The sequence below is a fragment of the Pituophis catenifer genome, unplaced genomic scaffold (assembly GCF_029215685.1).
Source record: "Pituophis catenifer annectens isolate HBS135680 unplaced genomic scaffold, rPitCat1.0.hap2 SCAF_2, whole genome shotgun sequence".
In the NCBI taxonomy this organism is placed as follows: Eukaryota; Metazoa; Chordata; class Lepidosauria; order Squamata; family Colubridae; genus Pituophis; species Pituophis catenifer.
In genome coordinates this window covers 253,947,941-254,018,915 of record NW_027256882.1, presented here as the reverse complement: position 1 = coordinate 254,018,915, position 70,975 = coordinate 253,947,941, and the positions used below count along the sequence as shown (strand labels likewise).

General features: G+C 45.9%; 1 protein-coding gene across 4 annotated transcripts; it reads left to right on the top strand.

Annotated features, from left to right (window-relative positions):
• Positions 1-31,836: 31,836 nt before the first annotated feature.
• NR2F1 (nuclear receptor subfamily 2 group F member 1) lies at positions 31,837-42,118 on the top strand. Of its 4 annotated transcripts, none has more exons than XM_070935766.1 (4): positions 31,837-31,902; positions 32,014-32,266; positions 35,025-35,552; positions 41,331-42,118. In XM_070935766.1, exons 1-4 carry the CDS (start codon positions 31,837-31,839, stop codon positions 41,609-41,611), a joined length of 1,128 nt encoding a protein of 375 aa, XP_070791867.1. In that variant the 3' UTR covers positions 41,612-42,118. The 4 variants fall into 4 exon arrangements, with proteins under 4 accessions (XP_070791867.1, XP_070791866.1, XP_070791865.1 ...); XM_070935765.1 differs by having other exon boundaries at positions 31,837-31,941; positions 32,041-32,266; XM_070935764.1 differs by having other exon boundaries at positions 31,837-32,266.
• Positions 42,119-70,975: the final 28,857 nt, after the last annotated feature.

Sequence of the window (70,975 nt, the reverse complement as noted above, 5' to 3'; positions counted from 1 at the left end):
CCTCCGGGTGCACCCCAATGGGAGCCCCATGTAGAGAGCATTGCAGTAGTCCAGGCGGGAAGTGACAAGTGCCTGAGTGACCATGCGTAGGGAGTCCCAATCTAGAAAGGGACGTAACTGGCGTATCAGGCGGACCTGATAAAAAGCCCCCCTGGCCACGGCCGTCATATGCTCTTCTAAAGACAGCCGTGTATCCAGGAGGACGCCCAAGTTGCGAGCCCTTTCCGTGGGGGCCAATGATTCACCCCCAATGACCAGCGATGGCACCAGCTGGCTATATTGGGACGCCGGAAGTCACAGCCACTCGGTCTCGGAAGGGTTGAGTCGGAGCATGTTTCTCCCCATCCAGGCCTCACTCACTTGTATTGCCTCACTCGCTATAGCCCTCAACCCCAGCAAAAATATGAACTGCCAATCTTCTAGTTCCACCAAAATATTGCCAACTTTTATTGTCAGAACAGAGAAAGCAGGGATGCTGTAACTACAATTCACTCTAACTCTTTATCCTGCCCTTGGGTATTGATTTGGTTGGATATAGCCTCATTGCACCAAGTCCCTGCTGTATTCAAATTTTTCCCTTTCTTGAAAGAGCTGCCTAATGCCAAGACCTGGAGAAGTTATTGAGGTTAGAAGAAGTATGCTAATTGGGAAGGGCTAATTGTTTCAAGAAGCTGGGGGGAGCTGCCTTGATGGTCTTGGCCTGTTCCTAATAAAATGAAGAAGCAGCACTGACTTCAATCCCAAAATCAAGGAACTCCTGGAGTTTCCACAGGCTAACAAAATGACTTCACCTAGCCCTTTATCCCCCATGGATGACATCTGGAGGGAAACCAGACTCTCTTCAGTCTCCAGTCATAAATTGGTTGTGCCAAGGCCAGTAAATCTGGATTGATTTAAGAAAGTTTTTTCATCCTCCCAATCAAATGAAGTCATTGTTAATTAGATGTTTTCTGTTAACAGTGTCACTCCTGCCTATATTACCTGCATACACATCAACTGCCCTTATTGCAATATCTTCTTCAGCACTCTGATTTTAATGAGAAGGGAATAAGCCATCCAATAATTCAGAACAAAGGGGAATGTTATGATTCTAATGTAAAATCCCCCCCAAAAAAAAACCCCTCTCTCTGGGCCACTTGTAAAATAGCTAGAATCTACTAAACAATGTCACAGATATAATTTGACTTCAGGTTAAATTATGCCATTCTAGGTATATTGTTCTGAAATATACCTGGAATGGCATAATAATGGGATAAGATTTTAAGAATAATTAAACCATCAGCTTAGAATAGGAACATCTATTAGCCAGAAATCTAATTTAATGCTCGAAGATGTAATTTTGTCGTAGGCTTGGCTACCATAAACCAATGTTTTAGGTTTGCTTCCGTAAGCTATCTAGGCAAAACTAGGGTATTCCACTTTACGCTTGTCTTTCCAAACGTAAGACATTCCAAACCAGGGGTGTCAAACTCGATTTCATTGAAGGCCACATCAGGGTTGTGTTTGACGTCAGGGGCAGGGGTGGGTGTAGCCAGGGTGGGCGTGGCCAGCTTGATCTCACTTATGTCAGGGGTGTCTGTGGTGGCCCAATTGCTCTGCCAGCAAAAACGGGCTCCCGAGCTCTGTTTTCAGCTGCGACGGCCTCCTGCCACCCTCGGCCAGTGAAAATGGAGTCAGGGAGGCTGTGTGCGGCCCCACTGAGCTCTGTTTTCACTGGCAGAGGGTGTCAGGAGGCCATCATGGCTGAAAACAGAGCCTGGGAGGGCCGCATGCAGCCCTCCCGAGCTCTGTTTTCACTGGCAGAGGCACCGTGGGCCAGTCCTTTGCTGTTTCTAGGGGGGGCCCACAGGCCAGATCTAAGCACCCCGCGGTCCGGCTCCAGCTCACAGGCCTTGAGTTTGACACCCCTGTTCTAAACTAATTGGAAATATGTATAGGATTTATGCCAAGGGTGAAATGCTCCCGAATTGGACCAGATCGCCCAGTCCGGTAGCGATCTTGGCCAATGTTTCGGCGATCCAGTAGCGATGGCAGAGCAAAGCTCCACCCACCCACCCGGATGTCATTACTTCCTGTTTTTTCTGGTAATGTTTTTTACCTTCTGCGCATACAGAAGGCTTTGCGCGTGTGCAGAAGGTCTTCCGAATCGATAAGGAAGATAAGTAGATTTCACCCCTGATTTATACCCTGGACAATTTGGGTATGGTTGGATGAGGAATTATCAGCTTCAGCTCAAAAGACTGAGTTATAGCATAAACAATTGTATAAGTATGAGTGCATGTATCACATGAACATTGTCAAGAGGCCTATCTATGTTCAGACATTTCAGGATGGTATGGATCTTTAGAATCGAAGGACATTGTTTTTTCAAAGGCCCCCGCTAGGTTTTCTTTCTGAAAATAACTTTACCACATCCCTTGTGTACTGCTATTGAGTACCCTGATTGGAAGACATTTGGATACAGCCTAACAGGTCTTCTTTTTAGCTCATTATTTCTGGGGCAAGACAATTGTGCCTTTTTCAGTAAGCAGGATAATTCCACTGGCAGCTCCCTAGAATCAACTTCCTGACCAATGGTAGGAATTTTTACTAAAAGACATATCTTGTCCTAAACCCTTCCAGCCAGTGCATCTTTGAACCAGGATTACATTTTAGTTGCTATGCTCAAGCAGTTAAGATTGATTAAAAAGTAGCTGAATTAATACTGTGAATTCAGGCTACTTCCCATCAAATTACAGCACCAGTTTGTTAATTAGAAGGATGAAAAAGACTTGCTAAGAATAGGCTGAGAATTTTGGATGACAGCAGCCCAAACGCTTTCAAATCACTCTGTTCTAGATTGTAGCTCTGACTATTTGAATAAGGTTTTGTCAAGTGCAGCACAATAAATACATAAAAATAAACCCCCTTCCTGCTTTAAATAATTTCCTTTCTGGGCAGTCTTATAATGCTCTTTTCCCAATGAGCAAATGGTCATAGAGTTGGTTCATTTTCTTCCTTTCTACTCCATATTAAAATGTCCTGTAAGCATTCAGCCATACTTCCTTTTTATGATGGATGGTTGACTGAGCTTCAATTGGCTGGGCCCATACAACATGCCCTCTGCCCATGTTCTCCTAAACAAACGTACATAGTGGATTAGCACAATGTTGAATTGGGCCATTGTGACACTCTCGTAGGGTGACCTGCTAGGTTATATGGTCTATAACCTTTTGATGCAAAACTTTGACGGCTGTTTCCCCCCTGCAATATCCAGCTGTTAAAGTGCTACATAAAGAGCAGCACAAGCCTATAAAGAAGAGAGAGTTACTAAGGTTAATAAGACTTGCTCTCGGGCAAAACTCACCAGCCCGTGTAGTTAAACAAGAAAGTGACTTGGGGCACCAAGCTAAGTAAGATGACAAATTTAATTTTTAAAAAAAATTAAAAAGAAATATAAATATTTGCAGTTCCCTTGAGGGGTGGGGGTAGGAGTTACATGTACTGACTAGGGCATTGGTTACTGGCCTGTAGGCTAGTGTTAACTCTGCTGCCAAATAAATCTCTGTGAAGTTGCACCTTCATTCACTCTATTGTGCATTGAGCATTATTTTAAACAATTACTCATGGTATTTTTTGATCCTGATGGTTACTATTGGTAACTAGCAACCCTCTTCTTCATCTCTGCCTGAGGAAGATTCAGGAAAAATGTCCCAACACTGAAATACTTACCTGGAAGCTGGATAGAATTTCTTAGTGTCTTACATGGATTAGAACAATGCTTCAATTTTGATAAATAATATTTCCAAATAATTCCCAGGATTGCTTTTCCCAACCTTCCTCAGATACTTTCTTTCTCAGTCCTACAATCCACCGGTGTTATATAATGCAGACAAAGGTTGAAATAAGAGTATTAAGCCAATGAAAGAATCAGAAGACAGGAGAAGAGGCCACATTTTCGATACTTCTAGAAATCCAGGTAAGTTGCCAACCATTGTTAGAGCAGAGCCACTGTTTCTTTAACAATTGTCCAGATGCAAAATAGTTACATATGAGCCTTTCCATGCTATCTCCCCTAGTCAGTTCTCAGAAAAACTATTCCTAACCTAACCTAACCTAATCCTAACCTTCAGATAGTTGTTAAAACTATAAGCATTTCTTATAGATTAACAATGGCAACTTCTTATAAAGAAATCTATATAAAATGTTTTATAGATGGCATTTACCACCTGCTAGGTTAGCGAAAATGTTTAAAAATATGTCTAGCAAATGTTGAAAATGTAATCAAAAGATGAGTACATTATATTATAAGTGGTGGACTTGTACTAAAACAAAAAAAATTGGGCAAAGATATACAGCTGGCTAGAAAAGATGATAGGGAATCATGTGGATTTTAAACCTACATTATTTTTATTAGGTATAATATCAGAAAAATTAGATAAGAAAAGTATTATTTAATATTACATGTTGTAACAGCGGTTACAACTGCTGTAACAGTGAGGATTATATTCGCACAATATTGGAAAAATGAAAAAACACCACGAGATGTAGAGATAATTAAGAAGATACTACACTGTGCAGAAATGGATAGATTGACATTGAAAATTAAGCAGAAAGAAGACACAGAATACTATCAAACATGGAATCCATTTTATCAGTGGTTGGAAAAAAGGGGTGGAGATTAAGAACATAATCAGAATTGTTAAGCAAATTAAATAGCCAGGCAACACGATGTTTATTAAACACTGAGAAATGTAATTAATAAAAAATCAATAAAATTTGGGGAGGGAACATTCCAGACAGAAACAAATAAAAAGAAGAGAAGGAAAAAACAGGTTGGTACTTCAGCTCCATGCTATCTCAAAAGGAAGAGGGATAGCAGAATAAGAAGGGAAGAAGGGAACGGTGGAGAAGAAAAATGTTAGATAGTCTAATACATTTAGTTCCTTGCTGTTAAATACAGTCTGGTTTATTTATTTATTTATTTATTGGTTCGATTTATATGCCACCCTTCTCCGGAGACTCAGGGCGGCTTACAATGCGTTAAGCAATAGCCTTCATACTTTTGTATATACCTGCTTGGTAGGGCTTTTGGCCCCCCCAAGCGGTGTTCTTTTTTATACAAAGTCAGCTTATTGCCTCCATAATCCGGGTCCTTATTTTACCTACCTCGAAAGGATGGAAGGCTGAGTCAACCTTGAGCCTGGTGAGATTTGAACTTGCAGTAATTGCAGGCAGCTGGTGCTACTTAATAGCACTTTAGTCTGCTGCGCCACCAATGAGGTGAACATTAATATAGTTATTGAAAAAGAGGCCTGCTTAATTCAGGAAGCTGAAGGCATAACCCATACTATGGTACTATATTTTGCTCCACCCTTCTAGATGTTTTGGACATCATTCCAATCATTCTAAGTCAGAGTGCAATCTAATAATGCAAACATAGAAGACACCAGATTAGAAAAACCGATGCTCTTCATGATGAGATGCATTCTGCACAGGATCAGAAGAAGCAAGATCTCTGTGTATGTACGTATGTTCTTCCAAGTCTGAAGTGCTGATAAAAGTTTTAGCTTTGCTCAACCCATTCCTTTGTATTCCAAAGAGTATCTGTTATAGTGACTGTGCAGGAATCCAAATGCTTGTTCTGATCTTTGGAACTCTGTAGAGATTCCACCATGAAATTACTCACATTTAACCATGATTTACTCAAAATAACTGTATGGTACATATTGAACTACAAACTAACCAGACGGCTGCTCTCGAACAACATTTGGTTCTATAATGTGGTTAGCTAGTTTTTGATCCCCCAGCAGGTGGTAGTAATTAATCATTCTTGGCTGGAAGGTCAACCCTGCTTAAGTTATTATATAGGGGGTTGGGCACACCTGGGAATTCCAGGACAGTTGGCTAGACTGGAAAGTTTAAAAAATGCCCTGGAAGATGGCAAATTATGTGATGTTGCTTTTTTTAAAAAACCTGCATACATACAGTCATCAGGAGTAAAGCTTGAGAGCATCTTTATTACTTGGGTAGAAAGTATGCCTTGGTGTTATCTAGGTTGCTATGGGTACAATGGAAGTAGGAATCCAGGAATCCAGATAATGGAAGAACCAGGGATGAGTTTAGGAGAAATTGTACAAACATTCTAAATGAATATATTCCAAGAAGAAAAGTATTCTATTAGATGATATGAATACATGGCTGAGAATCAGGTGAGACAGTCATAAAAGTAATTAGACCATTTGGCAATCAAAGAATTAATGAGAACTTTAATTAATGGATATTGTTTAGATCAAGGTCTTTTTCAAATAGGTGGTTTAAGCATGCACATCTGTTCCTAGGTAGACAAGACATTATAGCAGTAGACAACATCAAAATCAGAAAATGTTCACATGTGGATATGCAAAAGAATAAATATATATTCTTTGAGCCTGAGTGGCATAGGAGGCTAATGCCTCATACTAAGGCAACATTTAACATCCAGCTGCCTGCAATTACTGCAAGTTCAATTCTCACCAGGCTCAAGGTCAACTCAGCCTTCCATCCTTTCTAAGGTGGGTAAAATGAGGACCCGGTTTGTGGGGGCAATAAGCTGACTTTGTATAAAATATACAAAAGTATGAAGGCTATTGCTTAACGCATTGTAAGCCGCCCTGAGTCTCCGGAGAAGGGCGGCATATAAAAATAAATTATATTATATATATATATATATATATATATATATATATATATATATATATATATATATATATATATATATATATATATATGTTTTTCTTCTAGCCAGGTTTTCCCTACGTAGCCAAGGTTTTTTTTTTTTTGTAGCTCCAGCTCAGTAGAATCTCATCTACTCGGTTCTGGGTAGATGAGATTCTACTGAGCTGGAGCTACAAAAAAAAAACCTTGGCTACGTAGGGAAAACCTGGCTAGAAGAAAAACACACATAGACCCTACGAAGAAGTAAGAAAATTGATATATATATATATATATATATATATATATATATATATATATATATATATATAATTTATATATATGTGTGTGTGTGTATATGTGTATGTATGTATGTATATATATATATATATATATATATATATATATATATATATATATATATATAAAGCATGGTTGATTTATGTGTTTGTGATGAATTAAGAGACTGATTGACAGACAGAAGAGATTGAGAGATTCTGAAGGTGATACAGAGCGGCTGTTGGTAACATCATGACTGAATCTTGGGAAGAATGGAGATAGAAGAAAAGGAAAGAGGCAAAAGAAATTTGACAGAAAGGAGAACAACTGCAGGAAGAGAAAATATGAAGCCTGTTTGAAAACCTATTGAAAGCTAGACTGATCTGAATAGAAAGTAAGGAATGTAAGGAAAGAAGATGTGGAGTAAATAGAATATGTATTTATTAACACAGAAGTTTATGGAGTTAGGCTAATGGAAGTATGAAAAAAGATACTTAGTAGAATGTTGAAGTGGAAGAGGCTATGGATAAAGAAAAATGTACATACAGGAATGAGTGTTGGAGAAAAGAGGAAGAGAAAGAAATCATTTAGTGTTTAGAAAAAAGAAAGTAAGGAATTGTTAAGATCAAAAGCAACAGAGGAAAAGGCCAAACAATGAATCTGTTGCAGAATGAATGGAATTAAAAGTCACAGAGATGAAATGGTTTAGGAAGAAATCAATAAGGGAAAATGCTGTAAGGAAAAATATTAGACATTTGCTGAAAAGTTATAGAGCTACCTCAAAAAGTGAAATTGAAATAAATGCTGTAAATGTAACTAATTGAGTGAGATGATGAAAAATAAGTAATGCGTGCTATAGGAATGTTTTTTTTAAAAAAAGTAGTGTTGCAGATGATATAAGAAATATGGATTAATAAAATATGGATGTGGCTTGCTTATAGAGTGGCTATGAGACTTGCTTAATGCTTGTGCAAAGGCTACACCTTTGCCTAATGTTTTGTAGAATATTATTGTTTCCCTGTACAAAAAGAAAAGTGGTAAAACTGACTGCAAAAGCTACATGGGAGATTATGGAGTGTACCTCTAATGTGGTTGGGCAAAATTCTGATTGTTATTTCTCAAACCTCTGCAGTTCATTTTTCATTGGATAAGAGCTCCACTGAGATTTTTGCTCTGCAACAGGTCACTGAAAAATGTATAAAAGTGAGAAATAAATATGCTGTTTGTTGATTTAGAAAAATGTATGATAAAGTGAATGGGCTATTGCTGAATGTGATAAGAATAATATATGACAGAAGCATCTATGAAAACAAATTACATGTTTAGCAAATGCTTCAACATTGAGTAGGTAGACAAAAATGTGTGATGTCTCCTTGGTTGTTTAATCTATTTATGGAAGAAAAGATTACAAGGAATATTTGTAGTGATGTTAGAGGTGTATTGGGAACATGAGCATACATATACTTTTGTATGCAGGGAATGCCATGTTATTGGCCAAAAACCTGAATGGTTTCACTAATTGTATGGTGCAATAAGGAATATGGATCTAAAATTTAACTAAGATTAAGATAGTTATTTTGAGAGGGAAAAGGGAATGGATGATTGGATGGATGGATGGATAGATGGACGGATGGATGACGAATAAAAAAGTAGATGAATGTGTATCCCTTGATAAGAGTATTAACTGAAGATGGGTAAATGGCTGGAGAAATTTAAACATGCACATATGAAAAGAATGATACTGGATATTATATGGTCTGTTGCAAATAATGTTTGTCAAAACAAGCAAACTGGATGTGTCTAAGAGTGAGCTTCTGCCCCCTTTGTCATATGGGAGATATGTTATGTCAAACTACATAAATAAGTTGAATGGAATGGGACTGGGGTCTTTGAGTGAATGGGGTAAAACAAGGGGAAATAGGAACAGAAATGAATGAGCGCTGAAGGAATGTGGATTGAATTCTAAAGTGAGTGCTATGGAGAGAATGAATGGGGAGTGATTTGCAAACAAATATATTTGAGGGAAAAGTGAATAAGTGGAATGGAATGGAAAAATTGAGAAGTCTGTTTCCATAAATTGAGGAGATCCCCCCCCCAAAAAAAGAAAGGTGAAATGTTTAGGAAAAAAAGGCTAAAAAGGAGGAGACAGTGAGTTCTAGTCCCGCCTTAAGCACAAAGCCAGTTGGGTGACTTTGGGCCAGTCACACTCTCTCAGCCCAACAAAGCAGGCAATGGCAAGCCACTCAGAAAAACCTTGCTTAAAAAAAACTGCAGGGATTTGTCCAGACATTCTCTGAGAATCAGACACAATTGAACAGAAGGGAAAAAATGGAAGTGTATGCATGTGTTGGAAGCAAATGATTTGTCAAAATAGGAAGGTATAAAATGCATTATGTTGGTGTCCACAGGATCTAATTATATCGTCCTTTATTGTTCCTATCTCACGCCTCTAACTTCCTTTGCTTGTTGTTGCTTAATCTCTTTCTCACATTCTCACATAGCACTGCTTATTCCGGGAAGGAATAACCTCAGGGTGTGTCTTCGGGATTTGATCAGGAGTGAAATCCAGCAGATTTTGACAGGTTCTAGAGAACCGGTAGCGGAAATTTTGAGCAGTTCGGAGAACCGGCAAATACCACCTCTGGCTGGCTCCAGAGTGGGAATGGAGATTTTGCAATATCCTTCCCCCAGGAGTGCAGAGGGAATGAGGATTTTACAGTATCCTTCCCCCTGGAGTAGGGTGAGAATGGAGATTTTGCAGTATCCTTCCCCTGCCACGCCCATCAAGCCACGCCTACAAAACCGGTAGTAAAAAAAAATTTGGACTTCACCACTGGGTTTGATCAGTGGTTCCTCTTGCAGGAGAAGCTAGACCCCAAATTCTCCAATCCCATTCTCAGAAATAAAGGCAGCTGATGCACCCCGTTTATCCGTACCGTGGGGCTCGTTGATAACAAGCAATGGGTCCGTTGTTCCCAATGGATCAGCATTTCCCGTCCGCGCCTAGTAAAACCTCTCGGGGAAACAGGCTGCTCTTTCTGAGTTGCAGCCACTGAAAGGGACCAGAGACTTTCTTCGCTGGTCGAGGAAGGTGGGTTAAGCATTTAATCGGGGCCGCTCAAAAACTCTTTGGGGAAGGACGACTTCTTTGCCTCAGTTTTCTCCCTTCGCTGCACAGCACAAGCCCCATCCAGAGTATCTGAGCCGGTTGTCTATAGCTCGTTCTTCCCTCTTCTAAGGCAACTGCGGAAGATCTCTTTTCACACACACACACACACACACACACACACACACACACACCAATGCGCACCCACCCTTGCAGCTCCCTTGCTCTCTCAACCCCTCGGGTCCACACAACTGCCGACCCTCCAGAGAAAAGGGCTTCAGAGTCAGCCCACCTAAATCACCTCTGGGAAAAAGAGGCGCTGCCTTGCAAAAGTTGAGCTTTCGGATTCCAGCGTCTCCGCCGCCACCGAGCTTAGCCAGCGGGACTCCGTCCCATCCTAGGGCTAACCTAAGAGGGGGGGGGACCCCGCTGGGAGAGAGAGGCCTTTGGTTTGTACCCCAGCAGCAAGGGGTGAGGGGAGCGAAAGGCGCTTTTGCTCGTCCTGGCTTGATCCTTGCCTCCGCAGCTGCCGGACCCAAAGATCTGCCGCGCCCCCCCCCACTCCGCATGTGGAATATTTGCTCTGTTGGTTCCATTGAAGGTCTCCAGGCTCGCCAGCTTTCCACCTGGTACCGCAACGTCTTCTACAAGCTCCCACCCGACCAGCCGAGAAAGGAAGCGCAGCCCGCTAACGTGACTTGGGACGGCAAGCCGAATCCTTTGCCGAGGAGACTACTCTCCGTTCTTCATCTCGGTTCGGGCAAGAAGATGGGGGGGGGGGGGAGAGAAGGTTTGGGGATGAGTTTTGCCTGTCGCTCTTAGATCTGGCAATCTGCGACTTAACAACTAGGTGCCAGATCTGCGAGTGTTTGGATCAAGGTCTTGGTAGCGCGGCAGACTAAAGCACTGTTAACTAACACCAGCTGCCTACAATTACTACAAGTTCCAATCTCACCAGGCTCAAGGTTGACTCAGCCTTCCATCCTTTCGAGGTAGGTAAAATGAGGACCCGGTTTGTGGGGGGCAATAAGCTGACTTTGTATAAAAAAGAACACCGCTGGGGAGGGGGGGGCGAAAGCCCTACCAAGCAGTATATACAAAAGTATGAAGGCTATTGCTTAACGCGTTGTAAGCCGCCCTGAGCCTCGGGAAAAGGGCGGCATATAAATCGAACCAATAAATAAAGGTCTGAACTGAAATGGGGGGATTTCTTTCCCTAGAACCAAAGTTTCCCAAAGCTGTTCTTGCTTGCTGAAAATAAATCCCATCTGCCAACAGACTCTCCGAGGGATTCAGATGAAAGCAAGATAGCCTCTCTTCAAAAGCTGAGCAAGCCAAGCAAAGGGTTGGAGCAGCCTCCTGAATAGTTCCCAGAACCAAGACCAAGGTCAACCGTCTTATAGTTCCAACTGGCTTCTGTCAAACTGGTTTCGTGGGATGATCCACATCTGTATGCAATCCACATCCTGTAGCCAAGAAGGATCCCTGGTCTGTGCACTTTGGCCTAAGCCCAGGCTGTAGGGAACATGGAGGAGAAATAGAGAAGCCTCCACAAACCTGAAAGAAAGTTAAGTATCCCTAGACTGCAGGACTCTAACTATGACCCCTCTTGTACAGCCGTGGTGTTGCTCCAAAAGTAATTTTGTCTTAATCAGATGGGTTTTACTTAAATAAAAGAGCAGCTCCTTAATCTACTCAGTGAAATAAACTGGGAAAGGGGGTAGGGGGGGAGGAAAAGAAAGAAGTTAGGGTGGGTCACTTGAAAACAAATCCAAGCTGCTTTTAGTCTGAAAGTCAGAGACAGATGGAATGGAGGAAGTGGGGGAGATGACTGGTTTTCTCTACCCAAGAGCAAAGATTCCTCCCAACTTCCTATACTTTCAAGTGATGAAGCTGGTCAAATTCCCAAGGGGAAAATTCAGGGTGAAACGACATTCCTGACCCCCTTCTTGGCTGCTGGCCTTCGGAAAGGCTACCAAAAGTTCAACTGCTAAAGAGGCACCCTGGAAATCCTTTGCCAAAAAGACTGGCAGCTTTAAAAAAACAACAAAAAACTCCACTTGTTTCAAAACTCCTCTCAGTACTTCCAGAGTTACTTCAAATGAAAACTTGCCCTTCCTAAGTAGGTTTGCTTAAAAGAGAGAGAAGCCATTAATTAATATCATGTTGGTTTTTTCCCAGACTTTCTCTCCCTGCTTGAGCTTATTTAAAATATGAATGTGCCTAGGCCACATCTAGTTTCTGCATATCCCCCGTGAGGTTTCCATCATTTCATGTGAGCATTAAAGTAGCTCTTTCCCCCTTATTCTGGGATACCTTGTGCAGGTTGGTTTAGTTTTTCATAAGAGGTTAGCTCTAATGCGTTCATTTAAAAATGCACTCTTTTTCTCAAGAAACACTCAAGGACTTCAGCAACTAGGCTGCCATCTTATACAGGTAGTCCTCAACTTACGACCAAGGGGAAAATGAAATGCTCCCGGTTGGGACCAGATCGCCCGATCCAGTAGCGATGGAGGCGGGTGGTTCGGAGAACTGGTAGCAAAAATCCCTCCCCCCCCCCCATTGCCCAGCTGAGACGCACAATCATCAGAGGTTTTTTTTTTAAAAAAAGCATTTTTTCTACAACCTCTTTGGCCAAAAAAATGCTTTTAAAAGTAAAAACAAAAAAAGCCTCTGATGATCGCGTGGCTCAGCTGGGATCATCAGAGGCTTTTTTAAAAAAAAGAAAGCCTCTACCGATCAGGCAAGTCAGCTGGGATCATCAGAGGCTTTAAAAAAAAGAAAGAAAGAAAGCCTCTGCCAATCAGGCAAATCAACTGGGATCGTCAGAGGCTTTAAAAGTATTTTTTTTACAACCTCTTCAGCCAAAGAGGTTGTAGAAAAAATGGTTTTAAAAGTTTTTTTTAAAAAAAGTTGGCCACACCCGCTCAGTCATATTACCCCCACACACACCAAGCCATGCCCACAGAACTGGTAATAACAAATTTTACATTTCACCACTGCTTACGACCCCAATTGAGCCCCAAATGTATGTTGCTAAGAGAGAAATTTGTTAAGTGAGTTTGCCCCATTTTATGACTTTTTCCCCACATTCGTTAAGCGAATCACGGCAGTTCTTAAATGAGTAACCTGGTTGTTTAAGTGAATCCATGGGCTTCCCCATGGACTTTGCTTGTCAGAAGGTCACAAAAAGGAATCACATGACTCTGGGACACTGCCACCGTCACAAAGGCGAGTCAGTTGTCAAGCATCCGAATGTAAATCACATGACCGTGGGGATCCTACAAAGGTCGTAAGTGTGTGAAAAAATGGTCATATAAGTCATTTTTTTCAGTGCCGTTGTCACTTTGAACAGTCACTAAATGAACTGTCGTAAGTTGAGGACTACCTGTACTTGAGCAGTCCCATTGAACTGAGTTCACATTTGACCCCCTTTCCTCACTTGCAATTTAGAAAGCACCCATAGTGCCTTCTGGGGTGTGACTGTTGCTCACTCCAAAAGTTAGTTTCACCTAGCCTCAACTTATGATTTAAACCACAGACTTATGTCATCAATTCTGGAAGCTGAATAAAAGCTCCAGGCTCCAGGTGGGTAACAGCCACCTTACCGTCCATGGTTCTTGTAAGAACTTGCCTTCCTCTCCTCTGATTCTTAGAGGCAACATAAGTGGATATGTTACAGGTGGAACTAAAATGGATTTGGAGTCTGTTGTGAGGCCAACCAAGTGGCTAAGGCCCAAGGCATTGCCCTTAGGTCATTAATTTACTTCCAACACCACCTGTCTTTCTCAGCATTTGTTCTCAGGGTTATTGGGATTATTTCAGACTTCCTTTTATACCTCTTGCTCGCACTTCTGATATTATCTTCTCTCCAGGCTTCTTTCCCACAGGAAAGGAAAAGAGAATTTGGGTATTATTTTTAGGAAAGAAGAGAAGTTATACTTATGCAACTCCATATTTGCACAGTTCCAAAGTGAGGCTGGTAGGGAGCCTTCGTCTTGGATTTAATATTTTATATTTCCTCGTTGTAGCATCCTGAAAATAATTAGCCATATAAAACTGACTTTAATATGGATTCTTTGCCAGTTTCCTTGTCCTTGTCCTTTTCAGTTTCAATCTCTTCTCCTGGTGAGGTAAAACCAGTTTTGCCCAGCAGTTAATCAGTTTTCAGTTCTCCTGCTACAGTATTCAAGACCTAGCTAGCTGCATTATCCTGGCAAGGATTTTCTCCCTCTTTCATTGGTATTTCTGCCCTAAATACTAACTTTAGAGTATTCATATATAAATATGTATAACTTTACATTTAAGTCAGGAAGCTGTCTTCCCTTAGATTTCTACATTGCCTGTTATTTTTAACTTCAAAGTGACCAAAAGATAAATGGGAGGATAGAGAGGCTAGAGCAGTGATGGTGAATCTTTTAGACACCAAGTGCCCAAATGGCACACTCACATATGCCCAAACTGAAAGGTGCGTATGCATGGGTGAACACGTGCACGAGCGAGCAAACATGCGCTGGTGCATGCACGGACATGCGCACACACATGCGCAGCAGAGACCCGAAGACCAGCTGGCAGAACAGCAAGAGGTAAGATTTTTTTCTTTCATGGGCTTCTGTTTCATTGTTTGTCAGGGAAACAGAAGCTCACAAAAGAAACACAGAGAACTGAGCTGGGGCGATGGCGCACATGCCAGCAGAGAGGGCTCTGCGTGCCACCTCTGGCACATGTGCCATAGGTTCACCCTCACAGGCCTAGAGGAACCCAAGCTGTAAAAATCCTCTAGAGCAGGCAGGGGTCTCCAACTCTGGCAACTATATGACTTGTGGACTTCAAGTCCCAGAATTCCTCAACCAGCGCATGCACTGACTGAGGAATTCTGGGAGTTGAAGTCCACAAGTTGTAAAGTTGCCAAGGTTGGAGACCCCTGCTCTAGAATCCAATTGTTCTTGGGGCCTATTTGGATGCATCCACCTAATTACCTAGGCAAAAATAAGGAAGTGGTTTATCATTGTCTTTCTCCAGATTTTTCCTCAAATCTAGACAACAACCCTGGGATTCCCTTGTGGTCTCCCATCTAATTAAAAAAACTCCAGCACTGCTTAGTTTTATTCTAAATTAAAATCACTGGGTGCTGGCAGTTCCTATGCCATCAGCAACCGAAGTTATTTTTGTACCAGTGGCAGTTTGTCTAAAGAAAGTTTGAAGGCAAGATTAAAAATCCAAATTTATTTAGAATACACAGCCCAAGCCTGATGCTTTTTTTGCCCTGCCACATTGCCATGAACACCAAGGAGATTTAATCCAATTCAGCATCCAGTCACAAGGGACGACACAGTGCATGGTGAGACAGTTCATACGTACAGCCAATTTTATGCTGGTATTATTTTGTGCCAAAAAATTTTTTAAAAGTGAGATAACGCTTTAAATCAAGCATAGAGGTGTGTAAGATTCCAACTATACATGAACTAAAATGCCATCTCCACCCCTCACCCCGGTCTTTCCCTTGGGATCAGGAAAGTTTGTCTGGCATTGGTGGTTACAAGTGGTTATTGTTGGGGAGATCTGGCTACGGGAGAGAGTTGAAAAGCCCAGAACTTCAGGATGGACATCTGCGATCTGCTGCTCTGGATAAAATAGTGGGAATCAGTTCCTCTCTCTCTCCCTCTCTACCTCTCCCTCCCTCCCTCCCTCCCTCTCATTCTCTCATTCTCTCCCCCCACTTCCTTTGAGGAAGGACTCAAACCTGGAGAATTGTTGGAGAAAGAAATCAGAAGGAGCAGGGCCAAAGCAGACAGACAAACAATCGAAAGTCAATGAAGTTCCACTTTCTGTTTCAGCAGCCCTCCCTCCCTCCCTCTCCGCCGCCGCCGCCGCCGCCACCTCTCCTGCTCCCGCTGCTTGCGGACCGTCTCTACCAAATGGTTAGAAAGGTTTGGCTTCTCCCGTCGGACCCGTCGGACTCCGCGGCTTGAAGCGCCCTTTCGCCCAGGTGAGGCGGAAGGGCAAGAAACGGCTTGCCGCATCTGTCTCTGGCAGGCAGGTGGACCGGGAGGGAACGTCTCCCAGTCGATCCGTCTTTCTTTCTAACTAACAAGGCTGGATGGGTGAGTTGCTTAAGAGTCTAAATAACAACTTTAATTCATCAGACGGAGAAAGGAAGAAAGGAGACATAGATTGGAACAGAAGGGAAACGTTGACCAAGAGTGGGGGGAGCGGGGGAAGGAAGGGAAGATGTTAAATTGTGGGATGCCAGGGAAAAAAAGGAGAGAATTTATCTAGGGAATAAAATTCCAAGGCCTTTGCCTTCTTTTATTCCATCAGTTTTACCCGCTGAATAAATAAGCAAGATAAGCATGAATGGACAATCATTTTATACACACCTATTTTGTGCATGAAATTTAGAGATAAGTACTTTTACATATCCCCCTGCATGGAAGGGTGTGCCTGGGCAATTAATTTGACTGAAAGAAAAATGTGCAGATCTTGCACTTGAGATTTTTAGGAATATCTGTCTGACTATTTAATAAGCTCTTGCATATTTAGAACCGCACACCTAGTAGGATCCCTCAGAGAAACAGAAAAATAGATACACGGCCAGTTCAAAACATGCTATCAGCGCTGGAAATATGCACAGTTGTAAATCAATAAACCTGTTATATGCTTTATAGGAAAGAGAGTACCACTGCTTTAAACAGAGAGGACTATAAGCATAGGCAGAGGGAAATAATATGTAATTTGCACAAAAATTTGGGCTTCTGGCCGCTTTGCAACTGCAAACAAATTAGGTGTCTATAAATTAATATTTCATTCTTCTAGATCAGCGTTTCTCAGCCTTGGCAACTTTTGGGAAACACTGTTCGAGATCATCAACTAATTCCAGATGCAGGGACTTGGCACCACAAGCCTTTCCCTGTTTCCCAGGGACTTCTGCAAAAGTGAACACAATAAAAGGATCCGGCGTACTTGAAAAGGGAGAAATAAATACTACTCTCCTTAAGGTTGATTTTTATTATTTTCCTTCCAGTGGAGCTCAGAGGATGACAATCCCACCCTGGCTGCAGGGGAAGAATTATTTGTAAGAGCCTCCGCCAAGTTTCTCATGGCTTTCCTCTGTTAGCAGTCCCATTCCTAGTTGTTGGCTAATGCAAGCCTCACACGCCCCAAGTCTATCCTTTCCATCTTTGATGCTTTGTAAATAAAGGTCACCCCGGAGCCAGTTTCCCCCAGTTGATGGCAAACGCATCAAGTACCAGAATCAAATTCTCTCACTCCCGTTGTACACACCGCCCACCGGGCCACTGTGACCCCCTGATGTCTGGGAAGACTCTCTGTCCAAAAGACATTTCTCCCAATTGCCCTGGCACTGCAACCGGGAGGGGGAGGTGGGCTTCTGGAAAATATCTTCCAGGGTCGTTTCAGTCTCTCTGAGAAATCAGGGCTGCTGTTAACAGCCACTCTGAGCTCAAAAGAGAGGCGTCCCATTTCAGAGAGGTGTCACAATCTTGCTTAGAAGAGCCCAGAGGGCAGCCAAAAATAAAGCTCTGGATCTTGATCGCTCCCTGAAGAGACCCTTTGCGAATCCTATTATTTAGTATACCAGGAACAGTTACGAGACTTGAAAAGTTCAGAGGTGAAGGGCTGGGGTAAGGAGCAATACGCTAGCCAGAGCTGGTAGATAAATCCAAATAAAAAGTTCTGGCAAGATGCTAACCTAGGCAGATATTTTATCTCTCCCTCCCCACCGCAACCCTTTTGTTTTCTCTCTCTCTCCCTCTCTCTCTCTCTTGAAAGCTGTTTTGCAAACTAGCATTTACTGACAAGGAAAAGGAATGGTCAAAATCAGTTCACACTTTTGGCACTGACTTGTCTCTGGAAATCAGTCCTAAGGTACCCAGGGATCGAAGACAGGTATATTCTTCTAATGCATACTCACTTCTTTCCAATCTGGTCTTAAATTTTAGTTTTTGAAAAGATTGTATTTCTGTCTCCCCGTCTTTTTTATTTTACTTGTATATCTTATTTATTTTTTCCCACATCTTCCTTCCTTTTCTTGTCCAAAGGTAAGAGAAAGTATGGAAGAGATACACAGAATTTTTTTTTAAAAAAAAAAAACCAATAACTGGGGATTATCAGTGTGCTTGAAAAGAGAGTGCCCATTCTTTTCACTTTCTGAGTAAACCAATAGCTTATTTAAAAATGAATAAACAAACACTGCTGGCCAATTAAGAAAATAAAGGAAATCTTGATCTTAGTCCTCTTATCATCTCTTCCACCTCAGATCCTCTCCTGCATCCAGCACCCTTTATTCCAGCGGACTCCCTGAGCAAACCAAATCTGCCAAACAGTATTGTGATGCTTGGGAGTACTACATACGTCTACCGCTTCCTGGACATCTTCCTCACCCATTTCAACTTCCAAGACATGTATTTTTTTTTTGTCCCCATCCTTACCCTTTAAAAGAAAAAACATACAGTGATTACAAAACGGGGGTCAATGTTGACCCTTTCTTTAGCTTGCCCCCTCCACACACCGTTTCAAATGAAGCCGTTTTAGTTTGTGATATTGTGATATAAACAAAGTTTAAGCAGGTGAAAAGAGATTTAATTTCCCAAAATAATTCATTTCTAAGTGAAGATTTTAGGATGGGGAAAAGACAACGGGGTGCAATAGGAGGAGGAACGTCTGGTCCCCACCACTCCTTCCAGGAAGCCCGGATGCCTGCAGCTGAAATTGACCTCTATCCTACAGCACAACTGTCCTCCTCAATGTTGACACACACATGCACACCCCAATGAAGCTGAAACTGGAAGATCAGTCTGCCTGCTTTGTCACTTCAAGAGAATTAAAAGGATTTAAAGGCAGCACTTAGGGTGACACTGCTTGGATGGTCTGTTTGCTTTGATTCCCAATGTGGAGACAATCTGTTTGAACCAATTCCCAGTGTGGTCCTGGGGAAAAAAAAAAAAAAGAGGATGGCTACCATCTCACCAAGAGCCTTCATGCCTCCGGAGAAAGGGAGTTTCACTGCTCAGCAGCCCCCTGGACTTTTCCCCGAGTGCCAATAGATTTATGGTCTCCCTCTCCACACTGTCTTTTTCCCTCTCTCTCACTCCCAAACGCCCATCCATAGTAATTAGCACATATGTTCTAAATAGATGATAGTTTTGTGAGCAATAAAGCAATTACCCATCGGTGAAGCTGACAGTTCCTCCAACTAAACTCCAACCAGCAGCTAATTGGAAAAGTCATTTCAGCTCCATTGTCTGCAATTAGTCTTGCTAAACTACAACACCCAAACTAGCCAGTTTGAAGTTTATTTATTCATTTCCATTTTCATCAAATCAGGTGTAAACTTTTGCAAAATCCGGATTTTGATTTGTCTCTTTCCTTGCTTTCTGCCCCCCTCTGTAGCGATTCCCATTCACTTCACACACTCAAGAGACAGAGTTTATTTCCCTCAGAAAACTGAAAGGCTTGGGAATTCCCAAACATTCATCACATTTGCTACAGCTTTTGTTAAAAGCTACATTTCCTCAGCCATGTGGTCAGTTTAGTCACATAGGCAAGATTTAACCTTTCCCTCAAACTTTCAAAAAAAAAAATTTGAAACCCCCTCTCCCTCCTCTTGTTCAATGTTTAACTTCAAATTGGGGGATTACTGAGAAGATCCTCGCTCTAGCCCAAAGCACTACATCAAAATAAATCAGGTATTCTAGTTAATACGTAGCAGGTCATTTTCTTGGTGACAAATGAGGTGATTAAGAGAGCTGAGAAAAAAAAAAAAGAAAAAAAAACCCTCAACCAGGAATTTCGGACCAGTTAGCATAACATGTTTCCCCGAAAATAAGACCTTGTCTTATATTTTTTTTTGAACCCTGAAATAAGTGCTTGGCCTTATTGCCATGTGCTCAAAAGCCAGATTGGCTTTATTATCTGGGGATGTCTTATTTGGGGGGAAACAGGATAGTTGTTTTAGTAATGGGAGATGGGATCAAAAAGGAAGAGAATAAGTAGCAGCTGCATCTGACCCATTTTTTCTGAAGATACAAAATATGAAGAGGGTCTTCTTTGAAGGAAACGTATGTGTGTGTGTCCACATACATGCAAATGCACGCAAAGAGGCTGGAAGGAATAACCAAGGCCTGCTTAGGAGCACTAACTGGACTCCTGCACTGGCTTTAATGCCACTTTCTGTGGCATGAACCAAGGGGCTTTTGTCTACCCTGGGCCAGAGCCAAGCTGGGGTTGAGAGGTAGGGCAGCCACTCAGCTCTTGGAAATGCAGAGGCGTTGCAGCAGGAATGCGCCAAATGGATGAATGGAGGCGGGGCCTTGACTCAACCCGACTGCTGTCCAGCTGAACTGGGGAGGTCAGGAAGGACAGAACCGTGGGTTGAGTTAGAAATGGGTGGCCTTATCAACAAAGCCTTCTGCAAGGAGAATATTTGAAAATACCTCCGGTATGACCACCCATCTGCCTGATGGCTAAGCAAAGAGGGGGGACCGCACTACCTCTTGCAGCCAAAGCCTATAACTTATGGCTCCTACATTAGTAAGGGTGGAAGGGCCACTTTCTGGGGCCCAGGAATCCTTGTTAAGATTCTGCCTACAATCTCAACATTGTAGCAATAAAAGACACACTGATTTCACACAGGTAGGCAAGGGCCAAGCAGCAAGCAAGCCAGGAAATCTTGAAGGAAGTCCTGGAGGGCCTGCCCCAACTTTAGGTTAGTCTGAGCACTTTGGGGAAGGGAGCAGAGGTCAGCAAGAGGCTCTGCAGCCACCACCAGCTCCTCCCATCGAGTGGCCAGGCCTCGTGACATCAGTCCAGCCCCCCCTCCCTCCCCCTCCAAATGGCTGAATGGGGAGCCTGGCAAGAAGCCTCCCTGTAAGGATTCTCCCTTGATTATTTCCAAAGAGGGTGCTGCAAGGGTCCTTATTTAACTAAGCTCCAATCTCTGAATGCCAACATTCAGAGCCTAGATGGTGCAGCGGACTAAAGTGCTGGTAGCACTTAGCTGCCAGCTGCCTGCAATTAGTGCAAGTTCGAATCTCACCAGGCTCAAAGGTTGACTCAGCCTTCCATCCTTTCGAGGTAGGTAAATTGAGGACCCAGATTGTGGGGGCAATAAGCCAGCTTTGTGTAGAACAACACTGCTTAGCCCCCCCTCCCAAAGCCCTAATAAGCAGATATATACAAAAAAGTATGCAGGCTGTTGCTAAAATGCATTGTAAGCCGCCCTGAGTCTACAGAGAAGGGCAGCATATAAATTGGACTAATAAATAAATAAATAATAAATAACATAGGGCAAATACAGTGCCAGGCCAGGAACCTGGGGAAGGCTGGTGGACCTTCTGCAGGAGCCCAACGCTTCCTCTTGCCTCCTAGAAGCACTTGGGGCAACCCAGTTTCTCCCTGCCTGGCCTGGCCTGGTCCCTTTCCCTCTGTGAAGAGCAATTAGGAGATGCCTATTCAAAGCTGCTGATCCAAGGAGAAAAGAGGAATAGATAAAAGGCGACTTCAAGTGACCTCTTCGTCCTTTTCACACCAACCTGAGCCCCCAGAATAGCTGAGGATCGGCTGGGACAAAGGAGTCCCCTCCCTCTTTTTTGCCCTTTCAGTTCTAGGAGCCTCTTTGCAAGGGGCTGACAATAAAGCCGAGCCCTCTGTTCCTCACCCCCAATTCGCCAGGCCTACCGCTGCTCCCCTTAGCCTCCTTCAGTGCGGTGGGATTCTTAATGGTCTGTTTGGGTGGCTGGTTTCACTGACTTCTGCCAGTGCTCCCTTCCCCTCCCCACCCCGCGCCCACTCTTTCCCTCAGCCTCCCTCTCGGTAGCCCGCCCGCCCCGTAATAAACATATCTTGGCCCTGACAGTCTAAGGGGAAAAAAAACGGGATTTATTACGTCCAGCAAGCATAGGATGAGCTGGCAGGGGTGGGGGTGGGGATATAGTCTAATCATACCCAGAAAGTCCAGCCGGGCTTTTTGGACGCCTCCCTTTCCAAACCCCGCCTTGCACCACCTTGCACATTTCAGCAAAGAAAAAAAACGCCAAGTTTCTCACTTCACACCAAGTGGGGTTTTCTCCCGCCTTTCCCTGCCCTTCAATTTCACTTTGACTTACGAAAGGGAAGCGTCCCTTAATCGGGCTCCTGAGCGACTTAACAGATAAAATGTCTAAGAGACGGACCAGCCACTTTAGTTTTCTTGGTAAATGGTTTGGGGGCAACAGTCAGGCTGGGTTCCCGGCTTCAGTTCCCCAAGGCCTCCCTTTCCAGTCACAGGCCTGGAGTCGCCTTTCGACCAGGCCTAAGGTGGTCTCCTGAACAAGAAGTTCTTTCCCATCTTGCTTTCCAAACTGGCCATTCTCCCCGCCCCCCACCTGCCTTTTTGCTCCTTACACTCAAAGCTCACCACAGCTTTGCACCAACACTGTAGTAAATATCAGGCTGCGAAATTTTTATAGGGTGAGAGGTCAAGGGGGGGGAGGGACTTGGTTTAATACGGAGGACAAGGAAGTGAACTTGCCTGTCCTTTCGTTCACCTAAAAGTGGTTTAACTTTTTCAGAGGGCTGAGAAAGAAATTTCTCTCTCAGGGATTGGCCAACATTGACTAATGGAAAGTCGATGGGGCTGCTATCCTACACAAACTTTATTGGGGGGGGGGCATTCTTCCTTGAAGGGAGGGAGGGGGAGGGGGGAGTAGAGTGGGGTGGAGTGGGGTGGGGGTGGACTTCAGTCTAAATCATTTTGCACGGCTGCAGGGTCTCACTAAAACCTTTCCTGGGAAAAAGCCCCAGGGAATTCCCAGGGATTGCGCTAGACAAGGTCTTGGTGCCCCTTTGAGCTCAGTGTGGCCGCCACCCCTATCAGCTGCTTCTCTCCGAGTCAGTGCCTGGCTCCCAGTTGCCCCCCAAGGTCACAGCAAACCTCAGGAATGGTCTGAGTTGGTGGGCCAGGTGGCCACAAACTTGTGGAAAGGATCCTGCTCCTTGCTGAACTGGCCGCCAGCAGTTGAGACTTCGTGCTTCTTTTCCCAACAACCTTGAACTAAACCCAGGTTAGTTTTCAACCGGTGAAGATGGTTTCAAGGAAAGCAAAATGGTGAAACCCTGTCAGTATCACTGGCTGGCGGGCTTCTCTCCCAGCTCGGATTTGGCTTTGAATAAACAGGCAGGTTTTTCCTCTCCTTTGGTGGGGAAAGGCACTTTCTCTAAACTTGCTATCTTTTTCCGCCATGTTTACAGAATCTTATTGATTTTGGCAAGCTTCCTTACTTCCAAATAAGTAGCTTGAAAGTAATTGCTAATGGCTTTTGTAGTACCCGGTACCCAAGAACTAAATAAAGATATATCTGACATGGATATTGGATGTGATCAAGGATGCCTTCCTTACACAGACCATGCATACAAACAGGTATCCCCCACTTAAATATAACCATAGTCTTTCTGAAAACAGGTTCCTTTTTATTCATTTCAGCATTAAAAAAAAAAACAGGAAAAGATTGTATTGATGACTTTATTTTCTTCTTTTTTAAAAAAAAAAATCAAAATCCAGCTGTTAAGGCAGAACCAATCGGTCATCAGACGCCCGATCTCCTCAAGCAAAAACAGTAACGGGCAGATCAGTTGCATTTCACGAAGAAGTTCGCCCTAGAAGGGAAGATACCCCTCTTAAAAAAAAAAAGAAAATTCTAGGTGTCCCCTGGCTATTTACAGACAGGAGCCAAGAACCCGCTGGAGACTTTTCCAGGGAAGACTCAAATAAGAAGAACAGTTCTCAGACAGGAGGGCGCGCACAGACCTCAGCTATCTGCGATGTGCAAAATTAGATTGATACAGACTGCGAGTAATGGGAGAGAAACAGGCAGGCCGGCATCATCTTCGAATGGACTGGGGCCGGAATGCCGTTTCACTGAAAAATGGGTAACAGAGGAGGGGTGGGAGGGGAAAGGATTTACCCGTGACCGAGGCCTACTTTCGCTGGTAGAGGGGACAGCCTTGCTAGGTAGGCTCCGCTGCCTAACGCAGGCTTCTGAGAGGCACTGATGGATCTGGGCAACGAACATCTGGACCGTGGCCATCGCTGGGTGCTCTGCACTTGGCCGGACCTAAAAGGAGGTGGGGACGAGGAGCTGAATTGTTTAGGCAACCATTAATCTTTTGCCCGTAGAGTGGAAGTGCTGGACCAAACCCTGGAGGGAGAATGCCTCTCGATCTGCTCTCTGATGACCCCGTGCAGCCCAAAGCTAGGAAGCCGGCCTTGGGGGAGACTCCCTCGAAGTCTTTGAGAGCTGATTTGCGGGGGTCTCAAACGGCCCAGCAGGCTGCTAAGTCTGTGAAAGCAAGAGAACAGAATTCCAAGCACGCCTTCCGTATGGCTTGCTTTCTGGGTTTGTTTTAAGTTGATCTATGGAGAACGGGAATGGCATATGTGTGCTTTAAAAAGCAGCTCCCAAATGTCATGTCCTAACGAAATGCAGCTGGATCTTGTACCAGAATAGGGAGTGAGCTGCTCAGCGTCGTTGCTAAAAAAAAAAAAATGCAACATATTTTTCTCCACTCAGGAAAGCGAGGATCCCGATAGCTTTCCTTATAAGGATGATTTAACAAGATAAGCGAATTCTCAGCACAAGCCAAGCAGTCCTATCTGTGATAAAGGACGAGAATAATGCAGATGAATTTTCAGGGAAATTGGGCCTTTAAAAGAAACTGGTTTCGGGACATAGATATATTTTTTTATTCCCCAATTTAGTTTTAGTTTCTTTTCTTTGTTTTTTAATTACCTCCCTGTCCTTTTAGAAATAACTGGACAACTTATACCTAAAGTATAGCAGCCCTTCCCTGTAGTCCAGGCAGAGTGTAAATCTCTCCTCTTCAGACACCAGCCCTAAAGAGAGAGCAAGCTCTCTTTTTTCTACACCCATCAACTTTGCTCTTCTACTCAGAATTAAGTTCCATGGCCCTGTTCCCAGGAAGGGGTCTTTGGGGCTACCTCTTCAAGAGGCGCAGGTCCTTCCCTTGATCTAAGTGCTTCCATAGAAAAGGATTTGGGTGGCAAGGGTTCGCTCAGCCTGAATCTCTACTTTCACATAAAATACCCCATCAAAATATGCAAACGGCTCGTCTAAAGTATCAAGAAAGCAACCCAGGTTTTTCTTTAATTAGCCTTCGGCTCCTTATTTCCCAAACATTACAATTTCAGGGGACACCATCCATTTGGTTTATGGCATCGGCAGCCCTGCTCTCCTATGTCCAGAAAATATCATGAATGTCTTTTGATTTCAGTTTCTATGTCTCTTCTCCCCTTAAAAAAAGAAGAAGAAGAAGAGGAAGAAGAGGAAGAAGAGGAAGAGGAAGAGGAAGAGGAAGAAGAAGAGGAAGAAGAAGAAGAAGAAGAAGAAGAAGAAGAAGAAGAAGAAGAAGAAGAAGAAGAAGAAGAAGAAGAAGAAGAAGAAGAAGAAGAAGAGAAAGAAAGAAAAAAACTCCACATCTGAAAATGTCATCTGGCACCCTGGGTGCTCAAAATACAGCCTCCTTCTGTTTAAACCATTTATCCATCTCTGGCAAAACTGAGGCTCTCCATACCAATAAACAACACGGAAACCAAAGCAAATTCAGTGTAAATACAGCTAGCCTGGGACTTCAAGTTAGACCTTTCCTCTGGTTTTTAGAACAGATCAGATCAGTGTTTTTGCCTAAAGCTAGACGCTTTCCAGCAACTTTAATACGATACTATATTATTATTATTATTATTATTATTATTATTATTATTATTATTATTATTATTATTATTATTATTATTATTATTATTATTATTATTATTATTACTAACACTCTGTAAAAGAAAAAAGAAGAAGACAAGGATTTATAAAGTATTTCTAGATCTGAGCTATCTAAATTAATGCCTGTGGATCGTTTAAGGATCTCTTCTGTTGAAGGGTTCCTTTTTCCCAACTTGAACTGATATTCCTTAGGACCAAATCTCAGAACGTAAGGTTTCTTGAAGAACCTATTGAAGTGGCCACTAATCACCCTATATTTTCTTTTTCTTTTTTTTTTTAAAGCAGATATTGCACAGGGTGTTATCTGATACCCTTCTGACAAGGACAAACTCCCCACGTTGCTTTTACACCCAGCAATAATGGAGAGATTATTTGTCCTTCTTTTCAAGGCAACCCCGTAGTAGTCCCTTCCTTGTAATAAAGGCTGTATGCTGGAGGCGGGAGTGGGGGGGGGGAGGCCTTCCTCGCTGCCCTGCCTCTCTTTTTTCATTCTGTGGATCTCGCCCGTTGTCCCTCTAATCTGTTGACAGTCTCCCTCCCTCAGATAAACAATCTGCAATCGATCTTTTCATTAGGTGATCAAGTAACAAGCCAAGCAGGTAAAGATCAGAGTGCGAGCAAGCTCAGCTCAGACACCGCAGGCCCCCCGTGGCATTCTCTGTCTGCCGGGCAGATGCAAAGCTCCGGCGAGAAGACGAGGGGCTTGACGCAGCCCCCGCCTAGGCAGACCTCCGCCACCGCCGAAAGGGTCCAAGGACTCCCCTCGGAAGGTGAGTAAGCGCCCGCTCCTCACCGAGAGTGTTTCTTAAGAAAACTCACACACGTACCTGGCGAAACATACACGCCTAGCTCCTACTTGGAGGGGCTCGGTGATTGTGGAGAAAGTTCGGTTAATGTCGTGGAAACCTATTCGTAGATTTGGCCTTTTAAGATTGGGATAACGAGGAAGGTTATTTATTGCACATAGCGCCTGTCCCCCAAGTTTTCCCATTTTCCTATCTCAAGACAGCTGCCCCCGTCCTATGCTCCCCACCTACACAGAGAGAGGGGGGGAGAGAGAGAAAGAGACTCTCTCTCTCTCTCTCTCACACACACACACACAGATAGAGAGAGAGAGGGAGAGAGAGAGAGAGAGGGAGAGAGAGAGGGAGGGAGAGAGAGAGGGAGAGAGAGGGAGAGGGAGAGGGAGGGAGGGAGAGGGAGGGAGGGAGAGAGAGATTCGAACCTGTTTGTGGTTGGAAAATCCCAACCAGGCCGGATCTGCTTCTTTTTTCAGCGTCCGGCAGAAGCTAAAGTGGTGGGAGAAAGAGCAGCGGATCGGGCACGGAAACTGTGTGTTGGAAGGCGGAGAAGAGGAGGGAGAGAGGTTTTATAAAATGTTGCCCCCCGTCCAAGTTGCTGCCGGTTTAGTTGAACTCTTGTCAAAGGAGGAAGCGGGGCGGGGAGGGAAAGGGAGAGGATCTCAGCTCAAAAGCAGCTGGATGCTGCTTCCCAGGGCTTCACTTTTGTCAGAAATACAGGAGCAGAAAGCAAAATCTACTTGCCTTTAGACGGGGCCAGGGCTGGTGCCGGCCAGCTGAAGGGAATCCGGACTCCGAAGAAACCTCGCCGAGGAGCTGGTGCCTCTCGCAGGCTTCCTCCGGCTGCTTCTTTCTCCCGCTCTTGTCCCTTTCTCCCTCCCTCTTCGCTTTTCTCTTGCTCTGCCTCTTTTTTCCCCTCCGTCTCTCCGCAGTCCGGGGAGTCAAATCTTAGATGATACACAGAGAGGGCTGGGGATGGGTGGGTGGGCGAGGGTGGGGGAGTGTGTGCGTGTGTGCGTGTGAGAGATTTAATCTTATTCGTTTCACCTTTTCAGTGACCACCAGAATACAGGACCGAGACTTTATTGGAAAAATGAGGGAGAGAGGCGGGAAGACAAAAAAAGCCCCACTGTTGCATTTTCAATAACATCCTTTTTATCAATGCAACCTACAATAAGGACGGCTTGGCAGGGAAAACTGATTGCGGCGGGAGGGGGGGGGACGACAACGGGGACGGGTGGAGTGGGGGAAGCCACCCTTCATTATTCCACCAGCAAACTGCAAACTGTCTCTTCGGCTTCAGAAAGCGCCTCTTTGCATCTGAGCTCCTGAACTTTCGAAACTAGAAAGGGAAACCCACCCGATACAACTTTTTGCTTCTCGGCAAACAAAAAAAACACGGTATTTAATATCTCAAGAATCGCTGCCTTCTGGCCTTAGAAGTTTTAGAGAAGTTGAGAAGATGGGGGGAAATGCTGAAAAGGTATCGATCGGAAACACTGAGAGTGTAACGCCTTGGAAGTTAATAAAAATTATTAATTCACTATATATGAAATAAATATTTAGCCTCTCAGGCTTTCTTTCTCTCTGGAATTTAAAGGGACAAATAAGATACTTCACAACCATCCTGCTCCTGTATAAAGCCGCTGGGGCTTTTCCCCCTCAGCTCAGGAGAAAGGGGGGGGCGATATAGACTGCAGTTGGACCTCTCTCTCTCTCTTCCTGTCCGCTAGATGGCAGCACGATTCAGCGATTCCATTAGCAATGGGGAAGGAGAAGCTATCTTCCACCCGCCTCAACACACACACACACACACAGAGAGAGAGAGAGAGAGAGAGAGAGAGAGAGAGAGAGAGAGAGAGAGAGCACTGTTCCCAGCATACACTCCTCTAAACATTTTTCCCCTCTCTCTCTCTCTCTCCCTCCCTCTCTCTCCCTCTCTCTCTCTCTTTCTCACTTCAACTTTCCTTTGCAACACTGGTCCTCAGGTAGACAGCAGAAAAATATTAATGGAGTGGGGGGGGTGGAAATGGGTGCAAGGAGAATGTAACGTAAAACACCAACCCATTATAAGTTAAGCAGTAAAAATAAAAAAAATAAAAAAAGCGAGAGAGATGGGATCTCCAAATGAAATGAGATGCTGCTTTCCGATTAAGGAAATTCATCTCGGCATCAGCAACAGCCAAGGAAACAGAACAAAACAAAACGGGGGAAGGGGGGGCACATTTAAAACGAGGCGAAGAAGGCAGAGTGGTGGAAGAGGAAAAAAAAGAGGAGAAACGTGTCAGATTGTAACATATGGAACCATACATGTATTTTTAAATACTTACTTCCCTCATGGATTCTCCTTAGCCATCTACTTCCAGCCATTAAACAATGGAATCCAATTCAAGCCCTGTAATTCCTAAACAGGGTGCTTGGGGAGGAAAGGAAGGGAAACCAAAGAGACAGAGAGAAAACTAATTTAAAAAAAAACTTTTTAGAATGAACCAAAATAATTTCCTTTTAATTCCTCTTTTCTGCCTACCCCACTGCATCTCTTTCCCTCCCCCCCCCTTTTCTTCCTTTCTTTTCTCGTGCGTGTGCGTCTGTGTGTGTGACCATAGACGCCCCATACTAATCAGGTCTCAAAGTAAATAGCCGAGCAGGGCGATCTCAGTGTAAATTGTGCTTGTCAGAAGAATCCCCCTCCCTCTTCCTCCCTCCCCCTCGTCCCTCCCTATCTTAGGCAGTAGGTAGCAAAGAATAAAGGCGGGGGGGGGGAGCGAGAAAGCGAGAGGGAAAGAGACAAGAGAGAGAGGAGACGCAGCCAATGGAGTGAAGGAGGCTTGGCTAACCTTAGCCTCCCATTTTCTCTCCCCCCAATTCAGGGCTCTGACCAGTCAGTCGCCTTTGATTATCAGTTGCCAGCAGCCCCTCTCTTGGCTCCTTGACATGAGCTCCATATAAGGCAGCGATCTCCATAGAAACGTGTCAGTTTCAATAGTAGTGTCAAAGTTCACTATATACAGACATTCGCGCAGATCTCCCTTTCGGAAACATTGCTCTGCTAGTCTTCCCGTTGAAACGCATTCATTTTTTGGTTCTCTCTCTCTCTCTCTCTCTCTCTCTCTCTCTCTCTCTCTCTCTCTCTCTCTGCCTCTCTCTCTCCACCTCTCTCTCCACCTCTCTCTCTCGTTTCTTGCATATTCTATTAGTTGATGTCTCTCCCCCCCCTCTTTATCTGCTTCTTCCTTCTCTCTTTTTCCACCCTTCTTTTCTTTGAGCCTTTCGCTTCCTTCTCCACGAGACTAGAGAGAGAGGAAACTTAAAAGGAAAGGAGAGAGAAAAAAAGAAAAAAGACAAGACCACAAAGAAAAGAAAAGAGAAAAGAGCAAAGGGGGACGCCTTTTTAACATCTTCATATCGTTCGGTTTTTAACTTTTTTTTTTTTTTTTTTTTTTTACTATTTGGGGGAGGGCTTTAGCCTTGGCTGCTGAAGGTTTTTGTGCCTGCCTGCTTCTTTTTTTTTCCCCACTCCGATTATTTTTCTGAAGAAAAAGAAAAGGAAAGGAAAAAAAAGGAAAGAAAGAAAGAAGGAAGGAATTGAGGCAAGGAACGAAGGAAAAAAGAGCGAGGGCGCGAGAGAGAGAGAGGAGCGGTTTTCTCGGGCGATCTCCGGTGATTATTTGCCACCAGCACGGAAGAAGAAAGGCGGCGAGGGAAGCGCCAGGAGAAGCGGGTTTATTTATTCGACCTACTTTGGATTTCTCGCTCGCTCGCTCGCTCTGCTTTGGCTTTTGCCCTCCCCTCCGCGCGCGTGTAATCTTCGCTCCTCTCCATGTTCGCTTTTGGCGTTGGCACTTGGCTGGGGATCCTCCGTCTGCCGGGCGAAAGCGAAGCTGCTGCCTTCGCCTTGGTAGATTTTCCCCGAAATTAAAAGGAGGGAGAGAGAAAGGAAGGAAGGAAGGAAGAAAGAGGGCGAAGGCGAAGGAGAGAGCCGGGCGAAGAAAGAAGCGGCGGCGGCGGCTGCAGCAGGAGCCGAGGGACTGCAAAGAACGGCGGCGGCGGCGGCGGCAAGAGAGCCCCAAAGTGCCTCCTCAACTCGGCGCCGGCCTCCGCGCCTGCCTGCTTTTCGGCGTCCCCGGAGCTTCCCGAAGCGGCTCTGCTGAATGGCTGACTCCGCGGCGCTGCCTTGGACCTGGCCCCCGGACACCCGCGCCCAGCCCTGAGCGGCAGCTCCGCCTCGGCCGCTTCCTCGCCGGCCTCCCGCCCTTCCCAGGCTCGCGGCGGGGACGAGCGCGATCCAAGCGGCGGAGGAGGCAGTGGCGGCGGCGGAGGCGGCCGCAGCACCGGCAGCCTTCCTAGCAGCGGCGGCGGCGGCGACAGAGACAGAGGCGGAGGCGGCGGCGGCGGCGGTGGAGGCAGCCTCCTGGCGCTCTTCTCCCTCTCGGCTTCCTGCGTCTCTCCGCCCGCGGTGCCAGCTGCTCGCCCGCTCGGACGGTACGGGGCTGTGGCCGGCCCGGACTGGGTCGGGCGAGCCCATCGCCTCCTCTTCCTCCTTCCCTTCCTCCTCCTCCTCCTCCTCCTCCCTCTCCCTCTCCTCCCCAGGGTGACCCTCCTGAATGCCTTTCCCGACAGCCCGCTTCGCCCCGCTCGGGTTTGCAACTTGAAAAAGGACGCCTTTCTGGGGGGAAGGAAAGAGGAGGAGGAGGAGGAGGAGGAGGAAAGGCTCTGGCCGGGCGGCACAGAAACGCTCCCCGAGCCTTTGGGGTGGGGGGTGGGGGAGACCGCCGAGAAGCCTTGAAAGCTCGCGGGAATCCCATCGCCCCTCTCCCGAGGAATCACCCCGACTTCGAGGCGGGGAGAGGGAAACCGCGGGAGCGGGGAAGGCGAGGCAGGAGAGGAGAGGAGAGGAGGAAGAAGGCAGGAAGGAGGGCAGGCGGGGGGCAGGGCAGGGGAGAGAAGCGGAAAGCAACCAGCCGAGAGAGCAGGCAGCGGCGGCCGTAGCAGCAGCAGCAGCAGCAGCAGCCAAGCAAGAGGAGTCCTGAGCCTTCGCTTCTGCTCTCCTCCTCCCCCCCCCAGCAGTCCGGCCCGAGAAGCCGCTTTCTCCCCCACCCCACCCCTCCCCCACCCAGCCCGGACCCCCTCCTCTCCCGGCCTTTTCCCCGGCGGACCCCCCCCCGTTTTTTTTTTTCCTCCGCGGGCCCGAGATATGGCAATGGTAGTTAGCAGCTGGCGAGATGCGCAAGAGGACGTGGCCGGGGGCGGCCCCACCGGAGCAGCTCAGCCGGGCCGGGATCCGCAGCAAGGGGCCTCGGCGGCCCCCCACACGCCGCAAACGCCGAGCCAGCCGGGCGCTCCGTCCACGCCGGGCGACAAGGGCCAGCAGCAGCAGAGCTCCGGCCAGAGCCAGCAGCAACAGCAGCACATCGAGTGCGTGGTCTGCGGCGACAAGTCCAGCGGGAAGCACTACGGGCAGTTCACCTGCGAGGGCTGCAAAAGTTTCTTCAAGCGGAGCGTCCGCAGGAACTTAACGTACACTTGCCGGGCCAACCGGAACTGTCCCATCGACCAGCACCACCGCAACCAGTGCCAATACTGCCGCCTGAAGAAGTGCCTCAAAGTGGGCATGAGGAGGGAAGGTGAATATGATTTCCTCCCTATTCTACTCCAGATTGGTGTGTGGAGGAGCGGGTCCCGGAGAGGGGAGGGGGAGACCTGCTGCCCCCCCCGTCCCCTTCGCCCCCACATCGCAGCTCCCCGCTCCATCCGCAGATTATTAGTACTCCTATTATTATTATTAATATTATTATTATTATTAATATCAGCACCCAAGGCTACCGAGCGTATGAGTCGACTAGTCCTATCGCTCTCTGCCTCTGCCTCTTTCTCTTCCCCACGCCTGCCTTTTTTTTTTAAATAATAACAATAACTCGGAATTGAGGAAGGAGGAAAGGGACACATAAGCAGCCCTTCCTTTCCATCCTGGCTTCTCCTGCCTCGTTTCGCTATTTCTAATTCCTGTTAAATCGGGAAGGGCGGCGGATGGGAACCCTAACTTCAGACGAGTCAAAACTTCCTCGCCTCCCCCAAAGAAATGTGTTTCAAGGCTGTGCGTGCGTCTGTCTGTCTGTGTGTGTGAATTGTGCCGCTTGTGTTGCTTCTTTCTGCCGCCTTCCTCACCTGCTAGCTACTCCTCGTTTTCCAACATCTGGCCTTTGCCGAGATTCCTTTTTCCTCTCCTGCTTTGGGAGGAAAGTTTGTGAATGTGTTCTGTTTTTTGTTTCTTTTTTGTACTTTTGTCATTTCACCAACCTCATCCTTCTGTGTGCTCTTCATTTCATTTCCCCAAGACATTCCCCATTGTCTCTTAAATACAGTACTACTTACCAGTTGCAAACCCCCCAAGTCAATGATTGCTGTGTTTGTTGTTGTTGTTGCTGTTGTTGCTATTGTTGTTGTTGTTACCATAAAGCATAGCTTCTTTCTGGATAGTGCTGGTCAATGTTTGAAAACAAACACAAATACTTCCAGTGTTGTAATAGCAAGGTTCTTCCCCCACCCCAAATAGAAAGATTCTCTCCCCCACCCTTTATTTATAATACGTTTCCATCTACTTTTTATTTTTCCTTTACCCAGGTTTACTGCAATATATGCAAGCTCTGATTTAAAATGTCCTAAGTGTCAAATAGATCAAATAATTCATTTTCTGCAGTGAAAATTTGAAAAAAAAAATGTTAAAATACTTTCTCCCTTGTGCCTAGCAAAAAAGGATTATTTTTTAAAAAAACTGTCCACTGATGACTTCATTTGTAGCTTCAGCCAGCTTTTGTCAGGAAAGACATCTTGAAGAAACATAACTAGAAATTAATCAGTACAAAAATATATGAAGGAGATAAATCCGCCACTATTTTTGAACTGTGTTTGAAATGCACAGCTGCAGCTTTGGAAATCTAAACTATAGTAACAGAAATCGAAGTGAGGTTCTGACAGCAAGACAGAAATACCCTGATTGAAAATGATTAAAATATGCAATGGTGTGAAACAGAAAGTATTAATTGGGAGGGTTAAAATATTCACCAGAGGCTCTCTCTTCACCTTGTCACCTTTATATTTATAAGTCTCAAGTTAGAATTTTTTGGCCTCGATTAGTGGTAGGTCGACACACTTACGCCCTTACACACACACACAAACTTTGTTCAGCTTTAAATAAATCCAAGCACGCTTACATTTGGGACAGTGACTGCATCCATGGCATTCGAGTAGTACGTGCAGGCGCGTGTGTGTACGTATGTATGTGTTGTGCAGGCTGCACGGTTGCAAATGTTTGTCTTCACTGGCCAAAGCAGTAGCAAGTTGGTGCTTTCTGGAACCATACAGTTAAAGACTTGGTGTTCTCCTTCCCTCCTTGCCGCTCATGTTTGGCTTCTGTAAGTTCACAATTTATTTTAATCCATCTCTTTTAACAGTAACAAACTCCCTACCCACCCCCCACCCCTCCATCCTTTTAAATACAGGACATTCCATTTAAATTGGACAGAGGCTTGCCTCTGGTTGTGTGTGTGTGTGTGTGTGTGTGTGTGTGTGTGTGTGTGTGTGTGTGTTTGGTGGGACTGGGACCTGATTGTTTAGGCAAGAGTAGCTTGCAAAGCCTAAGGGGAGCCCTGACACCCCCCTCTCCCACCTCCCCCTTCCCAGTTTGGTAGCCTTATTGTGCGATTCCGGACTGGCAAATAAAGGGAAAGCTTGGCTGGAGGGTAGTTTGCAATCGCAGCAACTTTGAGCACCGAGTGGGCTCAAGAAGACTCAGAATGTCTCACTGGGTCTCTGGAAAGACGAAGCGGGAACATTTTGCAGGTGGGCATGGTTGTTGTTGTTGTTGTTTTTTAAGCGTTGGCAGAGGCAGCTTTGAAAAGCTTGTGCTTTTATCCGTACCACCTTCACCATCCTCACCATCCTCATCTTCTTCTTATTATTATCATCCTCATCCTCTTCTTCTTCTTGCGGGGGGGGGAGGGGAGACAAGGCAACCTCCCTCGCAGGAGCATCTGGGCGTCCCCATTTGCACAACAATGCAAGGTTGCGGGAGAGTGGGGGGGCTTACATTGTGTGTGTGGTGTGTGTGTGTGTCTGTATGTCTGCCTATCACCCATACACATACCTTCGGATTTGTGTGTGTTTGCGTACGCCAGAAGGAGCGCGCTTGGGAGTGAGGGAGTGAGTGTGTGTGTGTGTGTGTGTGTGCGCGGGCGCGCGCGTTGCTTGGGCTGCTGCCGCTGCTGCTGCTGCTGCTGCTTTCGCCTTAGCGCGGGGCGAGGGCTGCCTGGAGGGCTGGGGTTTGTCCAGGCTGCCGGATGCACATTTCCTCTCCTTTTCTCTCTCTCTCCCTCTTTTCGTCAGCGGTTCAGCGAGGAAGGATGCCTCCGAGCCAGCCGAACCCGGGCCAGTACGCGCTGACCAACGGCGACCCGCTGAACGGCCACTGCTACCTGTCGGGCTACATCTCGCTGCTGCTGCGAGCCGAGCCTTACCCGACGTCGCGCTACGGCAGCCAGTGCATGCAGCCCAACAACATCATGGGCATCGAGAACATCTGCGAGCTGGCGGCGCGGCTGCTCTTCAGCGCCGTCGAGTGGGCCCGCAACATCCCCTTCTTCCCGGACCTGCAGATCACCGACCAGGTGGCCCTGCTGCGCCTCACCTGGAGCGAGCTCTTCGTCCTCAACGCCGCCCAGTGCTCCATGCCGCTGCACGTGGCCCCGCTCCTGGCCGCCGCCGGCCTCCACGCCTCGCCCATGTCTGCCGACCGCGTGGTGGCCTTCATGGACCACATCCGCATCTTCCAGGAGCAGGTGGAGAAGCTCAAGGCCCTGCACGTGGACTCCGCCGAATACAGCTGCCTCAAAGCCATCGTCCTCTTCACCTCAGGTCAGGGGGCCGGGCTGGGCTGGAGGAGGGGAAGCAGGCCCTCGCTGGCCTTTTCCCGGAGATTTGGGCCAACTCGCTGAGAGCCAAAGATCGCTCGGGCCTAGCCAGCAGGCCTCGCTTGGTGGTGGTGGTGGTGGGCCGGGGCAGCTTCCTTAGGTTCTGCGTGAAATTGGCAAAGGCAAGGCTTAAGGGATGCTGCTGTGGCTGCCTTGGCTGGAGTTTGGCTTCCAAGCAGTGAGTAAATTAAAATGTGCAAGAGAGAGAGAGAGAGAGAGAGAGAGAAAGAGAGAAAGAGAGAAAAAAGAGAAGAGGGGGAGGTTTAAAACCTTAGCCAAGGTTTTTCACCAAACCTTGTTGAATAGGAAGGCTGAGATACAAATAAATCTTTCATATTACTCTTTATTGCTCTGTGGTTCCCCCTTCCCCTTTACCGGAAAGTATTCATAATTCCAATTGCTGTGATCAGAGGAGCAGGTAAAAATTGACCTGAAGGCCCAAACTCCCCCCCTCCTCTCTCTTTTCCTGCTTAAAAAAGAAGTGTTCACCCCAAGATTTGTGGAGATATTTTCTTGCCTTTTTCTCAAGGTTCCAGCCCCTTTTTTTATTTTCTTTCTCCCCCATTTCCAAACATTTCTTCTTTCTCTAGTTTCTGTACTTTCTCATCTCCAAGCTCTGGTTCACAGAAAAAAAAATACATAAAAACACACATAGAAACACACTATAACCAATACTAACCAATTAGTTGCAACACCCCCCCCAACACCCCCCCAATTAAATTAGAAACAGGGATGGATAATGTGCTGGTCCATAATTTTGTTTATGATAGATGGCTCAAATTAACTTTGCAAAAGAAGATATTAACCTCACATTTGAAGTGCTCTGGTTGAAATCTATAAAAATGCAGGCATCTTTTTATTATTGCAAACCCGGTTGAGCCATTTATCAACAAAATCAAAGATTTATGGATAGAATATACAAGATGGCCTTTGGGCCTTACTGGAAAGGTATGGCTGTCTGTGAGTTAAATTTGCACTCTACACAGGACAATCACCTGCTCAAAAATAAATGCTACTGAATGCAACAGAATTTACTCCTAAGTAGGATTGTGTGAGATTGAAAGTTCATGGGAATAGTTGTGCTGTTGTCTTTTTTTTTTTTTTAATTATTTTTGCCTGCTTTAGTACTAATACATTTTCCCTTAAATCTGCAATACACAAAAGATTTCATTGGCTGGACTTGCTGAAATTTCTGATTGAGTGGAAGAATCTATCAATATTTCTAACCTCACGTGCCTGAGAAGTAGTATTTACATTGTGGCCAAACGACTCTTAAATTTGTGCAAAACTGTAATGTAGCAAACATACGTAGTATTAATATTGATTTGAACACTGGATAATTTATTTAGATGGGGACTCATTGGTATGCGCAGTGCTCAGAGAGGTGGACTGTGACTGCCCCCCCTTGTTCCTCTGGCTGCAAATGCAGGGCTGGGAGTGAAGACTCTTTTCTTTGCAAGAGGATCAAGTGCAGATCTTAAAACAAATGGGGAGATTTACGAAGCAGCCTTAGAGACATGTTTGGGCCTCCATTTATCTTTGGCCTGGTGTTTTTTTTTTTTTTTTGGTTTGTTTGTTTGTTTGTTTTGTTTTTTGTTTTTTTGTGGCGGAAACTTGTGTTTTTTCACAACTGACAAAAAGGGACCCTGCTGGCATTTTTCAGGGTGATTTCAACTGCAGCCTCACATACTTTTTCTTAACCCATTTATTCCTTTGGAGACAAGGGGGACAGGACAAAGGGCAGAAATATTCAGATGAGTTTTAAAACAGAAGCTTTTAAACCAGAAAGGTAAAGAAAGGTGGTTGTTTAAAAGGGCTTCACTGAAAGGGTCCCCAGATTAAAAGGTCTGGCACCTCTCCCCCCCCCTCCATTTTCTCAAATCCTCAAGGCTCAGGTTTACCTGGCTGATTTAATAAAGCAGATATTATTGCTATATATTTCGGAGGAGTTCAGAGCAATGTTAAATTGTTCATAATTATTCATTTAGTAACAATAGGTACACTGGAAAAGCATTCCCCCACTTCCAACCACCCTCTCCTTTCAGTTTTCATATACACTCATTTCCACTTGGGCTAATCTTGTTTTGATTGCTGGCCAGAAGGTAATTGATGGCAAATCTTTCATCAAGCCATCCAACTTTTTAAGCAAACTTTGATGGATGGAAAAAACATTTTTAGCCACCTGGTCCCAGAGGCTTAACTCAGCAATCTGATCCTAAATGTAAAATAAATCTTGCTTCAAAATCATTGGGTTTTTTTAGATGAGAGATCAGTGTTTAAGCCTGCTTGGAGATTTGTGTATTTCTTATATATTTTATTTATTTATTTATTTGATCACCATCATTTGGACTTCAGAATATTTTTGTTCACCCATAAAAAGTTTGGAGACTATCCTCAAGCTAAACAGCATCTTAAAAGTAACCCCAGCATGTTTACTTTTCACACCAATATGCTAATTTCCTTAGCAAATGTATTTTTAATTAACACATGGGAGTGCACATCCCTCTACAACTTAGAATTATATTGGTAATATTACCCACAGACATATCAGAGCAGGTCAGATGTATAAACCTATCTCCCAGGCAGTAACAAAATGTTGATTTCTCATTTTCCTATTTTGCAAACGGGGGTGTGTTTTTTCTTTTTTCTTTCTTTTCTTTTCTTTCTTTCTTTCTTTCTTTCTTTCTTCTTCTTCTTTTTTTTTTTGGAGCAGTTAAGGCTCCTAGGTGCATTAGATAAAATATGTACCACCTAATAACAAAAGCTGGTTGACATGTGCTATGTAGTCATTTTTTATTTACTTATATCGTTTCTCTGCCATTGATTGGAAAGGAAAATACAAAGAAATAATGACTGCAGGGGAAATTATAACCGCTTAAGAAAATGAGAGAAACACAGTTTCTATGTCCATCACCTTCTGCCTTCCTAGTCTCTTCCTCTCCTTTCTTTTCTCTCTTCGCAAAGAAGTAAGCGAAAGGAGGCGAATATGCATCACTCTCCTTCTTTGGTCTACTATTTCATCTCAACTCAATCAGCTGATCGATCAGAGAGCCCAGATTGTTTAATTAATTTTCAGATTGTCTGGTCGAAAAACATCCCCTCGATCCAGACGTGTTTGCTGGGGAGGAGAGAATTACCTTGAGTGCGAGGAGTGCCAAGTAAATTCAAAGCCCACCCCTCATGCACTAGGTAGGAGTACAGCTTGAAGAAGAAGGAAGGTGGGGGGGGGAAATAACAGAAGAAGATATGTTTTATTAAGCATCTGTTGGATATATTAAGGAGAAGGGGAGGGGAGCTTTGTCGATGCTCTTTTCTCACAATCCCAGTGGTGGCCTCAAGCTGGAGAAAGCAGAAGCAGAAATAAATATTTCACCAATCCAGAGAATAGGGCAGGGAGCCTCCAAAGAGATGTGCTGAGGCAACCAGACCCTTTCATCCTGCCTTATTTAGAAGTTGCCTGAAACTGAAGACCCTGGTGGAAAAGGGCAACGTGGCAAACGGGGGAGTAGAAGCTAGAGGGTTTAAGGCAGGAAGATCTCTTAGTCACAGCTAAAGAAGATAGTGACTCTTCACTATAATGGACCACAAATAAGGGCAGGTCTCTGTTGCATGACGTCTGTGCATTGCGATCTCCCTCCCTCCCTCCTTTCCCCCCCTCTCTCTCTCTCTCTCTCTCAGACCTACATTCTCACTCTCTTTTTTCTCCCTGCACCTCCTCCCCTGATTTTAGATGTTGCAAATGATCACTGCATTTAAGGCAAAAGCATGGATTAGCACAACAGTCTGGCGTGCGTAATTGTACATCTAAGCGCTCCTTAGTCTGTAGCTGGGGTCAGGAAGGTCTTTTCCTCAGAAGCGTTTGAATTATAGCTTGGTTTATTTCTATTTTCGCTTGAGGCCAGAAGCGTGGGCATGAAGGTGCCTGGCAATCTTTTGAAAGGCCCGGCCTGAAAACGGGAGATCCCTTGTCACCAAACTAATATACGCAACCCCAGCTAAAAACAACAGCTCAGAAAGAATTGTGGAAATAATTTTTCCTTGCCTTTTTCTAAGGTGTTACATTTTTAAGCTCTGTTTAGGGGACCCTCCCCCAGATTAATGCATTCGTACACACATATATACACACACGCACACACACACACACACACACCATTCCCACACACGCGCGGCCGCGCGCGCGCGCGCCCACTCTCACGCACGCACATCCATCTCAAAAGCTGCTTTGATCTCCGCTAAACCGCCCTGCTAGGTGACGGCTGCCTTGTGATCATGATGTTTTGAAATATTTATTATTGATAGAAGAAAACAAGTTACGAATCTGAACAAGGCAGACGACAGCGGCTCCCCGCTTCCCTGCCCGAAGCACCCGCCGCTTATGCGCAGGTGGCTTCTTCCCTCCCTCCCTCGCTTCTGTTCCTTGGACCCTTGTTTCTCCCTCCCTCCCTCCCTCTCTCTCTCTCGTACCTGTTTTTAAAACCATAATAATAATAATAATAATAATAATAATAATAATAATAATAATAATAATAATAATAATAATAATAATAATTAATAATAGGGAAGCAGTCGGAAAGCTACTAGCAAGGATAGCTTGCTACCTCGGCCCTCTTTTTTTAACCCTACGAGGAAGGAGGGAGGGAGGGAGTGGGTTGCAATATATATATATATATCCCCTCCGAAAGAGAAACTGAGCTAGGCACTTTCCCCACTCTCTGGAGGCCTCCTTTCCCGGCTCTAGCTGCAGCCTCCCAGCTCAGGCCAGGCAGGCGGCGCAGCTTTGTGAAGGCGAGCGAGAGCAGCTGCGGGAGAAGGAGCCTCCTTAGCGCAAGACGGGTGAAGAGAAGGGGGGGAGGGAAGGCAGGGAGCTGAGCCATTTTCCCGGCGCTGATTATCCGGCTTCCAGAGTCGCCACCAAATTTCAACGGCTCTCGATCCGTCTCTCGATCCGGAGACAAAGCGAGCGCGCTGCTAGTCTAACTCGCCTTCTCTCTCTCTCTTTCTCTCTCTTTCTCTCTCAGCCTTCCTCGCTTCCCCCCCCCCCCATTCTCCCTCTCCCGGAAATGGAGGCGGCCGCCTTTGGTGCGAGCGGGGCTCGGATCCTTAGCCTAACCTGGGTCGGTTCTCTCGTCTGCCTGCGCAGCCCCGGATCCCCCCCCCATTCAGCCCACCCCGGCCGGAGCCTTTCCCGAGAGCGTGGAGGGGGGCGCGGAGGCGTCCTGGGCTGACTGTCCACGAAGGATTTCCTCCCCACTCTCCGACCCCCCCCCTCCACGCACAGCTGGCGGGGCCTGGCGGCCTCCCTCCCCTCCTCCCCTCCCTCTCTTTCGCTCTCTCTACGCAAGGGAGGGCAAGTGCGCGTGTCCACCGGCTAACAATAGGATGCAACTCTCAGCGAAGGAAGCGAGGCCTCGGCCCTTCCTGGCGTCTGCAGCCGCGTGGCTGCAGGGCCGGGAAGGGTGGCTCCGGTTCCCCACTCCTCCTTTCCTCCTGCCCCCCATTTTTTCCCCTGTTTTTTTTAAAGAGACGCCAGTCAGGTGAAGAAGGCACCGGGGAGGGCTGTCCGGAGTCCCTGGAGGTCTCCGGTCGGGAGAGGATGGGGTGGGATGGGATGGGGGCTCGAACTGCCGGCTAGCCGGGATGGGCAGCCCTCGCTAACCCTCTTGCCCTGCTCTCTCTCTCTCTCTCTCTTTCGCCCACGCTGCTTCTCCGGATGGCCGGACAGATGCCTGTGGCCTGTCGGACGCGGCGCACATCGAGAGCCTGCAGGAGAAATCGCAGTGCGCCCTGGAGGAATACGTGCGCAGCCAGTACCCCAACCAGCCCAGCCGCTTCGGCAAGCTGCTCCTCCGGCTGCCTTCCCTGCGCACCGTCTCCTCGTCGGTCATCGAGCAGCTCTTCTTCGTCCGCTTGGTAGGTAAAACCCCCATCGAGACGCTCATCCGAGACATGCTGCTCTCCGGCAGCAGCTTCAACTGGCCTTACATGTCGATCCAGTGTTCCTAGAGCAGCCCTTGGCCGCCCCCCACCCGCCCTCACCCCCGCTTAGCGACCCGCCACGGGCCTCGCGGCTGGGCGGCCAGAGGGGGTGGGGGTCCCGAGGAGAGAGAGAGAGAGCGAAAGAGCAAAAGAAAGGGACCCACGGACGCCCCACTTCCCCAAGGCCGGGAGCCCGGAAACCTCGTCTTGAAGGAGAGACTGGCGGAGGCTGGCAACTCCGGCCCGGCGGCGGTGGCCAAAAAGGGGGGGGGCAGCTCGCCTGCGTGGAACCAACGGCGACCCCGAGGTGGGAGACTTTTAAAACGAAGGAACAAAAAAATAATAACAATAGCAAAGACCGAAGGGATTTTCTCATTGTACTGCCCGCCCGCCCCCCCCCCTTCCGAGAAAGAGAGGAAAGAGGAAGAGGAGGAAGAGGATTAGATGGATTTTCCTGGATTGGTCACGGACCGAAACGGTGATCAACTGTACAGCAAACACGGTTTTAAGCAACGAAACTGAAGCCGAACTGAACCGAGGGGGAGGGGGAACGGGATGGGGGGGGGATCCACAGGGACACACTGACCACGAACATTGTTCTTCATTTTGTAAAATATTAGTCTTTATTTTCACTTTTTTTGTAAAATTTAAAACATGGTTATGCGCATAAAGGAGAGAAGAAAAACCAACACAAGAAACAAAAAAATTTAGGGAGGGGGAAATAACGTTTTTCCAAATAATTATTAAAAAAAACAAGGAATTGTTCTGTGTGTATGTATCTATATCTGTTTTGTATTTTTTTTTTCTGGTTCCAAACCAGGCTTCCTGTGATTCTATACTAATAATTTTTGATATAACCCTTTGCTTCTTATAATGAGTGCGATATATGTTGTCGAAGCTGTTCTTCAAGAATTAAAAAAAAATTGAAGTGAGAATTTAAACAAAAATAAAAGAATTTAGCAAAAAGAACAAAAGGCAAGAACACCCTGAAGGACCACCGGAGTCCCGCTGCCCTCGCCCAATCTGTGCTCCTTGGAGCTCCCCTCCCCACTTGGTTGTCTGTGGAGTTCGGGGGGGGGTCCTGCTTTCCCTCCCCCACACCAAACCTTGCTTTGCAGCTTCCACCAAGAGTTTCAAGGGGCGGGAATGGGGGGTAACAGGTTGAACCTGGTGTCTAGCGAGGTGCCTCTGTCTCTAGGCGTTCCCACGCCAATTGGTCTGATGTTACAAGGCTTGTGACTGAAGCTGACGAAACAGGAAAAGTTGGAGAATCCCTTTAACAGCCTGCTGGTGGCCTTCTGTGTGCATGATCTGGAATACCGATGGGGATGCTCTATGTGATGGTGGGGGTGGGAGAAGGGAGAGTGCCTTTGGACTATCTTTGTCGAGGTTAAGTAATTTTTTTAATGGGTCTTAAGCTCCCTCACACCCCAATATCAGTTAGTGTGGCTTCAGGTTTCTAGGTCCTTTCAGAGAAGTGATCTCGTCTTCAGAGGGTGTATGGGAGCAAAAGAGAGCTGTAGATACAGATGTCTGGTGCTCCGTTCAGATCCAAGGACAGGCCTGTGTCCTTCCATGGATGGGGGCGGGGAGGAACATTGAGGAGTCTCCTTGAGGCTTCTCCTTCATTTGAACACCGAGGAGTGAAAGCTCCATCTCCCCCCCCCCACACACACACACACACCTTCCTCCTCTCCGCCCCCTCCCCTCTTTCAAGTGCATCAACAGATTCTCAGGGCGCGGAACCCCTTTTGAAGGCAACAACTTTCCCAGGGCTTGGAGCTGGTCTCTGCCAATCCCGGTAACAGCTTTCAGCGCATTAATGTTTTATAGGATCTGAGATGGAGCTGTAAGAAGCCAGGCTGCCAAGGGAGCTCTTTCTTAACGTATTAATAAAGCCGGATCTTTAAAAATAACATTCGTGCAACTCTCCCCCCCCCCCCGCCCACGTCCTCTCTCTCAGCTTCTCTTCCTAGCCCTCCTAACTAGGAAGGGTTCGAGATAAGGCAGGATTTTCAGTTACAGAAATTGATGGCAGGTTTTCCCCCAATTAATTGGCTGCCCGCATTCCTGCACCTTTTTCTTTTCATTAACAAGCTTTTCCAGTCTGACTCGCTTGACTTCCTTCCTTCCTTCCTTCCTTCCTTCCTTCCTTCCTTCCTTCCTTCCTTCCTTCCTTCCTTCCTTCCTTCCTTCTTCAGTATTCCAAACACAAGAGATCCTAGGAGATTCAGCGAAAGAGCCCAAATTTCTAGGAGGAGAGCATTTACAGCTGCATAATCACTGTTGTCAGCCCCTAGTCTGAAAGGCTAGCCCTTGTCAGGAATCAGAGGGCAGCTTGGCTTTCATCTGTTTCAGCGCTGCCTAAAACTGAACTGGCCACGTCCTTCTAATTTTTGCAGAGTGGGACCAGAGAAACCTACCTTTAGAATCAGACACTTTAATTTATTATGTATTAGTCTTTGATTGACCTTCCATTATCTAGCCCTTGGTGGCATGAAGGTCCTTGAGAAACCTCAAAGCAGCCTCAGAATTATAAGACAGATTCCAATTCATAAAACCAGGCTATGATTTCTCAGATCATTTTTCTTTTTCTTCCCCCCCCCCCCACCCTGACTGGAAGGAAGGAAAAAGTCTAGATGAGGTGTGGGGAAAGGCCTTGGTTTCACAGGACTGAGGTTTTCTTTTTATTTCATTTCCAAAGCTGTAATATTTGGAATGTGGCCTTCCCAGTTTGTTTTAAGAAGGGAGGGAGAAACCAAAGGATGCTTGTTGGAAACATTGGGCCAGTAGGTGCACAGAATCTCAGCTGGCCAGCTGCCTTAGTAAAAAAAAAAAAAAAAAAAGCCTTTTGCTTCTAGTCATACAGCACGATATCTTTAGCCATGCCAAAAAAAGGAAGGGGAAGGTCTTAGAAACCAAAGCTATCTTCCAAGGTTATCTAAATGCTGTGGGCAGTATTGAAACTAGCAGTAACAATGAACAAAATAAATAAATCCGCAAAGTATCTCCTGCCCACTGTAGAAGTGGGTGTGGTGGCCAAATAAACCTTGATTTGCATTCGAGGCCAGGGAGCCACTTATGCTGCAGTTCTATGACCTTGAGTCCATCTTTGCTGCAGTGACAGAGTCTCTTCTTCCCAAACAGCCTGGCCTCTTCCTGCTCTTTGATTTCAATCTAGCCTTTTCCAGACAGACTTAACTTTGAGGTGTTCCGAAATGACTCGTGGGAATTTCAGGAACTTTGATAAGGGATGTTATGTGTGTGTGCGTGCGTGTATGTCATTTTGCAAAGTGAAATGATGGCTTTAAGCATACAATTCTATTTTTCTCCCCAAATCTCTGAAATTTAAAGCTGTCTCTAAAATAGCACTTTTTGCACACCCCACACTCACTATAGGCTCTTTTTTGTATATTTGTTGCCATATTCAAAACAGCAAGCTTTAGAGGTCCCTACACACCTTCATGAGAAAAGGGCTTACATCTTCCTAAGGGGGGGGGGGGACTCGGCATTTTGTTGACAGCTGAACACTGGAAGTGCTTAAAGTAAATGAACCACCCTTCTTTCAACCTGGTACCCTACGGATCTTATTGACTACACATCCCAGCATCTCATGTCAATAGGAGCAGGGGTCTTTGTTAGTTGTGGTAATGGGAATATTGACCCAAGATATCAGAAGAAACCACGAAGTGGTAAACTGATTTTTTGGGGGGAGGGGAAGGGGTTAGGGTTAGGGATTGGTAAACACTTGGTCATCAACTGGGTTTAATTTGGTTGTAGGCCTTTGGATGATGAGTGGAATTCAGCCACAGCCAGTTTAGTTGTTGCTGCTTTTTTTAAATTAAGGCAACATGCCTGGGCTCCCTTAATTGGTATATGAGAATTATCTGTGGTCTTTTATATATATATAAACCAAACAAAGCAGAATTATTTTTGTAAGAGACTAGAAACTGGGGGGGTGGAGGGGGGAGAGAGACTGAAGAATAAAAGGAAGAGAGAAAAGGGACTATTGGCTCATGCTTAAAAGAGGCAATGAACAAGTGTATTTTGGACAGGCTCCTCCATGTAAAAAGTAGCAGTAATATACCAAAGAAAACATCTATAAGAAGTTCAAGCTAAAGACTTTTCTTCACGCTGTTAAATTTAGTTAGCCTGCTCTCTTTTAAGTCGCATCATCATGAAGTAATTCTAGTCAGCATATGATTTTTTTTTTAATATAGAATTTTACCTTCAAGTCAAATGATTTTTCTTGGCAGATAAAATGTTTGCAGAGGATGAGAGTTTTACATTTCTCTGCAGTTAACTGGAAAAAACTTAGAGTTAAACTCTTCTGGGATTTTTTTTAAAAATAAGAGTTTAAAAGTATCCCTTCATCCGAATTTGCTGTAGTACCTGGGGAGTTAGGTTCACCCTTCTGTTTTAAGAATCCCAGAAGAACTGACCCATAAACCGAGTAGCTTACACCACAAGCCTGGACAGAAAGGGGGAGCCCTACCTTACCCACTCTCGTCCAGGAACAGAATTTGGGTTGAAGTTTGTTTTGTGTCCGGTCTTAGGGTCAGAATGGGATGTTTGATCTTCTTACGGTAGTCTTAACTCTCCACAAAAAAGGAGAAGTATATATATATATATATCTCCAACCCCTTCATCTTCTATCTGACAATGGACTTCAAATCTTATTTTCATCCTTAACCCAAAGAGATTAAAAAGAATGAAATATATTCTGCATCTCCCCTCTCCACCCGGGTCATTAGCCTGCATGTCAACAATTTGAGCTCATCCCACCCCACCCCCCACCCCCCAAGAACACACACACACACACACACACACACACACACACACACACACACACACCGTCCGCTAGGAAAACAAGGCGGAAAAAGAAACCAGGTTCATCTTTTCTAATGGGTTTCCAAGGGAAAAGGCGAACGGTCAGCCTAACGACTTTGCCAAGGTCTTCCAGCTTGCCGGGAGCGCGCGGCTGCTTCGCGGGCCTGCCGGGGCTTCCCAACCAGTCCGCGTTTTGACGAGAGCTCCCTGAGGTGTTGGGGGGGGGGACGGGAGGGGCAGGAGAAAGAAGAAAGGAGGGGGGGGACACAAATAGACGCCAATAAAACTCTTGTTTAAAAACAAAAAAACAAAAAAAACAAAAAACCTCGCGCCGGATCCAGGCCGTTCCCGCGCGCTTTGACTTGGGAAGCCAAAAGAGTTTTATTCCTAAATGAGTTAAAGAGCCATTTACCTCTGGCGTCCATTCATCACCGCCACAAGTCGAGAGCCTCGAACATGGGGGCGATTTGTTTGCTTACACAACCAGCTGGGCGCAATTTCACGTCTGAGGTATCTATCTGAAAGCGCCCCTCATTTATTACCCTTACTTGTCAACGGATCCACTTTCAAAGGTGGGATGTGGCTTTGCAAAAAAAAAAAAAAAAAAAAAAAGGAAGGAAGGAAGAGGAGAAGAAAGAAAGAAGAAAAGAAGAAAAGGAAAGGATTGCCCACGCTGGAATGAAGTATTTCCCCCAAATAACAGTTTCCCCCTCCCCAGTTATTCTCCCCTGCAGATCCGGGCCTTCCCGGGCAGAGAAGAGGCCAGCTGGGAAGACCAGAAGATCAAGCGGGAGCCGAGGGGGCGCCCAGCCAGGGCACCTTCCGAGTTTTGCGCTGGCCGCCCGGCTTCTTCTCTGACTCCGGGAAAAGCAGCAGTCGGCCGCCCAAGAGCCTTTGTGCCAAGCCCGCTTACTCAAACGTAAATCCGGGCGAGGCTGCTGAGGGCTTCCCGGTCCTCTCTTGGAATTGGACTCTGGCGGAACCCAGTGGGAGCTCCTCGCCAGTCATTTACGCCCCAAAATTGGGCCGCCCAACGCCGCCGTTGAGAAAGCGAGAGCAATTAGACGAGCTGAATGGCCGGAAGGTAGGAGGGAAGGAAGGAAGGAAGGAGTTGCTTCGGTCCTTTTCGACCAGGTACAGCCGAGCAATTCGGGGAAAGGTGAGGGACGGCGCTGTGGTCGGGAGGAGGCTTTCCTAATCTCAAAGGGAGGTCAAACAATTCGCGATCTTTGAAGGCCGGAGTAGCTACTCCTGGTGCAGTGGGGGGTGGGGTGGGGTGGGGTGGGGAGGCTGTCCTTCTGAACTCTAGAAACGCGGCCTTCTCCAAGGCCTCTCTAGCACCAACCTGACCCCTGCTGAATTCAAAGGCAGCTGGCTTAAACTCAGCGATCCACCGAGGCGCCTAGGAGATCAGACGTTACCTCCACGTGGCTGGGAAAGGAAAAGGCAAGGGGTTGAAGGTTAGGAGAAGATCTGTCGATCTGCTCTTCCTCAGGCCGCCCACCTGCCTGATGAAGGCGGAAAAGAGCAAAACCGGTTTATAGATACGATTGGTAGGAGAAGAACGAAATTCACCGACAGGGAGAAGAGGGCCGAAGCTGGATCTCCTCCTCTGCCCCTTCTCGGGAAACCACGGACAGCCCCCTGGAGTCCAGGCTGACCGGGTCTGGAAGCAGGGAAGGCTCCGTCTGCAAGGCCAGCGGCCTCCCTGGGTCACTGCCCTGCTTCCACCCGCGAATCCGCGGCTGTTGCCTTCAAAGGAGAGGCGCAAGGGAGAGAGATTCTGGGGGCGAAGTAACCCTCTTGCTAAAGGTTTAGGGAGCCGTTTGCCTCCTGTGACCTTTATATTGGACCGAGAACTAAAGCAGTGGCTAAACCTGGAGGTCAGCCATCTCTCTCTCTCTCTCTCTCTCTCTCTCTCTCTCTCTCTGGGCTTATTGGAAGGGCGGGCATGAGCGGGCGGTGTATATAAGGTGGGGTGCATGAAATGAGGCTGGGGCGCCCCTGGAACTTGGAAGCCAAGTAAATGTCCTTTAGTCGGAGAGCGAAGGGAAGAAACTCCACTCGGAACCTTTTGGAGATCAACGGTCTCTTAGTCGGAAGCGGGGAGAAGGAAAGGCAGGCTTGTTGTATTGGGGCGCGTCTTCCGTCGGTGAGTAAGGAACTTGTAGATTAGATGAAAGGCAGGAAGAAAAGGGACCTGCAGTTGGGCGGCTGGCTGCGGGCAGGCAAACCCGAGCGTGCCCCTGAGAAACCTGGCTGGGATCACAGACGAAGGAGAGACCGCCTGGTTGGGCGCGGGGAGGGGAGGGGAGGGGAGTTGCGAGGGGGAGGGATGACGTGACTGTGTGATCTGCAGCTTCTCCCGGCTCGGCGGAGGCTGATTAGCATTCCTCGCCCGCCCCAGACCTGAGCTGACAACTAACAGAGATATCCAGTCCACGGCGAGGCCTCTTCTGCTTTTGTCTCCGGCTGTCTAAGGGGAGAATCGGGATTCTTCGCGGGTTCTGCACCGCGAACGCCCCCGCTGCCCCATCCCTCCGCAACTCCTCCGCCAGGCCTTAGCCCCGTCCTACCCATCGGACGCCCCCCCCAACCTCTTCCTCCTCCTCTCTCCATCCTTTACAGGCCTTTCCCCCGAGTGGCTTTCTCAGATCCCCTGGAAAAAGTTCACTTGCTTTCTCTGTTGCGTTTCTGAGCTTACAGCTCCGAAGGACGCGCGCAGTGGGGGCTGCCTTCCTCCTCTGAGCTTTAAGGGGATTTCATTCGAGGAGGAAAGAAAAAACCAAAAGACCTCTGAGAGGGAAGGCTGGCTCTTGGTCGCCCTTGCCTTCCCTTTGGCTTTTCTTCCCCCCCCCTTTTCTCTTCTTTTGCTGTTGGAAAACGCTTCGTCTCGCCCCCTCCCTTTGAAACGGTTTTACAAAGAGGAGGGGAGATAAAGCGGTGGGGGAGGGGAGAGAGAAGATTTGACTCTAATCCGAAATCCAGAAAGACCTTTGAATTCAAACTTTCTTACTTGGATGGTTCTCGGTCCCGATTTATAAACCTACTAGGATTAAACCCAGGCGTTCACTCCAGAGGGTAGAGGTTAAAGATCCTAATACAGTAGGCGCGCGCGAGGACACACACACACACACACACACACACACACTCACTTAGTTTCTTGCAGGAAGGGAGCAAATTAGTCCCCGTTGACAGATGCTTGTCAATTTACTAGCTTCTCCCCAATTCCCCCTTCCCTCCTCCCTAAGCCTTTCTTTGGGGCTGGCTTTGTTGCTTTTAAACTATGCGAGCCTCTCCGGAATGCCAGTCACGAGTCTAAACTTTGTGTCCAGCCCCCCCCCCCCTTCCTGAAATGACCCTTTTATACGGATCCTGATATGTCTCAATCTGCGCCTCGCTCAAAGGCTCCTTTCTGGCCCCGCCGCCGCTCCGACCGACCAAAGAGGAACCCCGTCCCCCCCCTCCCCCACCGCCTGGGCTCTTCAGAGCCTGAATAGACCCTCCTGGCCACTGATGAAGAGAGAGAAGCCAGGTGGGGGCAGGGAGAGATGGAGGAGTGATTTGGGGACAGACCGCTCCCAGGCCTGCGCTTACCTGAGCTCCTTGGGGAGAGGGAGGGGAGCCAGTGGCTGCTATTCAGGCCGGGGGGGGGTCTTGACTTGCAACCGGACTACCCCCACCCATAATACCCGCACACATTCGCAAGGGAGGGAAGAGGGGCCGGGAAAGAGGGAAGAGAATTGACACCATGGTCCATATCGGGGTTAGGTAGACCCGGGTCAGCTTTTCTCCCAAGGAGACCTGCGGGGCAGGAGGCCCTGGGGCGAGTGGTCACGGCCTCCGCCTGGGTCATTTTCTGCGCCTTTTCCTTGGCCGCGGAGCCTTCCCCGCAGAAGCCCGGAGAGAAGACGGCGGAGAAGGGAAGGAGGTCTTCAAGAGGGCAGTGAACACCCCCACCCCACTAAAAGGACCGGGGAAAATGAAGTACAAAAGGCGTAGTAAGGATTAGGGGGCTGGGGTTCCCGCGGCGGCGGCTCCAAACGAAACTTCCTAACTGTTGAAACAAACAAGCTTCCCCCCCCCGCCTCCCTCTCCCCCCCCCTCTCCCCCTCCCACAAGCCCCAGACCCCGGGCCTCCCCCGGCGCGGTGATGCAACCCGTAGGCCAGCCTATCCCGACGAAGAGGCGGGGCTTTCGCTCCTTTTCGCCCGGCACTTTCTCGGGCCGAAGGGATGCCGAGCTGAGCTTTGCCCGCGGCTCCTCCGGACGACCCCGAGCCCTGCCTTGCCCCCCCCTCCGCCCGATCTCTGGGCCCCCGAACTGCGGGGAGCTGATGAGGCCCCCGAGGCACTTCGAGGAAGTCGGGTCGGGCCTCCTTGCTCCAGGAGACCAGATGGCTTGGAGCTGAGCTATTTAATTTTTCATTAAGAAAAGCACGAAAGAAAGAAAGAAAGAAAGAAAGAAAGAAAGAAAGAAAGAAAGAAAGAAAGAAAGAAAGAAAGAAAGAAAGAAAGAAAGAAAGAAAGAAAGAAGGGATGAGGGTGGAAGGTAGAAGCAAGTACTTTTTCACGACGCGGACACCGCTTATAAGCCTCCTCAGGTTGGCTCCTGGTGACGCCAGCCAGGAAGACCTTGCATTTAAAAAAAAAAAAAAGGAGGGGGGAGGATGAAGACGAGTTGGAGGGAAGCAGCCTTGTTAGAAAGGCGCCTCCCGAGGAAGGAGCCGGTCGGCGTTTCTTCCCACCCAAGAGCCACAGAAGCGCCGGTGCGCGCCTGAATCGGGCATGTTTATTCATTCTATTTGATCAGGCTCTGGATGTCTGTTTCTCCCCTTCTACCGTTTTTATGTTTGGTTTCTCCTGATGGCAAACATTGTAGAACTATAAATCTTGCATACAGTTAATTGTTATATCAGGGAACGCTCTGCTTAGTGTTTTAAGCCCTCCCATGTATTCTGGTCCCCGTGTAACTCAGTGCAAACACGAACCTTTCTCAAACATATTAGTTAATAGGGCGAAAAGAGAGGGAGGGGGGAAGAGAGCGAGGGAGGGAGGGGGAAGGAGAGAAAACGGTGGGAACGTTTACCTTTGATCACACAGAGGGAAAGTTAAGCGTGGTGAATGCATCCATTCAGATCTGCTGAAGACGTTGCTCTGAGTCTGGAATAAAACATTTCTGATCCAGTGCGTTTTTTTTTTTTGTTTTATTTTGCTTTTCTGAAGCAAAAGAAAGGATTCCCCAAGAGAGGATGCTCAAAATTGTGGGCCAGTGGTCGGCCAAGAAAGTTTGGCACCTGTATGGTCTCTTTTTCCCTTTCCAAATAAATAATCCATTAATCAAATCCTTATTATCTGTCATAGACCGGCATATAATCGCTAATAAAAACAAATTTGGTCAAACTCCTCTGCCACCCCATGCCACCCTTGAAAACCTTCTGTGGGCAGTTTTCTCCTTCGCTGTACGGGTGGATCCTTCCTTTACTACAAGTTCCTTGCAAAAAAATCCCTGCTCCGTTCTTATGGCGAAACCTGTTGTTCTTACACACAGAGAGAGAGACAGTGAGTTTATTTTATGGCTCAAGGAACCTTACCTATAACTATGCTGCCAAGGCCGTAACCAGCCTTCCTGCACAAAGAACAGAAATTCCGTTGGCTCCTTTTACAACAAAGTTGGTCGCAAAATAAGATATGGGGCGGGGAGAGCCGAGTGAAATTAACTGCTTTCGTAAACTCAAACATGTCAGTGAGCATTTTTATCACGATGGTGGCAAAGGCTTTCCTCAGTTGGCAAAGAAATATGTCACGGTAAACTGGCACTCACACATGCAGCATATTTCTATAAACGGAAGGGCAGGATTTCAAGGTAGCTCCTAAGCCATTTAGAACCGGTGGTTGAAAGCTACTTAACTGCAGACATCCCTGAAACTTAGCGGGAGGATTCTGGACGATATTATTGACGAGGAATTGGCTTTAATTTAATTGCATATTAAGGCGGAACGAGGCGCGAGTCTTGCTCTTCTGCTGGGCTTAATAGCATTTTAACGGGTATTTTATTCAGCCACTTTTTTTCAACCGGTTTGGTTTCTCTTCGGGAAGAGCCATCCGGCGCGGAGCTTGAGTCGAGGGCTCGACAGGGGTCTGCTCCCCATTTGGAGTGGGGAGCCGGGTTTGCGCTGGCCACCACCGCTCATCGGGGTACAAGAAGACCATTGGAAGCTGTTGTTGCTCCCAGGATATCAAGGGACGTCAGCCTCTCCAACCTGCCCAACACCAGCTCCGACTCCGGGGGACTCTTCAGCTGAACTTGCTGACGCTCTCCAAGTTCAGCGCCTCGAACCAGCTCCAGTTACTCAAGCTCTCTGCAACAACCCTCCAGTTAAAGCGAAGCCGATCGAGAGTGGGACTCGGCTTCCAAGGGTTGTAATCGAAGGCGGGCAAAGAGCGAGCGAGGGTGGCGCAGGGTCTGTCACTTCGTAGCAGAGAGAATCTTGCTCGGCAAAGATTTTTTTTAAAGCGTTCTGGATAGATCTCGGGGGAAGTAAAGGAAGCGAGGACCAGGACTGGGCCCAGCTCGCTCTTCCCCCTACTCCGCCCCGAGAAAACGTGGGAATGGCTGGTCTGGGGAGGGGGCGGTTGCGCGCGTGACAGGGCTGCGTGGGGCATCAATCAGAGAGTAGAGCTGGGTTTCCTTTGTCAATCCTGACCGCAAGGCCTTGAGAGGGAGCCTCGCAGGGGACACTGGGAAGTTACTTCCTCGCGAGTAAAGGATTGAGCATGCAGAGCGCTGCTGGCTTTGGAAACACACCACAAAACAAGGCCAAAGGCTGCCCTTGTGGGCCTACTACGTCCATTGTTTAGCCTGCTCGGCCTTTGAGCATCCCTTCCTAGCTCTGCTGGTTGCGGGAAGAGTCCGTTAAAACCGGAACAAAGCTAGCCGCAAAGAAGCGGTACCTGCTCTAAACCCAAACGTTTGGAATCGGGTTGGTTGTTCCCACGGGATTCATCCCTAAAAGTTACAGCGGATTTCTAGCCGATCCTGATTTGATCTGCCCCCAAAGTATAGTTGCTGTTTCACAGTCTCCTTCCTGGATCTCCACTCAGCATCAAGTCCTGTGCAGGGCACGCCTGGGGGGGGGGGGCGAGGGGGGGAACCTGGAGAGCCCAATTCCCCTGTTGCCTCGGGACTCAGGCTGCAGCAGTTCCAGGAAGGGCAGGACCGTGGAGGGAAGGAAGCCTTGCTCATCTCGGGGCGTGTCTGCCTGCTGCCAGAGAGGGGCTCCTAGAGACCAGGGTCGCGTAGGTCCGGCTCTGGCTCTGATCTCTGGCGGTCTCTCTAAAGCCTCGAAGCCCCGTTGGTTGAAGGCCCTCGTGGGAAGGGAGGAGGTGAAAGGAATGGCCCTGGCGTCTCTTGGAGTGACAGGCCCCAGTCAAAGGGCAGCCAGAAAGAAATTCTGCTAATTTGAATAGGGGGCTATTCAGAGAATTCCCCCCCCTTTTTTTCCCCCTGCTCCATTTTAGACAGGATCCTGGGGATCGTTTGGGGCGGTGTGTCCGTGCATCTGCGGACAGGCCCGCCTGGAAAGTAATCTCCCTTTAGAGGAGAGGCCAGAGGAAAGGATCTAGGCAGGATCCTCCAGAGGGATGCTAAACTTAGCCTCGTTTTGGTCAGTCTGGACAACAAGTGTCAAGGCCTAAGCTGGGTGAGCAGCGGTGGAGCCGCATTGGAGGGGGCAGCGGTGGGGGGGGAGCCTTTCTTGAGAGCTGCAGCGTTTCAGGCAGGGTCCCCTCCGAACAAGGAGGTTGAGGGTGGTGGGCTCCCTCTCCCCCCCCCCTCCGTCGTATTTCCCTTCCTGCCTAGCCAAGAGAGCGTCTTCACCCTCAGGGATTCCTAGGCTCCTCCATGAGAACCGGATTGGGGGGGGGGGCGAGAGGAAGGAAGGAGAAAAGCCACATTCACACCCGCACCCCGCTCCTCGGGTGGCCCCGTTCCAAGGCTTCTCTAAGACCCTCGAAAGAGCGCACACCTCCTCGAGGACTCTCCGGGGAAACCTCTCGCTGGCGCCCACACGCCCGCCGTCCCCCCCTCCCTTGTCAGTATTAGTTAAAAAAAGGCCTGGTGGTGGCCGTTTCTTCCTCCCCTCTCTTCCCACCCCCCCCCTCCCCGCACCCCCCACCCCGCTTCGCCTCCCCCACCTCCCCACCCACCCAAAGCGATTCAGCGCCTTCTTCGATAAGATGTAAGAGCGTTTTCAGGAGTGTGAAATGAAGACCCCGTGACAGTCTACCAAGTGGAAAAAAAAAAAAAGAAAGAAGAAAAGGCCCTTTTAATGAGAACCAAAGGCAACCAAAAAACGTAGATGAAGTGTACCGTAAAGGCGGCTTCAGCAGTCCCCTGAGATCAGCCACCTCCTAGACTGGGTGACTGCGCAGAGGTAAGGCAGCGTCGTAGGGAGGACACCGGATTTTTTTCCCTTTTTTTTTTTAAACTGTGTTGCTTTATGATTGCTTCTCAGTCATCGACCCGTTTCCAGAGAGGCTTTGCAAAGGACATCAGATGTTCTCTCAAGTGAAGACAGACCCTCCCCTTCATAAAACAAATTAATTACTCCAGCCTTCTCCTTTCCTTTCCCTTCTCTTTGGCTGTCTTTTCTCTTTGTCCCCCTGATCCCCGTTTCAAAAAGTCCAGGACGGATGAAGTTGTTCTCCAAACAATAATTTCAATTTCTTTTCCTCCCATTGCAGTTTTTTTTTCTATGCTCCCCTCCCCACTTAGCCTTCTCCCTATCCGCCCACCCCCCACCCCAAACTCCTTCCAGTCCCAGCAAAGCAGGTAACGAGAGCGAGGAAATTCCAAAGGAAGGAGGGGGGAGAGAGGGGGGGTCAGGAGGAATAAGACGGATTTCTTCATCGGTGGGTAATAAAGTTAAAGACCTTGTTTTGTCAGCCCGGCGCTAAGCAGAAAATAAATCTTCGGGTCTGGGGGAAACAAAACAGAATGGCGTTGGCGTGTGTGTAAATTTACTTTTAAACGCAATAAATCAATGTTCATTTAAGCAGCTGGAAACCCCACGGTGGAGCAGGTTACCTGGGTGGAAAAAAAATGGAATAGGAAGGAGGAGGAGGAGAAGGAGAAGGAGGAGAGGCAACATCAAAGGACTCTCCAAAGAGCGTCTCTTGCCCCCCCCCTCTCCCCCAGAGATGCCCAGTATTCCACCGAAGTTCATTTTAACATTTTAAACCGATGCCTCGGCCAAGAATCCTCCGTTAGCCCCGGCTGATCTTTCCAGATTTCACTAGAGATGCTGCCCAGCCTGCAAAGAGATGACTTTGAGCTGCTCTTTCAACTCTTCGGCAGGCAGCGGTTTAAACGAGCGTTTCAGTCCCTGAATTGGGCTAAAATATGGGCGGCTGATGACCGGCCCGAAAACTTGGCTGGTAACAGAAGCTCCGACGTTTGCAATCGCGGTTCGGCTGCCAGATCACCTCGGCCCAAGAAGGGGCCGCGGAAGACGCCGCTCTGAGCCCAGCCAGGCCCGTTGGCCGGTCAGCCCTGGGCCTCCTCTGCAAGCCTGCCGGGCATGGGGTGGCCCGATTGCCAGGCAGGTGGCAGCCAGGAAGTCCAAGGTCGGCCTTGTTTGTGAGAAGCGCTATAATTTCTCTGGAGAAAACGGATTTGCTGCCTTCGTTTAATTGCACGGAGCTAATAGAAACATGACTTGCAAACACCGTTAATATTGGATTTTCTCTTTGCTCCTTCCTTCCTTCCTTCCTTCCTTCCTTCCTCTCTCTCTGTACGGGCGTGTGTGTTGTTTTCCTTCTGCTTCCTCACACACCAAACCTTCCAGTTTACAAACTTCTCCTGGCCTAATAAAAACGCTGTATTTGGGGACTAGTAATACTGGCCAACGTGATTACTAATGTTCATTACTAGGGCAGGAGCCTCTAATGTAAGCTTTCCGAACTCGGCACCTTCCAGACCAGCGAAGTTGAAACTTTAATGGCCCTCAGGGTGTGGATGATGGGTCCTGTCCCGTAGCCCAATAAATTCGAACATTACCTTGGCCAAAGCGGTACCCAATAGAACAACAAAGAAAGTAAAGAATCGTTTTAGGGGGTTTTTTTGCTGCCTTTTGAAAGACAGTCAATTTAAGAAAGAAGGAATATTTCCCTGGGACCTTAAAAAAAACCCAATCTACCTGAAATTAAGTTTCATCTGAAAAGTAAGGGGTCAGGGAAGGCTAGATTCATATTTTGGAGAATGTTTAAACTCCTGCCTCATATCCATCGAATTAGTTTAGCTACTCAACAGAAAGAAATGCAATGTTATCTAGGCAAACGGATTTCTGGTATTTATCCTCTAACGGGACCAAGGTGACTCTCTTCTCTTTTTTAAACCTCGGTGAGAGAAGATAACGAGCAGGAAAGGTAATTAAGAGCCAGCCAGGTGGATTTTTTCCCCCCTGTCAATAAATGCTGGGAACTGGTTGTTGCCACTAAGGAAAGCAGATGTGAGTTAGGCACGGCTGAGGGGGTGAGCTGCTTTCATGAAAGCAGGAGGCAAAGGCCGAGCCTCTGGTGCTCTTTGGGGCTGGGGGCGGGTTCTGTCCAGGTGAAACTGAGGTAGGAGTTTCATCGCCCCTCTTTCTCTCTTCCCCCTCTCTCCCCCCGCCCCCCGTTGGGTTTGCATCGTACATTCCTCGCCTTTGATTCCCGTTTCGTTTGCTAGATGGCGCTGTGACTTTCAGGACGTTAGTTCCGATTCACCGCTAAGAGAGCCTCTTGCAATAACGTTCCCCGAAAAGTTTCCAGTCGTCATTCTGAGAAGGACATTTTTCATCTCCGTTATCACAATAAAAATAAATAAATGAAGGCACGCTATTCAATAACATAAAACAATGGACAAACTCTATTAATAATCCAGATTAAAATAGAAAGCATCCTCTGACCGAAATATGAGCTCTGGCATTTTTCCGCTTGGGAATTCGTCATGAATTGTTTCCCCTTTAAAGGCTGCTTTATTCTTAAAAGATCCCACTAAAAAAAAAAGAAAAAAAAAGAAAAATAAAATGTAAAATCATTTATTGGCTGCAGGGTTGCATCATATACATTGAGACATAGAAGTGTAGCTCAATATAAACAGGTGATGGTCGTGTTAACTTTAGTCTTTTACCCTTTTGTGAACAGTCAAAAATAATTACGAGGATTTTAAAGTGAAAATACCTCCAAGTCAACTATATATTTATATAAATGTATATATTTCTTGGTTTATGCTGCCTTTGGAATAGAGAAAACATGATCCGTGTCAACGCTAAATTTATCCTTAAAGGGCTATGTGTTGTATCCTAAATGAATTCATTTATTAAGACGAGGGGGGGGTTGTTAAGCAGAAAGCCTGTTTATATTGCTTATGTAATTAGCAATTCATATTATGGAAATATTCATAGAAAAAATAATCTCAAATTATAGTACCAATAATGCACAGTAAATTATTTCTAAGCATTAGTTTCAGCAAAATTATTAAAACGTTGTTTTCCTTTGGATTTACAAACATAGAAAAAGTTTATTTACCATTCTTAAAATAACTGAAATACAGCCTCCCCACCCCTCACATACACCACCTCCCCCAAAGGAAAGAGGTTCACTTTTTCAGAAATGTATGCTTTTTAAAAAAGATTAATATTACAAAGGTAAAAGATCCCTGTCTGGCATGATTGGTAGTATTTGACAAATGGCGCTGCCATTTCTTTTTCTCCCCCTTTTAATGAGGACCTTTGTACAATCTCAGGTGTTCAGGCTGTAATTTGGGGTGGGGGGGATCGCGGACATTTTACAACCCTGATCAGCTCCAAACCACCAAAGATGAACACGTTGCTACTATTGCAAACATACGCTCTGGATCAAGCTTAGGTGTCCCAACGTTAAAAATGAAATGGATAATGAAAGCTGAAATGTTAAAGCATGTAGCTCTTGCTGCAGTTTCCTGGCTCCCATACCGGCAAATTTCTTTCCGTTCTGCCAGTTCCATCTGTTTTTTCCCCCCCCTTTAGCTGCGCTAGTTTTGGCTGGAGCACCGACAGACCTTTCCCTGGGATTCTCTCCCTCCCACCGCCTTAAGCAGTTCAAAGTGCACAGGTAGTGACTTCGGTAGCCTGGGTAGCTGCTAGTTGAGGAGCAGAGACTGAAGCTGGCAACTCTCTTCCGCTCTCCGTGGGCAGGCGGAAAATATTCCACGAATAAATGGATTGTCGCACGTGCCACTATTAACACTTAGATGTTCGCCACCGAAACTAAGCAATATAATATAATCGCTCAAGCTCTGCATATCAGGAGCAGGGCGTTTCAAGGAGCTCCGTTTTAGCAAGTCAGATACCCAAATGACCTGCAAACGGCACTAGTCAAAATTAGAATAATAAATAAGACGAATCCAGATTGTAATGTGATCTGCTTCCTGAGTTTACCTTCTCATCCACGGTTCGCCCAAGCTGAGAGGGAAGGAGAGGTGCTTTTTTCTTAGAAGAGGAATAAGTCTCGCCCATGCTAAGTAAATTATGTGTATGTTATAAAATCTTTAAGTTTCGTGGCTTCTTCAGAGAATCCTATTCATTCCAACAAGAAGCGAGAGAGAAATGACCAAAAAAAAATGTTAGAGTTTCTATTGAAAAATTGATGTGGAAGGTGCTGGTGGTTGCTGAATATTTTCTAGAATTAATTGCTCTTTTAAAATATTCGATAGAAATTCTGCTATCCTTGAAGGAAAATAATGCTTAACTAGCAACTTAATCCTAAAATATTACATCTGGATTTGGTTATTATTGTTTTTATTTTTTTTTTGCAGAAATGTCCAATAGGCATTTTCAAATATTAATCGGTGCCTAATGATTTTCAGAAAACTCCCTGAAGTGTGAATATGTGTATATAGTCAGGTACACTACACCACTTGGTTTCTTTAAATAGCTCAGGTATTTTTGACATTGACAAATGCCCTGAAGACCAAAAAAAAAAAAGTAACTTCAAGCGACTTTGAAGATTTGCAGGGAGTAAGAGAGGGAGCGAATGGTGATTTCCCCCCCCCCACACACACACAGACATATCACAAATAAGAGGAAAATAAAATTATCAGGAGAAAAAACGTAATTGGTTATAGTAATTGAGGAGAAAAAAAATAGAAAGTGCCATGATGTTGAACACCGTCACAACTATTTTGTCCGACATACCCCACCATCTTTGTCCATCATACCCCCCCCCCCACCTTCCCTTAAATGTTATTTTTAAGATTACCAAATTTGAGATTCACTAGTTAATTAGGAGATGCTGAGGCACATCCTAGATAATAGTGGCATAAAGTAAAACAACCATGCTATGTCGTAGGGTAAACGGAGAAAGGCAATTATTTTTTTAGGTAATGGGGAAGTGCTATGGAAAAATGTAAAAAGCCAAGACAGATCTAGGAATGAACAAAATATTTCATTTGAAAGCTGGAAGTTCTTTAAGACACATTTTCAGCTTCCTAATTTTCAGAGTATAAGGTTTATAATGCTGCCAGTTCATTTTCTATTTAAAGCAAGCTAGCAAGCAAGCAATTGTCTATCAGAACGGCCCAATTGTAAGAAGAAAATCAGTTAGACTATTCATTGAAAATAAGTTTCCTAAATTGACTCTGTCTTTAAGAACTTTGGGGAAATTGCAACAGGTTTAGATTGCCCATCGTGTCATAGAGCAGGAGTTCGTTTTGAAAAAAGGGAGGTATCCTCTTTCTTCTGTATCAACCTGCTTGTTGAATTTTTTTAAAACAAATCTGCTCTATCAAACATTTTATAAGGACAGGAGAAAGTGTAAAAGTTACGAGGAAACCTTCCATTGGGAAGCTGCCTCACGTAACAGAGAAAGTGTATATTATGTCTGCTCCCACCAAAGATGAAGGGGGAAAAATAAGTCAAGCCATTTAATTCATTAAAAAGTGGGCAGATGATGAGTGAAAAAGAAGTTAGATTCCCCCCCCCCCACCCTGCCATTGTGTCTAGAAAGCTGCTGCTAAAAAAAGAAAGAAAACTATCTGGATTTTTTCCCCCAAATTAGTATTATTTCCATAAGCAAAATACAAAATACCCTCTATAAAGTAGTTCTATTCCCCGGTAAAAGCCTAATGACAACAACAATAATCTGGGCATGATACAGAGAACTCAGTAACCATTTCTTAAAGCATATTCCCAAAACAGCAAAGTAGCAGAATTCAGGGTTATATTTCTAAAAAGAAAACTCCTGACTTGCTTTGGAATTCTTTTCCTACCTCAGGACTTCCTAACTTTGTGTCTTTGTTGCTCATATGGTAACTGGGACATTCAACAGAAATCCGGAAACTTGCAACTCCCCAAACTGTTCACTATTTCTAAAATTTGACTTGATCGGAGAGGCAAAATGGCAAGAACCCCATCACTAAAAAAAAAAAAAAAAAAAAAAATGAAAGGCTGAGCGAAAGGTTTTAATGAGCAATGAACGTCTTGTTGGATTTAAAGCAGTGAGCACGTAAATAGTATGGTTGACTATTATTGCAGGCTCTAGGTTGTTTGCTGGAGTGGCAAGGATGTGATCAAAGCAAAAGAAAAGAAGAGGTTCTTTGCCCTTCCCTCTTTCCCCTAAGCCGAAAGGAATGAAAGGTTGGGCAGAGGATCAGGGGCGGGGACGTTGCTGGATCTGAGGATCGCAGCGGGTGGGTGGGTGGGTCTGGGAAGGAAGAGTTGCAGGGAGGTTAACTTAGGGGTCTGAAGCAGAGGGTGGGTGATATTAGCGAAGGGGAGATGAGGGAAAGGGTATGGAGATAAAGGGAAGTCTGTCAAGTGAGTTGCTGTCAATTTTTCAGCTCTTCGTTTGGGTTGCAACACTGGGGTGCCTTTCAGAGGCTGTAATTAACCAGCTGTCTGGGAGTTGGAGTGCTCAGAGTAGGTGGGCATCAAAGAAGAGAGAAACTACGTTATGACCCCTCAAGAGAAGCTTGGCTCCCCCAGTAGAGCTTATGGCTGAGGACAGACTTGCGAAGGGCAAGGACACAGTGCAACCCATGAGGGCCAGAGAGAGAGAGAGAGAGAGAGAGAGAGAGAGAGGGAGGGAGGGAGGGAGGGAGGGAGAGAGAGAGAGAGAGAGAGAGAGAGAGAGAGAGAGAGAGAGAGAGAGAGAGAGAGACGCAGAGGCCAGGAGAGGGGCAGGCAGTAAAGGCCGAGCTTTGGGGGTGGGGGGGAAGATGCCTTAGGTTCTTTTTGCAGGGAAAGTGTTTGAGAAAGACAGTGAACAGATCAAATAGTGAAGGGTAAAACCAGGCAAAGCGGGTCTGGAAAATATTATTTGAATCATACCAGTGTGAACAATATGAACAATTGAACGGGGGATGGGGGGGAGTTAAATTAACGTGTTACTCTTCCACTGCAGAAGTATTTGGATGGTAAGAAAGGAAGCCTGGGAAGTGATCTCCTACATTTTCTTTCAGAAGGGACTCCTTGGAGGGCAGTTGGAGGGAAGGAAAGCGGTGTGGGAGAACAGGAAGCAACAGACGAGGCGCTGTCCATGGTGCTAGGGGATAGCTGAAGAAATAAGTCTTTCCTCTCCTCACTTCGCCCCACTGAATTTCCTCTACTTTTTTTTTTTTTTTGGACATATCATGTATTTCTTCCCCATGCACACACCGTCACCCCAGCCATGATAAAAGCTGATAATCATTCACATGTTGATTGGATGTTTCAGTAAATGTGAAAAAAACCCAACTAATTTAACCCTTCCCCTTTTGTCTCCAAAACAGAATGAACATTTATTATTTGGATATTTGCTGTAAAAACATTTCCAAATGTTAATACTCCAAAAAATATCCAAATAATAAATATTCATTCTGTTTTGGAGACAAAAGGGGAAGGGTTAAATTAGTTAGGTTTTTTTTACATTTACTGAATTAACCTCATAGGAATATGACATATAGATATAATGCTATTATAAAAAACTAACACTGAAGAATGGTACATTGTTAGGAACTTGAGATTTAAGAAAAAAGAAATTGGAGAAAAGGATAAGTTAAGATGCATGGATGCCAAATGTTATAACTAATAAATATTTAAAGAGGGAGGGAGAGATAGCATGCAACTGTTGATCCCTGGAGGAAAATATGAACTATGGATAGAACTCTCTCTATTATTAACTATCCAGTTTTAAACCCTCAAATTTCCTCTCTTTAGATTAATTAAAATAAAATAAGTGCATACATTTTTTTCAGGTAATGAACTTGAAGGATGGCACAAGTAAACTGAACTCAGCTCTTGCTGATTTTGTAGACTCATCCATGGAAATGTTGTGGGCAGCAGTGTGGAAGTAGTCTCACTGCCTTTTAAAGGGTGCTTTTCTTCTTAGTCTTGCCTAAAACTTAGATATAGCCCAGATGTTTCCCATAACTTCTAGCCAGGCCTGACCCTCTTTAGCTTTTGAGCCCAAAATCAGCCAGGTACTACCACTTTCTGAAACTAATTAAAAGCAGAGAAACTTAATTATAAAAATGCTTTCCCCCCCCCCAAAGGAACAAAACGGATCATCCGAAAGTGGATTTGTGCAAAGGGAGATTTCCAGAAGTGAGGACATGCCCTTATCATTTGATATTCTTGTTCTCTACCTTGCAGCGGAACTGGAGCAAAAAGTAGCGATCTCTTTTGGGATCGCTAGAAAATTTGCTGGAGAGTTCGTAAAAGTTCTGCAGCAGTTTGGAGATCTAGGCAAGCTGCTCAGTTACCTTTCGTGATTCAGAGGTATTACCCCACGGTGGCCCCAAGCATTCATTTGAAAGCCTCAACTGAAGTTTTCAGGACAGGAATGGGTGGGCTGAAAAGATTAGAAGAACCAAACCGGTGTGTACCTGGGAGAAATGACTCCCTGCCTCAAAGCAAGGCTGCTCCAAGCATGACTGAGGGGCTACAGGTTGGGTCCAGAAAGTCAGTGTCTCCTCCAGACCTCACCGGGTTGAAGGCTTCGGAGAGGAGTGAGAGGCACTGCCTGCCTTCTCTTGACTTACAAAGAATTTGGAGGAACCAGCTGGGTTTCCTGAGATTGTAAGCCTGATATTCAAGGCCCAGCTGGGAAGCTCTTAGCCTTCTGGGCTCGGCGTTTTTGAGCTCCGGGCCGTGGCGGTGGCTTCCCATGTCTGGCATCCTCTCGCAAGCCCTGTGCTGCTCCAGCCCCGGAAATGGTTCGGCCTCTTCCTTTAGGATCCCCCGCAGAAGAGAAGGGCAAAGGGGGCGCAGAAGATTTCAACCCAACCCTGCTGACAGCTGGAGTCCAAGCAGCAGCGACCCCAGAAGGCGGGAGGGAAAGGCTAACCGCAAAAGACCGTCTGAAGAAGACCCTTGAGAAGCCTGACATCAAGCCACGGTCACCAGGCTAGGGAAAAAAAAAATCACCCTCCGGAATGTTTCAACCCCACATTCGGTGGCTTGGAAGAGGGAGGGATCCCCGGGCATTTGGTGGACAACCAGATCCTGAGACAGGAAGGGAAGCAAGTGGCACCTTGTATTTTGAGACTGTAGACCTGCAGTTGAAGAAGAAAGGACAATTTTGTCCTAAACCGAATTGACTTCGTAAACCAAAACCTCCCGGAGAAGGAAAGACCAAATTTCAGGCGCTCAGGTCTGTTCGCGCATCTAGAAGAAGAGACCAGCAGGGAAAAGCGACTAAGCGCTTCGTCTCAGCGAAGTTTTGCTTCTTCCGCGCCGCTGCTACAAACTCGGCGGCGGTGCCACCGGGCGGGCCGGTCTCCCTGGAAGCAAGGGCTTTGAGTTTACTGGGACTTACTCGGAACTAAATGAACGGCGTTCTTTCCCCCCACCTGCCTGGGAGCCAAGTCCTACTGATCTCAATAGGGCTCCTAGGATGGCGCTGTTTTACAACAGTGGAATCGGAAAAACCGTTGAAATACAGCGGAGCTTATTTGGGAAATGTCCTTTGAAATAACGCTTGAGGGTCTGCGCTCCCCTTTCTCTTCGAGCTACTTTACTAATCTCTACTTTCCTTAAAAAAAAAAAACAGAATTCAGTTACAAAGAATTTGCAAAGATGTCCACCCATTCAAGGGCGTCGCATCTTTAATTTTCTGAGGAGTAAAAACTCCCCAAGAAACTTTATACGTCTTGGCCTCCCCCCCCCCACGCTTTTTCTTAGCATACGTGATAAAACATTGATTGTTGTAGTTTGGTGACCCATGAAATTTGGGGGTTAGTTTTCTCTTCAGACCAGAGCATATAATTATGCAAATAAAGAGCTGTCACTGATCTGGTGAAATGCTCACAAATACATGCAATCTGAAACTGGAAAGAAAAGTGGGAAATGCGAGGGATTACGAGGAATGACAGCGTTTGGAAAGTTTGGGTGAGATCTCCCTCCCTCCCTCCCTCCCTCTTCCTTTTGGACAAATAAATCAACAATTAACGTGTGATCTGTCTGTAGGGACCTATAGAGCGATATCCCATATTAACAGTTTCTTTCATTTCAGTTGCGATATAACCTTCACTGTAGGTGTATGGGGTAACCCCGGTTGTTTTATGATAGCTTTCAATTATATGACAGCCTGACTGCTAAAAAGAGAATAGCAGGAGAATACTGTCCTTCCGATAAAACATTAAAATGCTTAAACACCCTAAAGTAGTCGATTAGGAATCAACTCCAACATATTTATGAGATGATGATAGAGAACAATATAAACAAAAAAGAAAGAAAGAAAGAAAATTGAGTTTTGCAGAACCAAAAATTTTCTGTACCAGAGCAAATTGAGACTAGGTGGCTTCTGCCAGTATCTCTCCTGTTTGCCTGAAAAATGGGAATAGTTAAGAAATAACTGAGTTAATTAATAGCAAGACCATTTTACTCTTCTCTGTGCCCCACACACAAGTTGCTAACAAAAATAAGGGAGTAAGGGAGAACAGACAATAGTGGGTTAAGTTTTAGGGTTACCCGGAATAGTTACCTGATAAAAAAAAATGGTTTATGCCGGTTAGAAACAAAGCAAGACATTCTGATACCAGTTCTGAGGACTTAATAAAATGTAAATTAGGGCCCACTTGGTTGACTTCATTCTCTCAAATGTTTGTCGGTTGAAGTTTAGGATAAGTGTAAAATTTGCTTCTTATTTTACCTACTGACTGGCAGAAAATGGTGGTAAATTGATGATAGGTCTCCATTTCCATCTCCTTACTGTTTGGACAATAAAGAACCTGATGTAAAAATAATAAATATAGGACAAATGGAAGATCTAGTTAAAAATAGCTCCCTTCTTGCCCCAGAAAGATCTATTGATATTGGGCACATGATTTCTGTTCTTGATTACTGATTTCTACACCCGACTAAAAAGTACCAGAGAGTGGCAAAAACTGCTTACTCAAACTCCTACCCAGTCCCACCCCCCATTTGCTCCCCTTCTACAGGAGTTTTCAGCAGCCTTGGGATTCTTGCACTCTTTCAGTTGAAGGTGCCAGATTTTTTAGCTACTTTTGAAGATCCAAGCAGGCCAGCAATGTGAAACTAAAACTACTGAGCCAAGTGACATAATTAATCCAACATTTTCCCTCCAAGTGTGCTTTAAAATTCTTTCTCTTCCATGCCCCTGTCCCTCCCCCTTCAAGCCTTTTGTACATCTTGCAATCAAAGAAGATAAAAGCGGGAACTCTTTGATGGGAATCTTATAGTCCTCAATTACAACTAAAGGATGGAGAGAGCATCGGAATCACTTTCCAGAGTTTGTGAAAACTGCTAGGGTCTAAAGTTGCACATCTCCCATCCTCCTGCACTGATGGCAGGCTGGAAGGGATGGGGCTGCCAGGGTACTTCCAGGAACACAATAGCAGAAGATACCAAGGATGTTGTCAAAGGATTCTGCTGTCAGAAACAGAATCCTAATTAGTTGAATTCATGGAGAGGAATAAAGCAAACTGGATTTAACTGGAGTAGGGTACAATTCAGTTCCCCTTTCAAGCTTTGCAGTTTGTGGGGGGAAGAGTGTGGAATTAGCACTGGCCTTGGTGATGAAGGTTGGACCTGGCACAACCTCCTTGGTGTGTATCAGCAAAAGCTGAGGGGAAGTAACCAAAATGAGGCACCTCTTTCTCATCACAGCTAACAGCTGCCGTTCTCTCTCTTTCACTCTAGGGCTTGGCTAGGGAGTAGGTGGCCTTTTCTTTGAGTCTTTTTCTAGGAGTGGATCAAAAGATCTATAGGCTTTGGACCAATTTAGCAGAGTCATGGGCAGGTTCAAATTCACTGTGGCAGCTCAAGGAAGGAATCTGCAACCAGAAAGCAGCCTCCCAGTTCCTGACCTCATGAAAGAATCTCCCTTTTGCCTGCTGAAAATGTTGGAAGCTCTGCTTGATTAGATAGAAGCAGAAGGGAGGGGCACTTAATAAAGCCCACTTTTCCCTGTTGCTACTCTCCAGTTCCAATGTTGTTTGAAGATATTTTGCAAATTGAAAGCAGGGTCCCTTCATCCTTTCCCCTTCCTTTGCAATGAAATTGGATGAAAGTAAGAATACTGCTAGGAATTTGTGGCTGCGGTACATGAACTTTAAGGAGGTAGAGTGCAAGCTTATATACATTTGGGAGTACATCACACGAAAACTGTAACAGAGCCATTTCTGAGTAAGCATGTATGTTGTTGTTAGTCACGAATCACAACCCCATGGACAACGTTCTTCCAGGCCTTCATATTCTCTACCATCCCCCGCTTCAGTGACTCCATCCAGGCACCTCATTCTCTGCCATCCCATTCTTCTTTTGCCCTCAATCGTTCCCAGCATTAGGCTCTTCTCCAGTGAATCCTTCCTTCTCATTAGATGGCCAAAGTATTTGAGTTCCATCTTCAGGATCTGCCCTTCTAAAGAGCAGTCAGGGTGGATCTCCTCCAGGACTGACTGGTTTGCTTGCCTTGCAGTTCAAGGGACTCGCATGTATAGAATTGCATGATTATGAGATTCATCCTAATCACCAAGGGGGAAAGCATCATATTGGCAGTGAATCACTCCCACCTGTTGCACCTCCCACTTGCAATTCTTCCTCAATCATCTGCCCTCCCAAAGCCAGCTGAGCACCATGATGAAAGCACCTATTGCTTTCCATTCTTATTTGAAAATCAAATTTTACTGGGCAAAACGTTAGAGGACTACATTGGGAATTTTGTGTTTTTATTTCTGCCACACGGCCACATACAATATACAATAGAGTGTATAAATCAGAGCTTGGATGACCAGAGGCAAAGCTGGTGTTGGGTCTAGGCATAAATGTCATAGCTTTGGTATAATATCCCTTTGGTTAAAAACTATTGTCCTGGAAGCCATAGTTTTTTTATATCGCCCACCTTTCAATCAACTCTGGTTCCATAGAACTTTTTCATTTTTACCGCTACAGAATAAAGCTGTTCTATGTATTTTCTGGGGGCAAAGCCAGATGTCCAGATTAAAGTGCAATCAGTCCTTGAACCAACTATATTCTGCTGTCCCAAGCGAAATCCCTTGTCATAAAAAATGGAAAGCCTGCAAATCTCATGGTGTTATTATTTCTGATTACTAACTAGACCTAAAACTGGGAAAATCTGTCTCTCCCGGTTAAACTCAGCCTGTTGCGAAGTGCAGTGCTAGTACTGTGCTTTAAACACAGGTCTAGTGTTCTTTCGAAAGGCGGCTCTTCCTGCTTCTATAAGGAATTAATTTGAAGACCTGATAAGCTTCTCATAAAAGCAATGGCCAGGCATTATGCAGGGTGATGACTCAGTGGAGCATTTGGAGTGTTAAATTGTGTCCATGACACAAATTGTGTGGAGAGAAGATAGAGAAACAGAGCTCTGAAACTGGAAGAACAACAGCTTCAGCTGTAGGCTGGGAATTAGACTGAAGCAATATTATGAGGCATGTGATATAAAAACAGTTATAAGGGCATGTGTATGCCATGGTTAGGGGGACATGAAACTGAGCTCTGGGATTCCTGTTAAATTCACCAAGCTTTGAGATATAAGCATCAAGACAAAGCAATTGCTTTCTTTTTCCTTTTTCTTTATAAAAGCCGTGTGCCTTCTAGTTAAATCCATTAATTCAGTATAATGTTAATATTTAATTTGTTAATGTAAATCTATTCCTTCAACCCCTTTTGAAAAGAATAAGGCCTGGTATGGTCTTTTTAAACAAGGACTTAGTTATTAAAAATGTCCATCCATCCATCCATCCCTTTGTTGCGCATTTCATATCAGTGGATCTGAATGGCTAATACAGAATTTGAAAACTTGCAGTGCAGTGCAAAATAATAATATACATATGATTGGACGATCCAGATTTCCTTCAGGTAGAGGAGAGGTTTTCTGATTATTGCTTGCTCATACAACATTATGGCAATATAAAGCATATCCTTATTATAGTACTACTATGCCAACACAAAGATGATTGGATTATTTCTACAATTGCTTCTGATCAAATGGCTCAAGTGATCCTTAGAAAAAGTGTCTATTTCCTCTATCCTGCCTTCTAATTGGTCCCAGATAGTAAACAATCAATCTTGATTATTGCATTTCCCCAGATTATTCAATAAGGCTCAACACAAGTCAAACACACTCGGAATATTAGAAGAGAAAACCATCTTTATTTTTATTATTGTTTCTAGGTTCAGTGTAAATAGAAAGAGACAATCTTTAATATTTCCCTGTGCTTACGGTTTGGTCCACAAAGAGCAAGAGTGCTAACTGAGCAACGATATTTTGCCCCATTATTTAGGGCTTGTGGGTCTGCACTGTGGAGTAGAAATTGATGATTGCTTGATCAGGTTTGGCACTTTGATAGCCTCAAAAGACTTCCTGACTGAGAGACTGCAGGTTATGGTGTTTTATTTTCCTATGATTATGGTCAAAAAAACCCTAACAGTACAATTCATAAGGAATACAAAACAGCAAACAAATCAGCACACAAGAGGAGAAACATCCAGGATTTAACCAGGATTTACATAAATGGGGAGGGCAGAAAAAAAAAAAAGATTTCTAGCCACCATTGATGTGACAAAGAGATAAAAACTGAAATGACCAGGCAAAGAAATGATAAGCTAAATTAAATAATTAAATAAACCAACCATAAGCAGCCCACTGGATTGGATGTTGGTACAACTGAGGAACAATCAACCTTCTGCTGCAAAAAAAAAAAAAAAAAAAAAAAAAAATCCCAGTTCCACATTTTTATGGCTTCCAGGACTCAAAGGATATCCATTGATATGTGAGGGAATCTTTTTAAAAATGCAGGTGAGGAAGCAACAGCATGTAGACAGCTGCACAAAGGCATCTACACCCATGGAGACCCTAGTTAATAGAAGTAGATAGCCTTGGGAGCCACTTGGTCCTGGCCTTTACCTGGGGCATCACTTTGGTGGATTTCCAGCAAAGGGAACAATCCAGTGATCTAGTTTTTGTCCTGAGTGGGAGGCATATATCAGAGAATACATTTTCAGATAAGTAAGACAGCCATTTAATCATAAGCGTACATAAGGGCAAAAAAAAGCCCTTCAGATTCTTCCCAGAGTCTTCTGAAATCATAAAGCTTCACTATAAATGCGTGTTTGTAGAAAGAAGAGTGGTTCCAATTTCAAATCTGTCAAATAAATACAATGAAAGAAAGGCGATCAATATTCTGTTTTAGTGTCATCAGAAGTGAAGCCATACGAGAGAATAAAATGACTGCATTGTGTGCTGTTCAACTGCTATATGCTTGGCACCCATCCTACAGTCCATGACAATTAGTGCTTCCAAAGAGGCTAAAGTCACAGTTCTCACACCCGGCTCATTCAAGACAACCAGAGCAATTTGGTTGCTTGGCACTGTCCACTTTCTGACAGTTTTAGATCAACTGCTAAGTGTGTTGAATTCTTGCATCAGGCGGCAGCTGTTAGCAGAAAATTCCCGAAGAAGCAAAAATGTCTGGCTTCTCAATTTTGATATAAGGTAAAGGTAAAGGTTCCCCTCGCACATATGTGCTAATCATTCCTGACTCTAGGGGATGGTGCTCATCTCCGTTTCAAATCCGAAGAGCCAGCACTGTCTGAAGACGTCTTCATGCTCATGTGGCCTGTATGACTAAATGCCAAAAGCGCACAGAGCACTGTTACCTTCCCACTAAAGGTGGTCCCTATTTTTCTACTTGCATTTTTTACGTGCTTTCGAACTGCTAGGTTGGCAGAAGGTGGGACAAGTAACGGGAACTCACCCCGTTACGTGGCACTAGGGATTCAAACCGCTGAACTGCCGATCTTTTGATTGACAAGCTCAGTGTCTTAGGCATTGAGCCACCGCGTCCCATATAATTTTGATATAGGCCACACCTATGGATATTTAGAGCAGGCAGTATCATAGCCCAAAGATGAGGCTATGACACATCATAGATCTGTTGACAAAATGTGGATTCATGCCTGCATGGACTTCTTTTTAAGCCCAAGTCATTAAAAGTGATTAGGACCGTTTTGATAATAATGCTAGTTATAGTAGCATCAGTAAAACTAGTCCAACAACAGTAATTGGGACTGGAGCTACC

Bases quoted from the DNA above. Each gene is read 5' to 3' on its own strand.
- NR2F1 (XM_070935763.1), top strand. From the start codon at position 31,837: ATGGCAATGGTAGTTAGCAGCTGGCGAGATGCGCAAGAGGACGTGGCC. The intron at 32,274-35,010 runs TGATTTCCTCCC...TCTCTCTCTCTC, and splicing joins ATGAGGAGGGAAGGTGAATA to CCTCTTTTCGTCAGCGGTTC. The intron at 35,553-41,330 runs GTCAGGGGGCCG...ATGGCCGGACAG, and splicing joins CATCGTCCTCTTCACCTCAG to ATGCCTGTGGCCTGTCGGAC.